The 72,089-nt window shown below is 47.4% G+C and overlaps 2 protein-coding genes across 3 annotated transcripts; both read left to right on the top strand.

Moving 5' to 3' along the window:
• The first annotated feature begins 40,477 nt into the window (after window positions 1-40,477).
• LOC123103046 (heavy metal-associated isoprenylated plant protein 32) lies at window positions 40,478-43,313 on the top strand. Of its 2 annotated transcripts, none has more exons than XM_044524535.1 (4): window positions 40,478-40,572; window positions 40,987-41,052; window positions 41,268-41,343; window positions 41,457-43,313. In XM_044524535.1, the coding sequence occupies exons 2-4, from the start codon at window positions 41,023-41,025 to the stop codon at window positions 42,914-42,916; spliced, it is 1,566 nt and encodes a 521-aa protein (XP_044380470.1). In that variant the 5' UTR covers window positions 40,478-40,572; window positions 40,987-41,022; the 3' UTR covers window positions 42,917-43,313. The 2 variants fall into 2 exon arrangements, with proteins under 2 accessions (XP_044380470.1, XP_044380469.1); XM_044524534.1 differs by lacking the exon at window positions 40,478-40,572 and adding an exon at window positions 40,587-40,862.
• A 223-nt stretch (window positions 43,314-43,536) lies between these two features.
• LOC123103045 (serine/threonine-protein phosphatase 7 long form homolog) lies at window positions 43,537-48,060 on the top strand. The gene is made up of 7 exons (XM_044524533.1): window positions 43,537-45,391; window positions 45,474-46,076; window positions 46,151-46,432; window positions 46,516-46,721; window positions 46,805-47,117; window positions 47,202-47,300; window positions 47,384-48,060. Exons 1-7 carry the CDS (start codon window positions 45,281-45,283, stop codon window positions 47,909-47,911), a joined length of 2,142 nt encoding a protein of 713 aa, XP_044380468.1. The 5' UTR covers window positions 43,537-45,280; the 3' UTR covers window positions 47,912-48,060.
• Window positions 48,061-72,089: the final 24,029 nt, after the last annotated feature.

The following is a 72,089-nucleotide window of genomic DNA, read 5'->3' as shown; positions in this document are numbered from 1 at the left end:
GGGTCTTGATGATCTTCTCCGAAAGGAGGTCTTGAATCCGCTTGGGGGATCTTCTCCGGTGGAGGCTCGAATCTCCGAGGAGAAGGTAACCAAGTGGATGAGCAAAGCTCTCTCACAAATCTGAGCTAACCATTTGCTAACCCTAGCTAGGAGGAATGGGGGGGGGGTCTATTTATAGTCTAAGTGCAAATGGGGGCGAAGTAAAGGGGTACATGGGCCTCGGGCCCGAACACTGTGCGCAGACAGGTACCGGACGTCCGCTGGGGACCGGTCGTCCGGTGTCTCAGGAGCTGCCAGACGTCCGGTGTCCTTCGGTCTTCCGCCGGTTCCGTTCTGTGATGGGGGTGCCGGACGTCCGGTAGCTCCGGACTTCCGCTGATGTTGGCTCGGGTGCTGGTGCGTCGGTCGTCCGATCCGGACCGGACGTCCGCTTGTTTGCTTCGGGTGCAGGGGCACCAGTCGTCCGGTCTGGACCGGACGTCCGCTCGCTGGGATTCGGTTGAGGCTTCAAGCGTCGGACGTCCGGTCCCGGCCGGTCGTCCGGTGGCTGGGACTTTTCCTTCATCCCTCCTTCTTCTCCATCTTCTCGTCCATCTTCCTCTTCTTCTTGTCCTTGCTCCTTAGCTTCTCCATGGTACCTGAGTATGCACAAAGTATCTATATGAGGTAGTAGCCATGCTTCATGTGCATCGAAGTGGAATTGTGAGAGGAGAGATGTCACCTCAGTTTCAAGAGCTCTTGCATGTGATCGAGTCATGGGTCCACTAGGCACTTGATGAGACGATGGTAGGTCCATGGGGATGACCTTGGGGTGCTCCGCATCATCTCCCCTCCCTTGGGGAAGATCCGACCTCGGATCGAAATGCTCATCACCATGGTACGGGGAGAGATCTTTGACGTTGAAGATGTCGCTCACGGAGTACTTGTCACATGGGATGTCGATCTTGTATGCGTTGTTGTTGTAGCGGGCAAGCACCTTGAATGGTCCATCGGCTCGTGGTAGTAGCTTGGACTTGCGTTCGTTGGGGAAGCATTCCTTGCGAAGGTGTAGCCACACAAGATCTCCAATGTTGAATATCATGTGATTCTTGTTGACGTTGAGCTTGGTCGTGAGTCGTTGTACTTGGAGCTCAATGGTGTGCCTTGTATCTTCATGCATCTTCTTGAGGTGGTTGGCTCGGTCACTCGCGTCCATGTTTGTGCGCTCGTGGAGTGGTATAGGTAGGATGTCCAATGGGGACAACAGGTTGAAGCCGTAGACAACCTCGAAGGGGGACTTGCCGGTAGTCGAATGTCTTGCGCGGTTGTAGGCATACTCGGCGATGGGTAAGCACTCCTCCCACTCCTTGATGTTCTTCTTGATTAAGACTCGTAGTAGAGTGGAGAGTGTACGGTTCGTCACCTCCGTTTGGCCGTCGGTTTGAGGGTGGTACACCGTGGAGAAGAGTAACTTGATTCTGAGCTTGGCGCATAAGGTCTTCCAAAAGTAACTCAAGAACTTGAGGCGGTAGGGAGCGTTGTTCGGAAGTGGTGCTCCGGGGATGATGTCGATGCGGTGCTCAATGCCTCGTAGTGGAGGTAGTCCAGGAGGTAGCTCATTGGGGAAAACATCTTGGAATTCCTGCAAAAGAGAAAACAACAGTAGAGGAAGAGTGTAAGAAGTGTGAGTTTGTGATGCATTGTCCTTGCACACGAGGACGTAGTGTAGGACGCTAGATGGGTTCTCACACACTTCTCTCATCTCACGTTTGGTGGCAAATAGAACTAGGTTCTTGTTTTCGCTCATCGTGGAGGCACTCGATTTTGGCTTGTGGAGCTCACTCTCTTTTTGGTGGCTCGCTCTCTCACTATGATCTCCACGATGGGTGGCGTGCTTGTCGGCGATCACTTGACTTGGCGACATTAGACGAAGGACGTACTCCTTGCCCTTCATCTTGAAGATGTAGTGGTTCGTTAGGCCATTGTGTATGACTCCTCTATCAAATTTCCATGGCCGTCCAGGGAGAAGGTGACAAACGGTCATTGGAACAATGTCGCACTCCAAGGTGTCTTCGTAGGCGCCGATCTTGAAGGAGACTTGTACTCGGTGCTCGACTTGGATAGTGCCGGAGTTGCTAAGCCATTGCACTTTGTATGGATGTGGATGCTTCGTCTTTGGCAATTGGAGCTTGGAGCAAAGTTCTTCACTTGCGAGATTATGACAACTTCCTCCATCGGTGATGACCTCGACGGATCGTCCATTGATGCTGGCCTAGGTGTGGAATATGTTGCATCTTTAGTCTTTGTCGGTGTCAAAACCGGCGGATCTCGGGTAGGGGGTCCCGAACTGTGCGTCTAAGGCGGATGGTAACAGGAGGTAGGGAACACGATGTTTTACCCAGGTTCGGGCCCTCTTGATGGAGGTAAAACCCTACGTCCTGCTTGATTAATATTGATGATATGGGTAGTACAAGAGTAGATCTACCACGAGATCAGAGAGGCTAGACCCTAGAAGCTAGCCTATGGTATGATTGTATGTTGTAGTTGTTGTCCTACGGACCAAAACCCTCCGGTTTATATAGACACCGGAGAGGGTTAGGGTTACACAAGGTCGGTTACAAAGGAGGAGATATCCATATCCGTATTGCCTAGCTTCCCTTCCACGCCAAGTAGAGTCCCATCCGGACACGAGACGAAGTCTTCAATCTTGTATCTTCAAAGTCCAACAGTCCGGCCAAAGGATATAGTCCGGCTGTCCGGAGACCCCATAATCCAGGACTCCCTCAGTAGCCCCTGAACCAGGCTTCAATGACGATGAGTCCGGCGCGCAGTATTGTCTTCGGCATTGCAAGGCGGGTTCCTCCTCCGAATACATCACGGAAGAATTTGAATACAAGGATAGTGTCCGACCCTGCAAAATAAGTTCCACATACCACCGTAGAGAGAATAATATTTTCACAAATCTAATTTGCTGACTTGTTTTGGCAACACGACATTATGTCATGGCCCGGTGATTATTCGAACCGTTTCCTTTAACTAGCCCCGCACATAACGCGAGGCAGTTTTTTGACACGTCTTGTCAAAGCAGAGATCGTGTCCCCTTATTACGGGATTCTCATCAATACGGGCGTGGGTAACCCAACCGCGCCATCGATTACGGCGCTTGGGGGATAAGCGAGTTTTACCAGGCTAGTGGGGACGCTTAGTTTCGTCCGCCCATATAAAGGGATAAGGATTCACCTTTTCATCCACGCCTTCTTCCTCCTTTGCTCATCCGTTTTCGCACACTCGAGCTCTAGCGCCCAAGTCCGCACTTCCCACCTCCACCTTCTCCAACCATGTCCGGAGCGGGAGGCAGGTGGATGGTCTCCTCCGTCACGGAGGGAGACATCAAGAAGCTGAGGAGAGCCGGATACCTGCCCGACGACATCGCGCACCGGCTCCCAGATGAGGGGCAGCTCATCCCCACCCCCAGGCCCCATGAGAGGGTAGTGTTCCTTACCCATTTCCTCCGCGGACTGGGATTCCCTCTCCACCCATTCGTCCGGGGGCTCATGTTCTACTACGGCCTGGATTTCCACGATCTGGCCCCGAACTTCATCCTCAACATCTCGGCGTTTATCGTCGTGTGCGAGGCCTTCCTCCGCATCAAGCCCCACTTCGGCTTATGGCTGAAGACCTTTAATGTCAAGCCGAAGGTTGTGGGTGGCCGCCAGGCGGAGTGCGGAGGCGCCATGGTGGGCAAGATGCCCAACGTTACATGGCTCGAGGGCTCCTTTGTGGAAACCATAAAGGGGTGGCAATCGGGGTGGTTCTACATCACCGAGCCGCGTGACCCTGCATGGGCAGCGGCCCCCGAGTTCCAATCTGGCATCCCCACGCGGCTCACCTCCTGGAAAGAGAAGGGCCTGTCCTGGGGTAGTTCGGGAGAGCTGACCGGACTCCAAACATGTATTCAAAACATGGTGAACAAGAAGCTCAAACTCGTCAACGTAGTCCAGGTCATGCTCCACCGCCGGATCCTCCCGTGCCAACAACGGGACTTCAACTTGTGGGAGTTCGACCCGGCGCAGCACCGAACTCTGAACAGGCTCTTCGACACAACTCACGAAGATGCCTGGAGGGTGCTGTTCAAAAGCGCCGAGGTCCCCCCTCCCATTACTGAGGATCGCGGATTCAGCGCGAAGCGCCAAGCCAGTGCGGTAAGCTGCTTTACCTTTCACAGGATACTTATTTTTTATAGATTGACTCCATGCGGGATCTAAACTCCCGTACCTTTGACAGGACTGGCAGGAGACGGCCGGACAGATCGACTATCCGGCTCCTTTGCCCGAAGGCCCAGCGGACGCTCTTCTGGCGAAGATGCTGACTCCGGCTCCTTATACGGTGCCGGAGAAGACCAAGAAGGCCAAGGGAACCCGAAAGAGTTCCCGACGCCAGGCGTCGTCGGACTCACCGTCCGATGACTCTGCGGCGCACTCCTCCCCCGAAGACGAGGAAGAAGAAGAAGATGCTCCCCCTCCAGTTGGGGGAGATAAGAAAAGGAAGGCCGCCCCAACTGGGGGGGCGAAGGGTCCAAGAAGGGAAGGACTCTCCTTCCGGACACTTCCACCGCCACCGACGAAGGCGAAGACGAGTGGTTGCCCAGGGCCAAGCCCCTGGGGAGATCGTAAGTATTCGGATACCAGAGTAACTCATAGCATTCCTTTGTCGCACTGCTTTCCCTAACGCCGAACATGATTATGCAGGCCGCCACGAGCCAGTATCAATGTATCATCGGACGGCTCCCTGGGCTCGTCGGACATGGATAGCGATCCAGTCCGACCGCCACCTCCCCTATCCTGCGGACGACGCCGAGGTGCTGTCTCACGAGGCACCGGGTCGAGGGGAGACAGTCCCGGAGGCGCCTCAAGGCGGCCTCCCGGACTCCGGGAGCCGAGGGGACAAGGCCCCTGAGAGCTCCGAGTTCGGCCCTCAGCCGAACACCGCGCCGGAACCTCCAGTGGTTCCGGGCTCGGGCAGGCGGCCTCCTTCTAAGAGGGGCAAGACGCCTGTGCCGGTGACCTCTGTCCATCCAGAGGCGCCGGACAATCTGCTGGAAGCGCTTCGCAGCGCTTCCATCGACGAGGAGCACCGTACTATTATGAGTGCGGTGGTCCAGAAGGTTCAGTCCGCCAAGAGCGGATTGACTGAAGCCTGTGCCAGCCTTCTAACAGGCTTTGAGGTAAGTGTTTTAAAATATAGGAAAAATATTACCGCATAGACAGTAGCCCCTGATGCTTTGTTCGGTGTTCACAAAGAAAAGCCGAACAGAGGATCAAATAATATCGCAGGAGTCTAATATAAGTATGTCAATATGCGTATGCAGGCCTCGCTGCTGGCGTCCGCCGCACTGACTGCGGAGGTCGCCGTACTGAAGCAGGACCTCGAGGGGTCCAAGAAAGAGCTCGGCCTTGCCAAGAGGCAGCTCGAGGAGAACAAGGGTAAGTAATACCCTGTCTATAGATATGTATATATAAAAGAAGACGCGATTGCAAAATGACAGGATCATCGTATATTTGCCAGGGGCCACGACCGAGGTGGCGACCCTGAAGCAAGCGCTAACCAAGGCCGAAGATAAAGCAGCCAAGGAGCGCACCGAGCGAGAAAAGCAAGAGGCTCGGGTGGGCGAGGTGCAGCAAGAGCTCCAGGCTCTCGTGACGAAGCACGAGGCGTTGGAGCTTGACTCGAAGACGCGAGAGTCTGAGCTTGCCGCGGCCCTCGAGAGCGCGAAAAGTGCCAAGGCCGAAGCCCAAAAGGCCCTCCAGGAGATCGACGCAATGAAGAAGATAGCGGCGGGTAAGGCATTCTATATGCAGAGCAAGCATGTAAAAGTAAATTACCGATTACTTACCCGAATTCGGAGCTCTCCAGGAGCATTCGCAGATTTGCCCCGCAGCGTGTCGGATGCCGCACAGTTTTACCAGGCCGAGGAGGGAAGCTCAACGGAGAAGCTGTTCTGGTCTCAGTATACTGGGACCGAACACCCGATGCCTCTGAGCGACCAGCTAAAGCAGCTGGTCGAGCTGCACAAGGCGGCCGAACAGGCCATGAAGGGCCTTATAGTCCGGCTGTGGCCTGGCGACGCCCTTCCGAACAGCTACTTCGGCCTGGTGAGGCGGCTTGTGGATGCCTGCCCACGGCTGGAGGTCGTCAAGCGGTCCGTCTGCATCGAAGGTGCACGCCGGGCTTTCGCCCATGTGAAGGTGCAGTGGGCCAAGCTAGACGCCGTGAAGCTGATCAAGGAAGGGCCGCCGCAGGGCAAAGAGCATCGCACCCCCGAAATTTATTATGAGGGTGTCCTGAAGGGTGCCCGTCTTGTAGCGGACGAATGTTCAAAGGATGTAATATTTGAGTAAACTTGCTCGTGTGATCCTGTATGATGAAAACTTGTTTCATATGCGCTATGCAACGCTTGTGTGAATTTAAAATATTACCTTCTGTTTGGCCGTTTATCCAATCTGAGAGATGGCTAGTCCTCGGCTTCTGCCCCCATGCCACGAGTGCTGGGGTGTTCGGGATAAACCTGAGCACTCTTGTTCCCATGTTTGGGTCCTTCGAGGGAGGTGCTCAGCACAACGAACAAGGCAACCGGACTAATAATGCTTTATCACTCTCACTTAGCCATAGAATTCTATAATTTTAAATTTCGGCGAAGCCCCTGGTATTCGGAAGGCCGAATTCGGGGCGCGATACACGCCTTTAAGCCGGACAGGGCCGGCCCCTCGCCCTAAGCGGCATAAGTCTTTAGGGACTCGAAAACCTCGCCGAACAGCGACCAGTCTCTCGCCTTATCATGACAGTCGGTTTTAGCTTTCTCTACTGAGGTGCTAAGCCCGACAGAACCGGGGCACAATCGCAGTAGTTCTCCTAGCGCTACCTTAGCCGATAGAGCAGAACGTAAGGTACCAAAACATAGGAGCCGGGCAAACCCAACATTTGACCAAAGACATGATTCGGAGCTGATGCATATAATGCTATAAGTTCGGGGTGCCGCACTTGTGAAAGTGTTCGGACTTTTCACACCATATTGTGGGGTACGTAAGCCCCTGGTGTATTGGCCGTACCAACGTGTACGGTTGCAAGGCTTGTTAATGAACACACATATATATAACAAGAATGCAATAATAGTCGTAATGTTATGCATTGTTTATTCAAAAAGGTGCGTTAAAGCAGAATGATACAGATAGTGTGATAAGCAAAGAGTAGGACTATTTCCCTTCCAAGGGCAAGCTGAGGAATAGTATTAAATCAAATATTTCGCTCGTTATTGTAATCCACCTGGGAATTCCGTGGTGTGACGTAGCTGTCTGCCTCGGTTGCTGCATCATGTGTTCGGCAATAGTGCTGCCGGACAGGGTTTCCAGAGATTAAGGTCCTGAAAAAGAGAAAAATAACCAAACGGGAAGCCCCTAGTGCGGTTTAAGTCGCGTCTTGGGGCGTGCCGCAGTTGTGCCCCCCCTCCCCGCCTGTGCCCATGGTATTTTTAATGCGTAATTATGTACGCGTGGCACGAGTTTCGCCGTTTGGCTGGGACTGGGGTGGGGGCCGCATTGCTACGCGAGCTCAGATCGCGCCAGGCGGTCTAGTTGCCGATTGCTCCGAGCGCGCTTGAAGGTGTCCGGGTCTTGAAACGCCGAACTGGTGGATTGCCTTGAGAGGCTGTTTTGCGCTTCTGCTGCGAGGGCCGCAGTGTGCTCCTCTGTTCGGAGAGAGCGCTCTGTGTTTCCATTGACTGTAATAACCCCGCGAGGTCCTGGCATCTTGAGCTTGAGGTATGCATAATGCGGTACCGCATTGAATCTCGCAAATGCGGTTCGCCCGAGCAGTGCATGATAACCACTGCGGAACGAGACTATATCGAAGATTAACTCTTCGCTTCGGAAGTTATCCGGGGATCCGAAGACCACTTCCAGTGTAATTGAGCCTGTGCAATGGGCCTCTACGCCTGGAATGACGCCCTTAAAGGTCGTTTTTGTGGGTTTGATCCTTGAGGGGTCTATACCCATTTTGCGCACTGTGTCCTGATAAAGCAGGTTCAGGCTGCTGCCGCCATCCATAAGGACTCGAGTGAGGTGAAATCCGTCAATGATTGGGTCCAGAACCAGTGCGGCGAATCCGCCATGACGGATACTAGTGGGATGGTCCCTGCGATCGAAAGTGATCGGATAGGAGGACCATGGGTTGAACTTTGGGGCGACTGGCTCCAACGCATATACGTCCCTGAGCGCACGCTTCCGCTCCCTCTTGGGGATGTGGGTTGCGTATATCATGTTCACCGTCCGCACTTGTGGGGGAAACCTCTTCTGTCCTCCGGTGTGTGGCTGCCGGGGCTCCTCCTCGTCATCGCTATGTGGCCCCTTGTCCTTGTTTTCGGCAATTAACTTGCCGGCCTGCTTGAACACCCAACAATCCCTGTTGGTGTGATTGGCTGGCTTTTCTGGGGTGCCGTGTATTTGACACGAGCGATCGAGTATACGGTCCAAGCTGGACGGACCCGGCGTACTTTGTTTGAATGGCTTTTTCCGCTGACCGGGTTTAGAGCCTTTGAATCCGGCATTGACTGCCGTATCCTCGGTATTATCGCTGTTAATGCGGCGCTTATGTTTGTTGCGACGTGACCTGCTATTGCCGTCCTTGGTATCCGAAGTACCATGGTTCTTTGATATGTTATTACTGCGAGCCAGCCAGCTGTCTTCTCCCGCACAAAAGCGGGTCATGAGTGTCGTGAGGGCTGCCATAGATTTCGGCTTTTCCTGACCAAGGTGCCGGGCTAGCCATTCGTCGCGGATGTTGTGTTTGAAAGCCGCTAGGGCCTCTGCATCCGGACAGTCGACAATTTGATTTTTCTTTGTTAGGAACCGAGTCCAGAATTGCCTGGCCGATTCTTCTGGCTGCTGAATTATGTGGCTCAAGTCATCGGCATCTGGTGGCCGCACATAAGTGCCCTGAAAGTTGTCGAGGAATGCGGCTTCCAGATCTTCCCAACAGCTGATGGACTCGGCTGGCAAGCTGTTAAGACAATGCCGCGCTGGTCCCTTGAGCTTTAGTGGGAGGTATTTGATGGCGTGTAAGTCATCACCGCGGGCCATGTGGATGTGGAGGAGGAAATCCTCGATCCATACTGCGGGATCTGTTGTGCCGTCGTATGATTCAATATTTACAGGTTTGAAACCTTCTGGGATTTGATGATCCATTACTTCGTCTGTGAAGCATAGGGGGTGTGCGGCGCCTCTGTATTGGGCTATATCACGACGCAGCTCGAATGGGTCTTGCCCGCTGTGTTCGGCCCGGCCGGATTTACTTTTACTGTATCCGGTGTGACGTTTATCGTCTCGCATAGTGGCGCGCCCTCGTGATCCGTAGATCGATCTTGCATGCTTTGCTTTGTCCTCCAATATGTCTCGCAGGTCTGGCGTATCTCCCCATGCCTTTTTATTTGAATGGCGTCGGGGTGCAGGCTGAGTTTTTGGCTGGAATGCCTCTCTATCGCGGCCACGAGGTGGCCGATCAGCCGCGTCATACGCTTCTTCCTCCAGTCGGGGTAGCAACCTGCATTTTGGGTAACTCTTGGAGGGGCGCTCGAGTTTATATTCCTCGGCCGCGAGGACTTCAGTCCATCTGTCAGCTAGCAGATCTTGATCAGCTTGAAGCTGCTGCTGCTTTTTCTTAAGGCTATTTGCCGTGGCTATAAGCCGGCGTTTGAAGCGCTCTTGTTCGACGGGATCCTCTGGCACGGCGAATTTGTCGTCGCCGAGGCTTGCCTCGTCTTCGGAGGGGGGCATGTAATTATCATCCTCCTCTCTCCATCTGCCGCTCTCTCAGGAGGGCTGGCTCCTCCATCCTCCTGCTCTAAATCTTGCTGGAGGGGATTGTTGTTGTCTTCGGCACTATCCGGAGTGTTATTATCTCCTGTGCCGGTATCACCACTTTTGCTTTGGCGGGACTTAGAGCGGCGCCGCTGACGTCGGCGCTTGGGTTGCTTCTTGGAGGGGTCATCCTCCGCTATCTCGTCGCCATTGCCTTCTTTGGGTGTATCCACCATGTATATATCGTATGATGAGGTGGCTGTCCAGTGCCCTATGGGCGGTGGTTCCTCTTCGCCTCCCGCATCGTCCTCCAGACTGTCGATGTCTTCGGAGTCGAAGTCGAGCATGTCGATTAAGTCATCGACACTGGCTACTAAGTGGGTGGTGGGTAGGCCTTGAATTTCTTCGTCGTCCGCATCCCAGTCCTGCCGGACATAGTTCGGCCAGGATCCTCCTGACAAGGAGAGAGACCTTAACGAGTTCAGTATGTCGCCAAAGCGCGAGTGCTGAAAAATATCCGCGGAGGTAAACTCCATGATCGGCGCCCAATCAGATTGGATAGGAACGGGCGCAGGCGGTTCGGAGTCCGTGGCCGAAGAAGGATCCGACAGTTTATCAACACGGCTCTCGTGCAAGGTAAGGTCGATGTTCGGCTTGATTGCCGCTGAGGGTAAGGCCTCCGTGGCGGGGTCCATCCACCCGTCCGCGGAAGGCGCAACTGGCTCCGAATTGAGGGTCAGAGCGGCTACCGGTGCGATCTCCTGAACACTGTCTGATGGTAGAGCTAAATCATACTCATCGTGACCACGTGACGCACAAGGCAGAGGCTCGAATCCGTCGAAGATCAAGTCTCCACGGATATCGGCCGTGTAGTTTAAGCTTCCAAACCTGACCTGGTGGCCAGGGGTGTAACTTTCAATCTGCTCAGATGGCCAAGCGAATTGGCCCGCAGTGCAAAGCCGCCGAAGACGAAGATCTGCCCAAGGAGGAAAGTCTCACCCTGGACTGCATCGCTATCGATGATAGTAGGAGCCATCAAGCCTAACGGCAACGACACAGAGGAACTCTCAATGAAAGCACCAATGTCGGTGTCAAAACCGGCGGATCTCGGGTAGGGGGTCTCGAACTGTGCGTCTAAGGCGGATGGTAATAGGAGGCAGGGAACACGATGTTTTACCCAGGTTCGGGCCCTCTTGATGGAGGTAAAACCCTACATCCTGCTTGATTAATATTGATGATATGGGTAGTACAAGAGTAGATCTACCATGAGATCAGAGAGGCTAAACCCTAGAAGCTAGCCTATGGTATGATTGTATGTTGTAGTTGTTGTCCTACGGACTAAAACCCTCCGGTTTATATAGACACCGGAGAGGGTTAGGGTTACACAAGGTCGGTTACAAAGGAGGAGATATCCATATCCGTATTGCCTAGCTTGCCTTCCACGCCAAGTAGAGTCCCATCCGGACACGAGACAAAGTCTTCAATCTTGTATCTTCATAGTCCAACAGTCCGACCAAAGGATATAGTCCGGCTGTCCGGAGATCCCCTAATCCAGGACTCCCTCAGTCTTCTTCTTGGTGATGTTGGAGGGTCAAGACTTTGGAGACAACAATAGCGGGACTTGAGTCTTCATCACAAAAGACTTGTTCTTCTTTATTGTTCACTTGGCGGTGCATGGCGACTTGCTCGAGGGCTTCCATTTCGCCTTTGCTCATGGAGTCATAAGTGCCATCGTTGTTGAAGACCATGGTTCGCTTGTTGGTGCACTCGTAGGACTTGTGGCCTCGGCCTCCGCAAGTGAAACACTCGAAGGAACTCGTCTTGACGGTCTCATCGGTCGGGGTAGATGATGAAGAAGCTCTCGGCTTGAAGTTGCTCCTAGGAGGATGGCTTGTAGTTGACGAAGCTTTCTTGGAACTTGACTTGTTGCCGGTACTTGGTGATTCTCTAGTTGAGGTAGGAGTTGCCGAAGTCGCGGGAGCTTGATAAGAGGAGCCATAGGTCTTGGACGAGAACTTGGTATACTTGAAATCATCTTGCACTTGGCGTTTCGCTTTGGTAGCTTGGTGCACTAGCTCGATGAGATTTGAGTATGGTTGGAAGTCGGCGATCTTCTTGATAGGATGATTGAGTCCATTCAAGAATCGTGCCATTGTTTGCTCATCATCTTCCATCACATTGGCTCTTATCATTGCAATCTCCATCTCCTTGTAGTATTCTTCAACGCTCTTGGTTCCTTGCTTGAGTTGTTGGATTTTCTTGAAGAGGTCGCGGCTGTAGTAGTTAGGCACGAACCGTGCTCTCATGACATCCTTCATTTGTGCCCAAGTAGTGATGGGTGGTTCACCTCTTGCCTCGCGGCGCTCTATGATTTGTTCCCACCAAATGAGAACATAGTCTTGGAACTCAAGGGATGCCATCGCGACCTTCTTATCTTCTTCATAATTGTGCAAACGGAAGATCTTGTCAACTTTCAATGCCCATGAAAGGTATTCCTCGCGATCGTTGCTTCCATTGAACTTGGGCATGGTGAACTTGAGCTTGCCGTAGCGTTGCTCTTCATTGTGTTGGGGTCAGGGATGATGACGCCCATTTTGTAGATGATTGTTCAACTCGTGGTGCTCTTGACGCGGAGGGTTGTCAACCTCGTGTTGCTCTTGTCGTGGAGGATTCCCATTATCATCATGCTCTTGATGAACTTGATGGTCTTGGCGAGCTTGTGGAGGGGCGCGTCGAGCTCGACGAGCAACTAGATGATGCATGCGAGCTTGAAATCGTCGTTCATGAAGTTCTTCGTGAAGTGCTTCCTCTTGTTCACGGGCTTGTCGGCCTCGGTCAGCAACGGCTTGACTCAAATTGCGTAGAGCTTGTTGCGCCTCAAGTGCTTGAGCGTCACGGAGTTGTTGTTCTTGACGTTGAGCCTCGGCATCTTGTGCATTTTGGGGTAGACGCGCGCGTTCTTCCTCTTCATGTTGGCGTTGTTGTTGCCGTTCTTGAGCTAGCGCAAAGGCTTCTTCGGCTTAACGTCGTCTATGTTCTTGCGATTCGGTGTCTCGAAGTGGATTGAGGTTTGCTTGATGCTTGTTGCATGCGGCTCGACGAAGAGTGTTTGATGTCGGTGTACTTGAGCCGGAGAGGGTGAAGTCGGAGTGGCGACTTGAACGGCTCCTTCTTGAAGTGGAAGAAGAGCGGTTGAGCAACAAAGCGCGAATCTCGTCCATCCTTGCATCATTCTCTTGCTTGTGATCGTCGAGCTTGTGGTCGAAGTAGTCCCTTGTACGTTGCTCGGAAAGTCGCAAGTCGGCGGCAAGGTTGTTGATGCGTTCACTCATAGCTTGTTGCTCTTGATGCAAAGCACGTTGTGCACCAAAGAGATGACTCTTGGTGACGAAGGAGTTCATGTCGTCGTCTTGCTCCATGAAGAGTGGGTTGGTAGAAGTACTTGGCCTATCCATCATTCCAAGACAAATGTGAGTGGTAGAAAGAGAAGAACGAATACCAAATGTACCTTGACCGAAGTTGAAAGTGAATCGATGATCACTCCAATGTAGGACAAGGAAATATCCCAATTGGTACGAATTCTCGTCGGTTTCTCACACCTACACAAGTAAAAGCTTATGGTGGAGCTTGGTTAGGATGGTGGCACAATTTTTAATGTGAATGTAAGCAAGATTCAATAATGTTGGAAAAGATTTGCGAGATGCAATGTAACAAGTAGACCAAGCATAGACGGTACACAGAAACACACGCGCAAAAAGATAATTGGGGTTGTGCAACCAAGGGTGAGCCAAAATGTGGAATACACAAAAATGCTCTTGTTGCACAACACTAGAGAGACGCTAGCACGATTGCATGATAGGCGGATACAAGAACTTGTGCACAACCTACTTACCAAAAATGCAACGACTTCTATCCCAAATATGTTTTATGCAAGGTGTTGCTATGATATGATCCAAGATGATCGAGTATGACAATCTTAATGTTGTATGATGCTATGGTTCTTGCTTAAAATCTCTTTGCTTATCTTTCCTCTTTGCTTAAAAGATTGGTTGGCTCTTTGACGTTTGAGCTCTTTTCTCATGCAATGCTTGACGAACCAAGATAGCAAGTGAGTATGCGATGACAACTTTGTGACACAAGAGATGATACCAATATAGGCAACAATGATGTATGTATGTATGCTATGGGAAGTATGGTCACTAATGTGCACAAGTCTCGTTGCCGGCAATACTCAATGGCTAGTCTCGATGGGTAAGCAATGCAAAGGAGTAAGGCTATGATGGCTATCAATGTAATGGCAAGAGTGATATGTCCGATACCAAGATGAGGTTACCGGTCTTGCTTCCGGTATGGTGTCAAAATGGTGGCACGAATACCAAGTCACAGTCGAGGTGATCGTTGTTGATGACGCGTCCGGGGCGAAGATGAGCGGCGGTGATGTCGATGTCGAACCGTACCTAGATAGCCGAAACACAAAAGGATACGCTGCCGCAACTCAAATTCTCAAAACCAAATGCGACCAGAAGCGTCGGAGTAGGTAGCGGGTAAGTGGTGGTGTGGAAAGGGATATTGGAAATGTTTGCGGAAGTCGGTGGTGGTGTAGCGGATGGTGTGGTGGAAGCAGAAACAAAATTTGAGCGAAATCAGTTGCAGAGTAGCGGTCGTCCGGAAATGGACGGATGTCCGGTCACCGGACGTCCGGTAGGGTCAGAAATCCGCTAATTTCCGCTCAGTTTAGAGGTTCCGGTCGTCCGGTAATGGTCGGACGTCCGGTGGTTCCAGCGGCGCCGGACGTCCGGTAACTTGCGGTCGTCCGGTGGGTCGGGGTCAAAATTGATATGATTTCGTGGATTTTGGATGGATTTCGAGGTGGAGATGGTGGGGTGAAGGCTAGATCCACTTGCAACACAACAAATTCACGGATCAAAACCAACAAAACATCATCAAAACTCACAAAACACAAGAAAATTTTTTGGGGCTATTTTTGTGGGGATTTTCGGATTAGGACGAAAAAACAACAAAATCAAGCTAGAAAATGAAGAGGGGGGCTCCGAAATCGTGATCAACCTTGCTCTAGATACCAAGATGATGTAGGGTAGAGACCCTAATCGCCCGATCTTTCACGAAAGGAGCGGATCCCGAGGAAATCACGAAGAACACGAGGAAGAACAAAAAGGAAAACACAAGAGGAAATCACTAAACCGACATGAATAAGTCACACATGGGCTAGATCCTCGAGTACATAGGACGATACACGAATCCACGGACAACTAGGGATGATACATGGTAACCGGTTCTTCTCCGTGAGGAGGTCTTGATGATCTTCTCCGAAAGGAGGTCTTGAATCCGCTTGGGGGATCTTCTTCGGTGGAGGCTCGAATCTCCGAGGAGAAGGTAACCAAGTGGATGAGCAAAGCTCTCTCACAAATCTGAGCTTAACATTTGCTAACCCTAGATAGGAGGAATGGGGGTCTATTTATAGTCTAAGTGCAAATGGGGGTGAAGTAAAGGGGTACATGGGCCTCGGGCCCGAACACTGTGCGCAGACAGGTACCGAACATCCGCTGGGGACCGCTCGTCTGGTATCTCAGGAGCTACCGGACGTCCGGTGTCCTCCGGTCGTCCGCTGGTTCCGTCCTGTGATGGGGGTGCCGGACGTCCGATAGCTCCGGACTTCCGTTGATGTTGGCTCGGGTGCTGGTGCGCCGGTCGTCCGGTCCGGACCGGATGTCCGCTCGTTTGCTTCGGGTGCAGGGGCACCGGTCATCCGGTCCAGGGCTGGGGTTCGGCTGAGGCTTCAGGCGCCGGACGTCCGGTCCCGGCCGGTCGTCTGGTGGCTGGGACTTTTCCTTCAGCCCTCCTTCTTCTCCGTCTTATCGTCCATCTTCCTCTTATTCTTGTCCTTGCTCCTTAGCTTCTCCATGGTACCTGGGTATGCAAAAAGTATCTATATGAGGTAGTAGCCATGCTTCATGTGCATCACAGTGGAATTGTGAGAGGAGAGATGTCACCTCGGTTTCAAGAGCTCTTGCACGTGATTGGGTCATGGGTCCACTAGGCACTTGATGAGACGATGGTAGGTCCATGGGGATGATCTTGGGGTGCTCCGCATCAACTAAGCTGGAATCTGCAAGCATTTAATAAACAGGAGAAGACAAGGCAATATGGGCTCTTTTGTCAGATCAACAATAATGCATATAAGAGCCACTTCATCAATTTAATTATGGTCTTCTCATGTCGACCCCCAAAGAAAAGAAAAGAAATAAAACTATTTACACCGGAAAGCTCCCAACAAGCAAAAGAAGAACATGAAATCTTTTTGGGTTTTCTTTTTAATTACTACTACAAGCATGGAAAGTAAACTAATTAAAAGCTACAAGTAATTTTTTTGGTTTTTCTTAAGGTTATTAAACACACAAGAAGAAAGCATAAAAAGGAAAATAAACCAGCATGGATGATACAATGAAAAAGTATGAGCACCGACATCTAGCAATGAGTGTGTAAACATGAATGTAATGTCGATGGGAAATACGTACTCCCCCAAGCTTAGGCATTTGGCCTAAGTTGGTCTATGGCCATGGCTGGCCTGGCGGATATCCATAGTAATAGTTGGGGTCGTACTGCGATGCAAAACACTTTGATTGCCACTAGCTGGCAATCATCTCCGGATCCCAATGGTAATTAGACTGTCGTGGAGGATGAACTTGTGATTCCAACTCTGGCTATGTGGTTGATGTAGGGTTCCGGTAGGCGTGAATAGCCTCTAACGGAACAAGGTACTGGCCTGAAGATAAATCAAACAAGGAAGGAGCAGGTAGGGTAATAGTCTCAGGATGATGTTCATGAAAGAACAATTTGTATTTAAGCTCCCCTTCCCTATTCTTAACAATAAAATCGTGTGCCACCATACTCTTATAATCTAAATAAACATGAGGCAACAATTTTTCTTCCTTCTCATAATGCCTAATAGGTATGTTAAAATGTGTAGCTAGGCGTGAAGCATAGATGCCTCCAAAGATGGGGCCCTTTGTATGGTTCAGACTTAACCGTTTAGCAATAATACCGCCCATACTATCAGAGTTATCACTGAATAAATTGTGGAACAAAATAACAATATCAAGAACACTAAGGTTTCCATAGTTTCCATGACCAATTAAGCCACGACTAGCAAATATTGCAAAGTAGCGTAAAACAAGAAATTGTATGCTAGTGATTCGTGCATCGGAAACCTTCATCGTTTCCCCTACAGTGATGGTATCAATAAACCCATCCACATCGCCGCGATGTGGTTCCTCTGTCGTGCCCTCGAAAGGGACCAGACAAACCCGACAAAAATCATAAAGTGACATCTCCTTATGCTCATCATATAAATAAAACTCCACCGTAGGTGGTGAGCTCCTAGAATGGAAATGAAAGTTTTGCACAAAGATATTGGTGAGTAAGAGATACTAGTCGCGTTGGTCGTGAAGGAAGGCGGCGAGGCCTGCATTCTCAGCCAATTCATAAAAAGCATCATAAATCTCGGCTGCTCTCAAGAAATCATCGGAGGGCCATTCACACGGCCTAACCTCCGCGGTGCGAGGCAGATTATATTTGGGCTTCTTTGCTTCTTCATTTTGCGTTTCCTTCGAGATTCGGCTCGACGAGCCCCTCAAAAATCTCTTAATTATTCTCTGAAAAATTCTGAAATTTTTTAGTAACTTCAAATAAAAGTGAGCCAAGCTCAACAAAATTGATAGCAACAACTCCTACAAGTGCCTAGAGCCTATATCATGCATCAAAACTACTTGGAACCACATAAATTTGACGTGCAAGCTCAAGAACGGGTCACCTAGGAAGCACAAATTTGCAATGAATAAAGCACTAGAACAAAAACTAATTGGACCAATGGAGGAGTCACATACCAAGGAACAACCTCCCCAAGCAGTTTTGTGAGAGGTGCTTTGAGCAAGGAGATCGAAAATCGCAGCAAAATGAGCTAGAACTCATGCTTGAGCTGGATATTCATGTTTGTGGGAGGAAGAAGAAGTGTGTGGGTACAGGAATAAGTGGAGGAGGGCCACCATGGGCCCACGAGGCAGGGGGCGTGCCCAGGGGGTAGGGCGCACCCTCCACCCTCGTGGCCAGGTGGATGCCCCCCGTGCTGTGTTCTCAGTGCCAAATATTCTCAAATATTTCAGAAAAAATCATATTTAAATTTCAGGGCATTTGGAGAACTTTTATTTTTGGGGTATTTTTATATTGCACGGATAATTCAGATAACAGACGGAAAATACTTATTTTTATTTTATTTAATATAAATAACAGAAAGTAGAAAGATGGTACAGAAAGTCGTGCCTTCTAGTTTCATCCATCTCATGCTCATCAAAAGGAATCCACTAACAAGGTTGATCAAGTCTTGTTAACAAACTCATTCCGAATAACATGGAACCGGAGAAATTTCGAATAACACTATGTTACCTCAACGGGGATATGCACATCCCCAATAATAAGAATATCATATTTCTTCTTGACAGTAGGAAGAGGAAATTCAAAACCTCCAAATATAATCGATGGAATTTTTCCAATAGAGTTGATACTATGAACTTGATGTTGTTTCCTCGGAAAGTGTACCGTATGCTCATTACAATTAACATGAAAAGTGATATTACCTTTAGTGCAATCAATAACAGCCCCTGCAGTATTCAAAAAGGGTATTCCAAGAATAATAAACATACTATCGTCCTCGAGAATATCAAGAATAACAAAGTCCGTTAAAATAGTAACGTTTGCAACTACAATAGGCATATCCTCACAAATACCGACAGGTATAGCAGTTGATTTATCAGCCATTTGCAAAGATATTTCAGTAGGTGTCAACTTATTCAAATCAAGTCTACGATATAAAGAGAGAGGCATAACACTAACACCGGCTCCAAGATCACATAAAGCAGTTTTAACATAGTTTCTTTTAATGGAGCATGGTATAGTGGGTACTCCTGGATCTCCAAGTTTCTTTGGTATTCCACCCTTAAAAGTATAATGAGCAAGCATGGTGGAAATTTCAGCTTCCGGTATCTTTCTCTTATTTGTAACAGTTTCTTTCATATACTTAGCATAAGGATTCATTTTAAGCATATCAGTTAATTGCATGCGCAAAAAGGCAGGTCTAATCATTTCAGCAAAGCGCTCAAAATCCTCATCATCCTTTTTCTTGGATGGTTTGGGAGGAAAAGGCATGGGTTTCTGAACCCATGGTTCTCTTTCTTTACCATGTTTCCTAGCAACAAAGTCTTTCTTATCATAATGTTGATTCTTTGATTGTGGGTTATCAAGATCAACAGCTGGTTCAATTTCTATATCATTATCATTACTAGGTTGAGCATCATCATGAACATTATCATTAACATTATCACTAGTTTCAGGTTCATTACCAGATTGTGTTTCAGCATCAGAAATAGAAATATCATTTGGATTCTCAGATGTTTCAGCAATAGGTTCACTAGAAGTATGCAAAGTCCTATCATTTTTCTTTTTCTTCCTTTTAGAAGGACTAGGTGCATCTATATTATTTCTCTGAGAATCTTGCTCAATTCTCTTAGGATGGCCTTCAGGATACAAAGGTTCCTGGGTCATTTTACCATCTCTAGTCATAACTCTAACAACATTATCATTATTCTTACTATTCAATTCATTGAGCAAATCATTTTGAGCCTTAAGTACTTGTTCTACTTGAGTGGTAACGATAGAAGCATGTTTACTAATAAGTTTAAGTTAACCTTTAATATTAGCCATATAATCACCCAAGTGTTCAAGCATATTTGAATTGTATTTCAATTGTCTACCAGAATAAGCATTAAAATCTTCTTGCTTAGCCATAAACTTATCAAACTCATCTAAGCATGGGCTAGCAAACTTAGTAAATGGGATTTCAGCTTTATCATATCTATAGAGAGAATTTACCTTTACTACCTGTGTCGGGTTATCAAGACCATGTACTTCTTCAATAGGTAATGGATTAAGATCATATGTTTCTTCAACAGGCGGTAAATTAAGACCGTGTATTTATTCAATAGGAGGTAAATTCTTAACATCTTCGGCTTTAATACCTTTTTCTTTCATAGATTTCTTTGCCTCTTGCATATCTTCAGGACTGAGAAATATGACACCTCTTTTTCTTCAGAGTTGGTTTAGGAATAGGCTCAGGAAGTGTCCAATTATTTTCATTAGTCAACATATTATTCCATAGAATTTCAGCTTCATCCGGTGTTCTTTCCCTGAAAACAGTACCAGCACAACTATCCAGGTAATCTCTGGAAGCATCGGTTAGTCCATTATAAAAGATATCAAGTATTTCATTTTTCTTAAGAGGATGATTAGGCAAAGCATTAAGTAACTTGAGAAGCCTCCCCCAAGCTTGTGGGAGACTCTCTTCCTCAATTTGCACAAAATTATATATATATATATATATATCCCTCAAAGCGGCTTGTTTCTTATGAGCAGGGAAATATTTAGCAGATAAGTAATAAAATCATATCCTGGGGACTACGCACACAACCAGGATCCAGAGAATTAAACCATATCTTAGCATCACCCTTTAATGAGAATGGAAATATTTTAAGGATATAAAGGTAGCGAGATTTCTCATCATTAGTGAACAGGGTGGCTATATCATTTAATTTAGTAAGATGTGCCACAACAGTTTCAGATTCATAGCCATGAAAAGGATCAGATTCAACCAAAGTAATAATATCAGGATCAAAAGAGAATTCATAATCCTAATCAGTAACACAGATAGGTGAAGTAGCAAAAGCAGGGTCAGGTTTCATTCTAGCATTAAGAGATTGTTGCTTCCATTTAACTAATAACCTCTTGAGTTCGTTTCTATCTTTGCAAGCTAAAATAGCTAGAGCAGCTTCTTTTTCAAAAACATAATCCTCAGGAATAATAGGTGATTCATATTTATTAGGGGAAGAGTATTCATCATCACTTTCATCAATATTATTAGATTCAATATTTTCACTCTCTCTAACCCTAGCAAGTTGTTCATCAAGAAATTCACCAAGTGGCACAATAGTATCAAGCATAGAAGTAGTTTCATCATAAGTATCATGCATAGCAGAAGTGGCATCATCAATAACATGCGACATATCAGAACGAATAACAGAAGCAGGTTTAGGTGTTGCAAGCTTACTCAAAACAGAAGGTGAATCAAGTGCAGAGCTAGATGGAAGTTCCTTACCTCCCCTCGTAGTTGAGGGATAAATCTTGGTTTTTGGATCTCTCAAGTTCTTCATAATGATAAGCAGATATAAATCCCAAGTGACTCAAATAATAGAGCTATGCTCCCCGGCAACGGCGCCAGAAAATAGTCTTGATAACCCACAAGTATAGGGGATCACAACAGTTTTCGAGGGTAGAGTATTCAACCCAAATTTATTGATTCGACACAAGGGGAGCGAAAGAATATTCTCAACTATTAGCAGCTAAGTTGTCAATTCAACCACACCTGGAAACTTAATATATGCAGCAAAGTATTTAGTAGCAAAGTAATATGATAGTAGTGGTAACGGTAGCAAAAGGTAAGGGTAGCAAAAGTAGTGTTTTTCGTATTTTGTAGTGATGATAGCAATAGCAACGGAAAAGTAAATAAGCGAAGAACAATATATGGAAAGCTCGTAGGCAATGGATCAGTGATGGAGAATTATGCCGGATGCGGTTCTTCATGTAACATTCATAACCTAGGGTGACACAGAACTAGCTCCAATTCATCAATTTAATGTAGGCATGTATTCCGAATATAGTCATACGTGCTTATGGAAAAGAACTTGCATGACATCTTTTGTCCTACCCTCCCATGGCAGCGGGGTCCTAAAGGAAACTAAGGGATATTAAGGCCTCCTTTTAATAGAGTACCGGACCAAAGCATTAACACATAGTGAATACATGAACTCCTCAAACTATGGTCATCACCGGTAAGTATCCCGATTATTGTCACTTCGGGGTTAACGGATCATAACACATAATAGGTGACTATAGACTTGCAAGATAGGATCAAGAAATCTCATATATTGATGAAAACATAATAGGTTCAGATCTGAAATCATGACATTCAGGCCCTAGTGACAAGCATTAAGCATAGCAAATTCATAGCAACATCAATCTCAGAACATAGTGGATACAAGGGATCAAACCCTAACAAAACTAACTTGATTCCATGATAAATCTCATCCAACCCATCACCGTCCAGCAAGCCTACAATGGAATTACTCACGCACGGCGGTGAGCATCATGAAATTGGTGATGGAGGAAGGTTGATGATGACGATGGCGACGGATTCCCCTCCCCGGAGCCCTGAACGGACTTCAGATCAGCCCTCCCGAGAGGTTTTAGGGCTTGGCGGCAGCTCCGTATCGTAAAACGCGATGAATCCTTCTTCTTTATTTTTTTCTCCCCGAAAGCAAATATATAGAGTTGTAGTCGAGGTCAGAGGAGCTCCAGGGGGCCCACGAGGTAGGGGGCGCGCCCCCACCCTCGTGGCTAGGGTGTGGGCCCCCTGGTCTTCCTCTTTTGCAAGTTTTTTTTATTATTTCCGAAAATATGTTCCGTGAAGTTTCAGGTCATTTCGAGAACTTTTGTTTCTGCACATAAATAACACCATGGTAATTCTGCTGAAAACATCATCAGTCCGGGTTAGTTCCATTCAAATCATGCAAGTTAGAGTCCAAAACAAGGGCAAAAGTGTTTGGAAAAGTAGATACGAGAGAGACGTATCAGTGGGTAATGTCGTGCCCACGGTCCGAATCTATGGCGGTGGCGTCTCATTGCCTTTGAAGAGAAACTTCCAGGCGTCTTCGTGAGTGGTTCCGAAGAGCCTTTCCAGAGCTTGGTGCTTCTTCGGATTGAATTCCCATAAAGGGCGGCTTCGGCTTTGGCACGGAAGAATCCGGCGAACTAGCATCACCTGGATTACATCGACGAGCTTGATATCTTTATCTACCATGCTTTGAACACGTGTTTGCAGCGCTATCAGCTCGTCTGATGAAGACCAATTTGGGCCATTCTCAATCTAGGAAGTGAGCCGCATCGGAGCTCCGGAGTTGAATTCGGCAGCCACGGACCATGTGGCGCCACGAGGCTCTGTGATATAGAACCACAGTTTCTTCCACTCCTTGACAGTCTCCACGAAAGTACCTTTTGGCCAGATGGCATTGGGCATCTTGCTCACCATGGCGCCTCCGCACTCCGTGTGCTGGCCATCCACAACCTTCGGCTTCACGTTGAAGACCTTGAGCCACAGGCCGAAGTGGGGTTGGATGCGGAGGAAGGCCTCGCACACGACAATGAATGCCGATATGTTGAGGAAGGAGTTCGGGGCTAGATCATGGAAGTCTAGCCCGTAATAGAACATCAGTCCGCGGACGAAAGAGTGGAGTGGGAACCCTAACCCGCAGACGAAATGAGGGAGGAAAACCACCCTCTCGTTGGGCTTCGGTGTAGGGACGACTTGCCCCTTGGTCGGAAGACGGTGGGCGATTTCCTTCGTCAGATACCCGGCCGCCCGGAGCTCAGTGATGTCCTTCTCCTTGACGGAGGAGGCCATCCATTTGCCTTGACCTCCGGATCCAGACATGGTTGAGTGCTTGCTCGATTTGGGAAAGAATAGAACTTGGGCGCTGGAGCTCAAGGATGGAAGGGCAGAGGAAGAAGGTGCAGGAGAAGAAAGGGAGTCCTTATCCCCTTATAAAGACAGTAAAATATTGAACGCCTCCCCACTCACCTTAAAACTCGACTATTCCCAAGGGCTGTATAAATGGCACGGTTGGATTGCCCACGCCCGTATTGATGAGAATCCCCCAATAAGGGCGACACGATCTCTACTTTGACAAGACGTGCCAATGGAACCGCATCTCGAAACGCGAAACGGCAAACAAAAACGGTTCGATATAATGACCGGGCGGACGTGATGTCATGTTGCAAAAAGTTGTCAGCGGGTTGGACTCATGGATTATTATATTCTCTGCGGTTGTGTGTGGTACTTATGTTGCAGATCCGGACACATTTGTTTCATCTGAAGACTATTTTGGAGTATTTGGGAAGACGAACCCGCCTTGCAATGCCGAAGACAATCTGCGCACCGGACACCTCATCATTGAAGCCTGGTTCAGGGGCTACTGAGGGAGTCCTGGACTAAGGGTCCTCGGGCATCCGACCTATTGGATATGGTCCGGACTGATGGGTCGTGAAGATACAAAGACCAAAGACTCTAGCCGTGTCCGGATGGGACTCTCCTTGGCGTGGGAGGCAAGCTTGGCGATCAAATAAGTAGATTCCTTCCTTTGTAACCGACCTTGTGTAACCCTAGATCCCCCCGGTATCTATATAAACCGGAGGGCTTAGTCCGGATAGGCCGAATCCTCATAATCATAGCCAGACTAGACTCTTAGGGTTTAGTCATTAGAATCTCGTGGTAGATCAACTCTTGTAATACTCATATTCATCAAGATAAATCAAGCAGGAAGTAGGGTATTACCTCCATAGAGAGGGCCCGAACCTGGGTAAACATCGTGCCCCCTGCCTCCTGTTACCCTCGACCTTAGATGCACAGTTCGGGACCCCCTACCCGAGATTCGCCGGTTTTGACACTGACACTCTTCCTTATCCTTGAGTGACATCTCATGAGCAACAATTCTTCCAATTACTTCCATTGATTTGAGATCTTTTTAGTTGGGCATCATTTGGATCAATGTGCACACGGTATCATATTTTCCATCCAAGGCTCTTAGGATCTTCTTGATGATGAATCTATCGGTCATCTCTTCACTTCCTAAGCCAGCAATATCATTTGTGATGAGAGCAAGCCTAGAGTACATTTCAGCGACACCTTCACCATCCTTCATTTTGAACTTGTCAAGTTGACTTTGAAGCACATCCAATTTGGATTCGTTGACGGAGTCGGTACCCTCGTGCATATCAATTAAAGTATCCCAAATTTCCTTTGCTTTCTCAAGACGGCTAATTTTGTTGAATTCTTCGGGGCACAATCCGTTGAAGAGGATATCGCAAGCTTGAGAATTGTATTGCAGCATCTTCAACTCTTCCGCGGTAGCTTCACGGTTCGGTTCTCTCCCATCAAAGAATTCACCTTGCGAGCCAATACACACAAGAGTCCAAACGGCGGGGTTATGTCCAAGAATATGCATTTTTATCTTATGCTTCCAACTAGCAAAATTAGTACCAACAAATTAAGGACATCTACAGTGGTAATTTCCTTCAGTAGATGCCATACTCTTCTAGGTTGTGAAACCAAGGTTATGATCACCAAAGCTATGGAAATCAAGGCAAATGGAGACCAAAGCTCTGATACCACTTGTAGGATCAAAAGTATGTCTAGAGGGGGGTGATTAGACTACTTGACCAAATAAAAATCTAGCCTTTCCCAATTAAGTCTTGGCAGATTTTAGCAACTTAGCACAAGTCAAGCAATTAACCTACACATGCAAGTCTAAGAGTATAGCAGCGGAATGTAAAACATTGCACATGAAGGTAAAGGGAGGAGTTTGGAGGGAGCAGACGCAATTTAGACACGGAGATATTTGGCGTGGTTCTGATATGTGGTGCTATCGTACATCCACGTTAATGGAGACTTCAACCCACGAAGGGTAACGGCTGCACAAGTCCACGGAGGGCTCCACCCACGAAGGGTCCACGAAGAAGCAACCTTGTATATCCCAGCATGGCCATCGCCCATGAAGGACTTGCCTCACTAGGGTAGATCTTCATGAAGTAGGCGATCTCCTTGCCCGTACAAACTCCTTCGTTCAACTCCACAATCTTGTCGGAGGCTCCCAAGTGACACCTAACCAATCTAGGAGGCACCACTCTCCAAAAGGTAATAGATGGTGTGTTGATGATGAACTTCTTACTCTTGTGCTTCAAACGATAGTCTCCCCAACACTCAACTCTCTCCCAAGGATTTCGATTTGGTGGAAAGATGATTTGAGTGGAAAGCAACTTGGGGAAGGCTAGAGATCAAGATTCTTATGGTTGGATTGGAATATCTTGGCCTCAACACATGAGTAGGTGGTTCTCTCTCAGAAAATGAATGTTGGAAGTGTAGGGACATTCTGATGGCTCTCTCCATAAATGAATAGTGGATGGAGGGGCATAAATAGCCTCCACACAAAATCTAACCGTTACACACAATTTACCAAACTCGGTGGGACCGAATCATGAAACTCTGTCAGACCGATTTAGTTCAAAATGAACGTTAGGATTTTCAGTGGGACCGACATGTCAACTCGGTAGGACTGATTTCATTAGGGTTAGGGCATAATGTAATCTCGGTGAGACCGATCACATAAACTCGGTATGACCAATTTCTCTAATAGGCAAACAGAGAGTTGGTCAGGCAAACTTGGTGGGACCGAATCGCTCATTTCGGTGAGACCAAAACATTAGGAAAGGAAAACAGAGAGTTTGCATTGCGAACTTGGTGGGACCGATCGCTCATCTCGGTTGGACTGAAATGTTACAAAGGGAAACCGAGAGTTTGCTATCCCATCTCGGTGAGACCGAGATCCCTATTGGTGATACCGAAGTTACTAGGGTTTCTGGCAGTGGCTATGTCAAGTGAACTCGGTGGCGCCAGATAGATAATTTTGGTGGGGCCGAGTTTGAGTTTTGGTTTGGGACATATGTGGATGTGAGAAAGTGGTTGAGGGCTTTTTGAGAATATCACTAAGCATTTTGAGCAAGCAAGCCATTAAGCAACACATCATCCCTTTTAATAGTATTGGCTTTTCCTATGGACTCAATGTGATCTTGGATCACTAAAATGAAAATGTAGAGTCTTGAGCTTGAGCTAGTGTGTGTCCTTAGCATTTTGAGGGGTCCACATTCCTAATCCATGCCATGCAAATCATTGAACTTTCTGAAATGATCATCTTGAAATAGAATTAGTTCAATGAGCTATATGTTGTTAGGAATTACCAAAACCACCCAGGGATAGTTGCACTTTCACAGGGGCCTCGGCTTTTCAATCCATCCTTTCTTGAGGGGCCTGTTGCACTTCTATGGCATTCAGCTCCACCACCTGTCACCCAACTCAATTCTCCACATAGCTTGTTACGTCACTCTATGTGAGGCCTTCCTTGGGTGCTAGCCACATTTTGATTTGTGGTCCAAATATTTTTGTGTGGTTCCACGCATCCAAGGAGATTTCTGCTATTCGAGTCTGGTGGGGCCAAGGTCTGCAGGCTAGCGGGGTCCAACTAGCTTTTTGGTACCCTGAAAGAGTTAAATGAAAACTGGCAAGAGGAGTGGTTCTACCTCCCCGACGTGCCTCTTGAAGATCCTCCTCGGATGGGCCTCACCCCCTTCTTGCATGAACCTCCACATAATGGTACAAGTGGTGTCTGAGGACCCGAGCTCAGGAAGGGACGTCATCCGTGATCAAGCTCGCGGTGGCACTTATCCAGGAATTCAGTGATTACAGAAGCACGTCCACCCCATGTGGGAATACAATGGGGTCCATGACTCAACTCACGCCCACCGAGGAGAACTCAACGAGCGTCAAATACTCACGAAGATGTTAACATGATGGATTTTCCATTGTCAAGCCTGTCCGTGCAGTAAGTTTTTACAACTAACCCATTTCTCTATAGAACAGGGTATATAACTGCCTAATTAGCTTTTCAATTTTTCTAAACAGGATTGGAAGCAATGGACCACCACGCTGGACTCCCTGGCTCCTCAATCAGAGATCCGAGATTGTGACTGCAAGCTCGGACTGGCGGAGGATATTCACATCGATGTCATCTATTGTGATGGCGTCTTCTACTACGAGGGAATCAATGGTGAGGAAGTTTCCATCATAATTGATCACCTAGGAATGATCTTGTCCCCAGGTAACATGATGGGTGGTGGGCGTCTGACCTTGAAAAAGTGAGCTGCCAATACGGGTGATGCTCGGCCCGCGGGTGCCTTGGTTCCCTCCTCTTTAAACGACCATCGAACCAAGCATCTGAGGTAGGCCTCCAAGGCGGCATCGACTCAAACTGGAGCCCTTTCAGGAAGGAATCCCAAGTTGGTTATCGGTCGAGCCAACGTCGAGGTGCACGCGCCTCGAGCCCCCCCTCCAGCTTTCTAATCGGTAAGTATGGCCCTCTAGTTCTTCCAAAAGATCCTTGTAGCTTATTTGGAGAGCCCACATGGCTTCAATCTTGCAGATCCAGCTATGTCACTAAGGACAAAGTGCCCATGGCTCACGTGCCAGGTTCAATGGTAGAACCAGCAGTTCCTCCTCGCTCGGTGGCTCCTGAGGGTGGTCAAGCACGGCCTAGGAGGAGTCCATGATGATGTCCGCCACTCAGTACAAGTTCGAGAGCATGTTGCGCCATTGAGAACAACAAGATTTCCCTGAGCAATCAAGCTTTCTCAGCTCAGCAGCAAGAGGTCTTCGGTCGGTGGACGATCATATCGGTGTCGCACACATGGGGCTTAAAGATGCTGCCACAATTATTGCCAATGAAATGGAGGTAAAAAATATCTTTTGAAGAATGAGTCCTGGAAGATCCGGTAGCCCTCAAGGTGTGCGGCGGCTTCACGTCGGGGCAGACCTGGCAAGATTTACACTTGCTATCCAAGGTGTCGTTCCGCCAGGGAAGACATTAGAAAGCTCCTCGGGTTTATATAAATAAAAAACCGCAAAGTGTAGTAGCCCCAGGGACTCTGGCCGAGTGCTTGTATTTGACCCGAGGATTGATAAAATTCCTCTCTAGGTCATACACCTGCTAAAACACACAATCAAGTAGCCCCGAGCCTTAGGTTGAGCACTAGCAGCCGACCTAAGGATTGACATCCTTGGTTGACTATGCTAGCTATGTCTTTCACATGAGTCGCATAAAAAAGCCCAACAATCATCTCAAGAATTGGCTTGGTCAAGGCCCAACTTGGGGTTTTAGAAAAGGAAGTCAAGCTTATAAAGGAAGTTGCTTGTGTGGCTACGGGTATAATAATATCCCAAACACTCATTGTGTGGTTTTTTCAGGTTGGTTGTGATTTGCTCACATAACTTCCCTGCATAGTGGAGCATGTCGCCACTTTGGAAAAGGCTCTAGAAAGTGCTCACAAAGACACACACTATTTCCCGTCACAGGAATCTACCAGACATAATGTTCTCAGCAGGTGCCTCAATGAGTGCAACAAACTTAAAGGTACAAACATAGCTCTGGCCGAGGAGGAAAATCGACAAGGGCTGGAGCTGGAAAAGCTCAAGTCTCGAGTGGCTACTACCGGACAGGACACAAATCAAGCATGCGAGTTTATTTTGGGTAATTGACTTTACATCTCGCCTTTATCCTCGGTCTTTTATTGCCATGTGTTCTAAACCCATATCTTTTCTTTTTAGCTATTCTTCCTGCTCTGCCAATTGGAGATGATGGTGTGTCCTTAAAGGACGGTCTAAGTGGTTGGGCGAGTTGCACCAACTCACGGGATCAACCATGGGGGTTGTTTTTCGACATTTATGGCTGAAGGAATAGTTACCCGAGGACCAGTCTACCCTTGCCTGACGTCTCCAAGGAGCTCGTGAGCGGTTTCAAGGCGTGAAAGATCTCAGGATGTTGAGAAGGTGCTCGGCAAGCATGGGCCATGCTCCAAACACACTTTCTGCAACTAGAAATTCAATATATTGCCGAGGTCGATCCTGAAGGACCTAACGGGGAGGAAATGAAGTCAGAACTCAATTTCGAAAAGGTCATGCCTTTTGCTCAGATAATGGAAAGGGACTTCCATTTAGATAAACTTATTGATGGTCAGTAAAGACTTCTTTTATAGTCCAACCCTTCCTCTAATCATGTGTTTTGCATACATGCCACTATCCGGCGTTGCTCGGACCTGTTTATTCAAATACTTTCCTTAACCAGCCTTCGGCTTCCACCTCCCCAGCCAGGGGAAAATGAGGAGTGCTCTAGTTGTCAACCCCTCTATTGGGGGGGAGGCTCCTTGGTCCAAGGCAATCTGGCCTATCGGTGTAAACGCAAGCCGAACAGGGAACACATATTTTAGGTGCTTAATGCAGCGAGTGTTATCGGCTCGGGTGATCCTGCGATGGTTCCCATGCCCAAGGTGATGTCTTTATGACTTTTTCATGCCCTCAACTCGTTTGTTTTTTGGGGAGGGTAGGCAAGCCTTTCGTAGCTCGCGAAGTAGGATCGAGTCCAATGTATTCCCCTCTAAGGGGCTGTAATTTCCATTCCCTTTGTGCCGACCGACTTCGTGTTTTGGATTTCGGCTTCTCCCACCCTAGGTACTTAACTTGGGTGACCCTAGAAGCAACAATCCTAGAGGTGCTCCTGTTACACCCTTAGGTGAACGTGCTGAAACATAAGGGGTAGACATAGGAGCCACGGATCCCAGCTTGGCAAAAAGTCACAAGGTGAAATCGATGCATATAATGGCTTAAAGAGAATTGGAAGGGTCGACGACAGCCAAGTAGACGGTGTCGCACAAGAGACTCCCAGTACTTTGATAGACCCAGGAAATCATGGCTGAGATGTTGTAATAGCCCCGACGAAATTTGTCGTGCATAATGTGTGGCTATGAGTTGTATCATTACTGCCAAGAATGTGAGGAGAAAACAAAACATAATAAAGGATGCAATACCTGAGTCTAACTTTGCTTATAACAACCCCTAACTAGTTCTAATGACTGATCAAAAATAAAAATAGAAGATGTGAATTGGCTAGTCGTAGAAGCATCATAGCAAGGCAGCATTCCAGGGGTTCGGCTCCAGGCAGTTGTCTTTGGCATCTCGGATTTGGTATGATCCTCCAGTGAGCACCTTGTCGATGCTGAACAACCTGTCCCACGGTGCAGATAGTTTATGTTGGCCAGGTGTATTTGGGTGGCACCGCAGGACCAGGCCCCGACGTTGAACGCCTTCCCTAGAACTCACACCATTGGTATCACCGTTCCTATTGTTGGTAAAAAGAAGAACGTGCCTTGGCTATATCTCGCTCCTCATCCAGGGCATCCAGATCATCCCGACGGCTTTGCTCGGCCTCCCATTCCTAGTACAGGCGTACTCGAGGTCCGTTGTGTATAAGGTCACTAGGGATAATGAACTCAACACCATATACCATAAAAATGGGGATTTCGATTTTCAAGCCCCTCCTTCATTAGTTCTGCTCACTTTCGTCCATGTTGTTTGTCATTCCTCAGTTTTCCCCTCCATCGCGTGGCCCACCCTTACAAGAGCCCAAACAGGGGCTTGTTGTCGGGTCAACCATTACTTGGCGTAGTTATTGACACGTGGGACACCCCCTGCAGGCCCATCTGTATGTGAATGCACGGTCGTAGGTGGCTCCATCATGCACCTACTAACGCATGGGACACCCCTGCTAGGCCATGTGGCAGTGCCTCGCCAAATGGCCCAAAAAGGTGGCTTAAAATGTCGCGAAGGGTACTCAAACTCAAGACTGGCCGTTGTATGAACAATGCAAGCGCCAACTGAGCTAGTATGTGTACGTGTGCTCTGAAATAGAGTTGGTCTCTTATGTACTCACGGACGTGAAGGATGGACCCAAGATTCAATGACCCTAGACTTAGTGTACTGCCAGGGGTGTGAAGTTTTTTTATAGTATTTTGTATTGCTTGTTTATCATTTCCCCCTAAACAAGTCCACAAAAAGTGGTAGATGAAAAAGGATTTCCATTTTTTAGACTTTAATCATTTTTTACAGTTTTTGTCAAAATGGGGACATTCTCTCAAGGATGGCTACTCATAGCATATGGGTCAGGGTTTCGCCTTTGTTTGTGTCAAGTTCCTCCACTGATAATATGGAAGCTTAAAAATATTTTTTTGCAACTATTTGGACCAAACTAGGGCATACTTGGAGTTTCAATTTGAATTACATCAAGTAAATGCCTAGAACTCAGAAAATGGAGGAAATATAGCAAACACACTCCGAAATCCATGAAAAATTGGCAGCAGGCCTCCAATGTAGTCTAATTTGGGTGAAAATTGCAAGGGTCCAAATTCCTTTCTCTTTGGGAGTACTTTGTTCACAAAAATGCCACTTTTGGCACTGTTTGATTGAAAACAAATTTTTTTCATAACAAAAATATTTGAACCTCCTTTGGCAACGTTGTTTTCAATGTTAATACCCATGTGTGTGACAAATATGGTCATGCTATCATGTATTGTTCTATGGATGTGGCCATGGGCAGGGCCATATGAGTGCAAAACCATGCATCCTCGTAGAAGATGGGCCATTTTGCGAACGTTTTACTTCTTCTTTTATTTGGTATTTCTTGCTTATCATTTCCCCTAAATTAGTCCACAAAAGGGATAAATCCAAAATGATTTCCATTTTTGAGACTTTAATCATTTTCTACATATTGTTTTTCAAAATGTGGACATCCTCTCAAGGATGGCTACTCACAACCTATGGGTTAGGGTTTCACCTTTGTTTGTGTCAAGAGCCTCCACTCATAATATGGAAGCTTGAAAATATATTTTACAACTATTTGGACCAAACTAGGGCACACTTGCACTTCGAATTTGAATTACATCAAGTAAATGCCTAGAAACTCGGAAAATGAAGGAAATATAACAATCACACTCTGGAATCCATGAAAATTTGGCAGTAGTCCTCCAATGTGGTCTAATTTGGGTGAAAATTGCAAGGATCCAAATTCCCTTCTTTTGGGCGGAACTTCCCTCACAAAAGCCACTTTTGGCGTTGTTTTATTGAAAACATTTTTTTATAACAACAGAAAGGGCAAAAAATCACATTGTGAAATAAGTAGAAAAAGGATAAAATTTGGACATTCAAACAACAGAAAATTCGTTTAAAATTTATAGTTTTTACAAACATTCAAACTCGAAATATAACTACTAACAAAATAACCCTAGTTCACAGTCCTAATCTACTAATCATCATCGTCGATGTCGGAACCGCTGCCGATGCCGAGGGAGTCGTCCTCCTCCTCCTTACCGACATTGAGGGATTTGTCATCATCCTCGCTCACAGGTCAATGATGACGCCAGCCACTGAAGTGACGACCGCCTCATGCAACCTTGACTTGTCAACCCGATCATCCGGGTGGCGCTGTGGCCACTTCATTAATTCGCGCAGCACCAGGAGAAGTCCCGGTAAGTCTTCAGGGTCACCAGCCTTGCTAGCCACCGACCCTCTGTATACCGCCAGCAGAGGCGGCTCCGGTTTGGGAATGAGAAAGCCGCCATGCGAGCTCGTCCTAGGCTCCGGCTTTGACATGAGTAGGGGGTGCATGAGCTCGTCCCCGGCTCGGGCTTAGGCACAAGCAGGCCACAGCGCGAGCTCGTCCCTGGCTCCGGCTTAGGCACACGCAGACCACCGCCGTGCGTTGCAGAACTCGTCCCCTGCTCTGGGTTAGGGACGCGGAGGCGCATCGCAGAGCACGTGTAAGGATTGGCCCGGATGGCCCCGTCGCTACCTCCTCCTCCTCCAGGCGTGGAGCACGACACAAAAACTTGGTGGGCCTCGTCCAGGTCGAGCTGTGCGCGACATGCGGCGATGACATCTTTGAAGGTACACCCTTCCCAGAAGGCGTACCAGTCGTCAATGTTTTGCGCGATACCGGGTAGGGGCCGTCGTGGCGCTGGATGCGGGCGGGGTTGTCGTCGGCGAGCATCTGTGGACATTGCCGGCTACATGGCGCAGTCCAGATTCGCCCGCTCCTCCGGTGTCAGCCCTTCCAGAAAGCGTGGATTGCACATGACATGGTCGGCTTGCCGGTGGTGGGGACAGGCTCCACTGGGAGCCCCCCACACTCAAGTGCCAGCCCGCCAGCAAGTGCATGTCCGGCGGCACCATGACGCTGCAACGGGCGAGGAGCTCAACTTCCTCGACCCTGAGGGTGCACGACATGCCGGATATTCACGGTGAGAGAGGAGGAAACCGATCTCATCGCGAAGGAGAAGGATGAGGACCACCTTTACATTTTAGATGGCAAATGAGGATCTCACCCTCCTTCGGTGCCCAGATTAGAATCCGAAAATACACAACGAGTCGCCCGCATAGCTCATATCACCCACCACGTCCTCCTTTCTCGCATTATTGATAAGGAAGCATGTGATGAGCGCTACAAGGCCTACGCCACGGTCGTCCAGCCCAGTGAAATCTTCAAGTATACGGCCATCGGGAAGGCGTTGAGGGGGAGAGTGACCATGGCTTCTGGCTCCACTAGGAGGAGAAACAAGTGGACGTGGTGGCGGAGAGGGAACGCTTGAGATGGCACTCATTCGACCTCAACGACATCGACGACAATGGGCAAGAAAAGGGACGAAGGCAAGGTCGCCGGACCGTCACACTATCGTGCATAGGCAAAGGGCCACTCTTCACATATGCATGTGTCGTGTGCACTGCATTCACAATCGGCGTGGTAGGGAGCAACTAGTGTTTCTCCCAATGCAATGTTTATCTCAAATCAGCGTTCCAATCATGAAAATTGAGTGTGCGGATTTTTGAGTTGATGTTACAAAAACAGAAAACAAAAGAAAAGATATGAAGCCATATTGTGTCGACTCTGCATTTGCCGCGGCGCCTCGACACTATCGCGGATAAAGTGACTTTGCTAAAGTGGCTATTAGGACAGTAAAACATAAAACGGGCTAATTTGTTGCAAGTAATTTGTTTTTATACGGAAAAAGAGGCCAGGTCCACAAGACTCGGTGCAGGCGACGCCTCAGTGCAGTTCATACACGCCAACAAATTTCCATCTGCATGCCTAGCACTACTTTTGTACTCTTGTATGCCTCAAGCAGACGTGGTAGCGTCACCCCACGACCTTTTGTTTCTGAACGACATCAGGTCACCTTACCCAACACCTCGCCGAACCAGATACATCAGTCTGACTTTTTTTTGCAGTACAGTATCCTTCAAGAGGCATAAGGCATTTCCCCAGTTCTTAGTTGTATCAGTGTGCCAATCTACGGCAAGAATATGACTGTAACCCTTGTTGCCAGATTTTGAAATCTACTAGTATCAGTAGCGAGAGATGATGGGGTAATTATTTGCATGGTCAGAGGTATGGTAGCGTCACCGATTGAATGCAGTCCGAATTTGGCGTGTACTCGTTCACAAACAAAGATACAAAAGTGTAGTGCGTGATGCCAGCCCATTTTGTAAGTAACTGAAGTTTGACGAAACTGAAGGGATGCACAAGCCGTCCACGACATGTAGATTGTCCTATTTCTGACCGGGAGAAGCGATGACACCAGCCGTCCATCTCTTGCTCTTACTGAAATTAATTCTCATAAATGTACTCCTTAATTTACTGCCAAAAATCAGCAAAAAGATCACGCGTATGTATCCTGTGCGTAAATGACTTTTGCATGATCGGAGATATTGCTTACTTTCGAAGCACTAAATTTTCCACACCCTCGAATATTTAGATTCTTCGAAACAATGTTACGACCAATTATTTGAAATGTCATATCTGCGTGTTCTGATTTATTTCGTAAAACTAAGAGTACGTATCAAGATCATCATCGGTTGCTGAAGCTTATTGTGATAATTGTTTTTACAATTTGCTGGAAAATATAACCCCAAACGTGACCCATTCATAAATGTCTTACTATAACATTGTTTTACTTCATCATGAAGCATACATTTTGTAAACCAGCTCACAATTTACTCTTTTCCAAAGAAAATGCTATGACCAACGGCTAGAAGGTATACTAGGAAGATTTTAATTTACTTCCTAAATCTAATGTTTAGTACTCGATATACTGCATGGTGATTATTGGCTGCTAAAAATTATTGCGATACATTTGTTTTATAACTTGCTAAATATAATATCTATAGCATAAACCTTTAATTTTGATTAATTCTTTTCCAAAAAAAATGCAGTGACCAACGGCTAGAAGCTATACTAGGAACATTCTAATTTACTTCCTAAATCTAATATTAGTACTCGATATATTGCATGGTGATTTGTTGGCTGAAATTTATTGCGCTACATTTGTTTTAAGATTTGCTAAGCATAGCCACATATATCTATCTATAGCATAAATCATTAATTTCTATTAACTCTTTTCCCAAAAGAAAAAAATGTTGTGGCCAACAGATAGAAGCTATACTAGGAAGATATCTAATTTACTTCCTATATCTAATGTTCTGTTTTTGATATAGATTATTGGCTGCCCATATTTGTTGTGTTACATTTATTTTATAATTTGGTAAAGATAACCACACATAACTATCTCTAGTGTAAAAAAATATTTTTTATTTACTCTTTTCCATAGAAAATGCTATGACCAACTATGAGAAGCTCTACTATGAAAATTCTAATTTACTTCCTCGCCTAAAGATTAGACCCTTGTTTTTTTGTCGAGAAGGACCTCAGATTAAACTGAAAATAAGTAGTGGTACAAGTACAACTCAACCCCATAAAAATAAGAAATTACAAATAGCATCCTGGGAAACCTATAGCCACACCACCAATGCGGGATGCGGGCAAGTCACCGCAGGAGCCGATGAAACCCTTGGTTATACCTGGGCATATCTTGGGTCGGGACGGGCCAAAAAAAGCCTGGTGCTAAACACCCAGGCCCGAGCCCGGCCCAGCCATCGGGCCTACAAAATCGGGTTCGAGCCCGACCCGATCCCGAGAAAGCCCAACACGGCCCAGTCGACCCGACCCGACTACGACTAAAAATGTGTTTTGTGTAGGTCCGAGCCCGGCCCGACCTGCCCGTCGGGATCAGTTTCCAGGCCCGAGCCCGGCCCAATGGCACACTCGGGCTCAACCCTGCCCGGGATTTTTGGGCCGGGTCGGGTCGTCTGGGCCGGGCTACCCATGGCGAGGTCTACCCTTGGTTGGGCGCACGGATTAAAGAGGTCAGGAACTCACCATCCTCGGTCTAGGAGGACCAGCCCGCCGGAGATAAGCTAGATTGGAACAGCGTCTCCACTTTGCGACAACTTGTTGAGCGATGACGATGAAGCACCGCCACCGACGAGAACCTGCAAACCAGAGTCACCACACTCCTAGAAAAGCTACATGCCCCCATGTTGATGCCGGAGCGCGCGTCATCACGACAGAGGGGCCTGGGCATAAAATCCACCTCGAGGCCGGCACCGCCGCACCAGCCTTGATTGGTTAGCCTGCTACCAGATCCTCCGACGGCCGCCTCACAGCGACCCACCAGAATTGAATGTAAAGCAAATATATTCCATGTCACCACCACCATTATTGTCAGGACCGCAACGGTGGAAGGACGACAAGCACACATTGCCATCAACTCTGAGGCGCCGCCGTGAAGGTTGTCGCCGATGTTGGAATAGAATTGAGGCAGACTTATTCGCCCAGACGCCGCTTCCACCATCCCAACGACGCACCACAGCAGACAAACCCTAACCCTACCTACTAGGCCAGAACGAAGGAAGGAGACCCCCCCTCTTGCCGACGAAGCAGCAAGCGAGGGGAGAGGGGACCGACGCCCTTGCCGGCGGAGATTGAGGATGGGAGTTGGTCGCCAATTGTCGCCCGAGAAAGGAGGCAGAGCTTGGTTTGTTGCAAGGATTATTGTACCCTCGTTTGGCACATGATCTATCCATTTGTCATTTCGGGTTCGGAGTGGGTGACGGCAGAAAAAGAGCATCAGGTTTTGAGTGCCGGGGGGAGGGGTAACCAAAAGCCATAACTATGCAACTTAACTCCCGCTTTCACACACACTCACAGAGAGAGTGTGCTCACTTGGCTTGGATGCATGGGATGGTGCCATTAATCAGTGTAGTCATGACTAGGAGGCCGCTTGATGAGCAATGCCCTTGCATGGTCCTTGGTAGCCACTCCATGGGAAGTATCAAGTGCTCGTGGAAAGACAACATGTGGTCAATGATGTCAAATACACGTGTATGCACCATGCTAACACTGACTAAGTTGCAATTGCCCCAGGACACATGCCTTAGAGGACTAACTGTCTAGTTCATAGTCTTCTATTATGAAGGGTTAATAGGTTCGTTAACATCCCCTCAACATGTTAATCAAATGACTTTATTTTCTAAATGTGATATTAGTTCACACATTAACCTCTGAGATGTTGACTACATACCCATAAAAAACAACAAGACCCCTAGCAAGGAGGTGGAGAATACTTAATAATACGGTGAAGTGACTCCATGAAATACTTTGATCTGTGGACGACACTGTTTTGGTAAAGGTCGTAATGATTTCATACCTATTAAATATGGAAACGCTAAAGGGCAACCATTACATGTTAGGCTTATAGGGCGATGCCGCTTTTTCCTCCTCATATACTACAATTTTTGTCAATCCCTCTGTTTCTTCAACCCGAGGCTTATAGTATAATGTGAATACTGTAAAGAGGGATGTGAAGGCGATACTCTAAAGTTAAGAAGTGGTGGTGGCAGTGACGTGGCAATACAACCATTGCTTGTTGGTCAGGTGGTGTGGGCTAGCCACCACACATATTTGCAAGTAAATGATTGCGTCAGTGGTTTCCTGGCGAAAAACTAACCACACAGGCGTCACAAAGGGTCAAGCGAGCTCGGACAAAGTCGATGCAGAGATCCAGAAGGGAAATGTGTGGAAGAAAACAACTCTATGCTTCAGAAAAACCCGGTAAAATGAATGAATATGATGATCAACGAGGTATGAGGTGTAGGTGCAAAAGTGGTGTTGGTTGTAATGGGGTTTGATAGCAATGTGTTGCTCATGTGCATTTGCCGTGAAATGGTCGAGTCCTGTAGACAATGCATGCCATAACAGATGTATATTATATTGTTCTAAGCAGGAAGTACATCAACAACACATAGGGACGGTCACTATTGAACAATGACATCTTTAACTAAAATTTTCGGTTGCGATATAGAATAGGGGTAATTCTGTAGTGATTTGTCAGACATAGAACACATGTCTAACTTTTTCTACGCACGCTATACACTCACTCGTAGCATTTACTAATAACGACTATGCATGGAATAATCTATAATGAAAAATCTCATGTGTGATTCTACTCATGTTGTCCTCACTCGGTAGCTATACATTATAGCCGGATAAGAATAAGCTAGCACATCTTTTGGTTAGCGGGATACAATCAAGACATAACGGTATGCATGCATACCATTAGGGCATGCTCTTCTAACTCTAGAGCCTAGAAATATGCACGTAAAACATACAATCGGACATGTGGTACTCCTTACATATGATTCTAACATACTGATGTTAAATCAAGCTAAAAACAGACCATCTCATTTTTAGGTGCGTGTATATTGAAATTTTTGACACAATATATTTTATTCGAAAAGATGGCATCAATCCAGTCTCTTGACTTGACCTATGGGAAAGCATTACTCGTGAACTCATCTTCTCACACCAAGGATCCTAGGATAATGCATGAAATGTGTGTTGAACCGGATAAACTTGATCGAACTATCTTCTGGTTGGTCGAATGTTGCATAGACTTGCATGAATTTTCCCAAACGCGTCTCATTACGGAAAGCCGACATAACACATTCAACTAAATAATCACTAAACATATATATGAAATATGTTTGCATCAAGAGAATCACTACGTAGTGAACAATGGTGTCTTTAACTAACTTTATCGATTGACATATACAATATGGATGGTTCCGTGAAGATTTGTCGGATGTGCGATAGAGCACACACGTCCAACATTCCATACGAACGCAACACACTCATTCTTCGCATGTATTAATAAGTATGCGGGAAGTAAACTATAACGGAAAATCTAGTGACTCTTGTCGTACTCATGCTATCGTCACACAGTCTCTATACGTTAAAAATATGATAATAATGAGCTAACTCATCTTTTGGTTGGCGGGAAACACTCAAAACCTAACGGTATGCATGGAGAGCGTTAGGGCATGCTCCTGTGACTCAGAATCTAACGAAATGCATTTGCAACAATACAAAATCATACGTGTAGTTCTTCTTACGCAGAATCCTAGCATACGAAACATGTTAAGCCAAGCTAACAAATAAACTAACTCATGTTTTGATTGCGTGTATATCCTAACATAAGGTTTTGACGCAATGTATCTTCTTCGCAAAGGAGGTGCCACCCCAGACTCTTGACTCAACTTATGGAAAGCATTGCTCATGAATAAAAATGAGCTTACTCGTCCTCTCAAACCGAGGATCCTAACATTCTGGTTGATCGAACTTTACATAGTCTTACCTGGATTTCGCCCTAACCAGTCTTAAAAGCATTTTGCATAAACAAGCTGTCATAACGCATTCAACTAAAATGTCACTAAACATGGGTATGAAACGTGTTTGTATATGTAGTCGAGGTTCAAACCCAGTTTGTCACCCCACATTGGCATTCCTAGACCAAGCAAGCAGAGACAAATACAAGCGGTACATAAACTTAACGGAATATTCCTCTGATGGTCAGTTATCCTCACGTCCCGAGAGAAATACTCCTAGTAGGCTCTACAAACAGTCTAACTGAAGTCAGAGAGAGGGAGGGACTGATATGAAATTGGCAGTTGAGTTGAACAAGACTTGCATGTACGCTTTTGCAAAAAAGAAGCGGGGAGGGGCATCGGTAAGCGCAGCAGTACACTACTCCCTGTACTTACTGACAAGTGACAAAGGGTATTTAATTCTCTCCCTGGCTAGTCTTTTGTAGGAGTAGGATTTCACACACAGAATCGGCCGAGGGGAGGGCAAAGGGAAAGGCTTCCGCTCCAGTGCCAAAGGCCAAAGGTCGAAATAAAAGGGTAAGCAGATGGAGGGTGGTGCCCGTGCTCATTAGCTTGCGAGAGAGGAAGCCTCTCCTCTCCTCTCCTCTCGCCATCTCCAACCCCTCTTCCTCCTCTGGACCACAGAGGCCTAATAGACCAAGCCCCCCTCCCTCTTGGTTTTCTGCAAACACACAAACTCTAATAAGCCACAGCCCTGTTCCTTTTCTCTCTCTCTCTCTCTCTCTCCGCTGCGCTTACTCTTTTGCGTGTGAGTGTGTGTGGGGAGATATTATATTGCCGGACACCAAGTTATCTCCAGCGAGAAGGCATTTTTTCCTCCCTCTCCCTTCTGATCATACCGCACCTTCTCTCTCAGGAGAGCAATGTTTTCCTCCTGGTTGTCGTTGTTGTTGTTTGTTCTTCGTCTGATTTGAGGCCTCCGTATGACAGATCTGGGCAGTTGCGGGGCACTTGAGGCGGTCCGGGATGAGTAAGGAGGAGGTCCTCAAGATACAGGTGCGTTCTTGCTTCGTCTCAACTCAAGACATTCCGTGCTCCTTCTTGTTTTTGCTGCCATTCTTTGATTGATTAGGCACGCACGCAGCTCTGCCTTACTTTACTTTTCTTTTCACCTGTGTTTCCTCCCGTGTCCCCCGCTATCTTGTGTTTCCAAACCTCCTTGTTTTGCTATTTTGGTGACCCTGCGTTCTCTGTTCCTCCGGAATTCCCAGACCTGCGTGCTCAAAGTGAACATCCACTGTGATGGCTGCCAGAAGAAGGTCAAGAAGATCCTGCACAAGATCGAAGGTGAGAAGATAAGCCTTTATAGTAATCTAATTGCTTCAGTTTCGCTCTTGCTTGTTATGTCTGCATTTTTTGGTTAATTTTCGGTAACGGAGATGTGTTGAATTCATCGTCAGGGGTGTACCAATCCAGCATAGACCCGGAGCAGGGGAAGGTGACGGTGTCTGGCATGGTGGATCCGGACACCATCATCAAGAAGCTGACCAAGGCTGGCAAGCCAGCCGAACTCTGGGGGTCCAAGGCTGGCATGGCTAACCAGTTCCAGAAGCTCCAACTTGACGGTGGTGGCAAGGGCCAGGCCAAGGACGCCGGTGGCAAGGGCCAGTCCAAGGACGCCGGCGGTGCCAAGGGCCAGAAAGGTGGTGGCGGCGGCGGTGGCGCCGGAGGTGCTAGCAAGGACGCAAAGATGATGATGCCGCCGCCGACGGCGCAGCAGCTTCAGCAGCTGCAACAGCAGATGCAGATGAAGGGAATGAAGCTGCCGCAGTTCATGGACGGGAAGATGCCGTTCGCAGCGGCCGCGCCGATGAAGGACCCCAAGTCCGTCAAGTTCAACCTCCCACCAGAGGATGAGTTCGGGGACGACGGCAGCGAGTTCGACGACGAGTTCGACGACTTCGACGACGAGGATGATTTCGACGATGACGGCCTCGACGACGACTACTTCGACGACCCCAAGATGATGATGAAGCCGATGGCCATGCCACCGAACGCCGGTGGGGGGGACAAGAAGGGCGGCAACAATGGTGGCAAGAAGGGTGGCAACGAGATCCCCGTGCAGATCAAGGGGAACCCCAACAACGGCGGTGGCGGTGGCGGTGGCGGTAGCAAGAAAGACGCAGGTGGCAAGCAGAACCAAGGTGGCGGGGGCGGTAACGGCAACGGCGGGGGCAAGAATGGAGGCGGTGGCCAGGCGAACAACGCCAAAGGAGGAGGAGGAGGCGCCCCGGGCGGCGGGGGCCAGCCGGGCCAACCTGGGAAGAAGGGCGGCGGCGGTGGCCCCGGCCTCGGTGTCGTTGGACCGATGGGCGGCATCGGCATGCCGCCGCAGCAGCAGGCCATGATGAGGCCTAACATGATGGGCGCTGCTGGCTTTCCTGGTGGTATGGGCCCGATGGGAGGGCCCATGGGCCACCACCCCCACATGGGAGGCGCGCAGGGCGGTGGCGGAGTCGCTCATGGCATGCCGGCCGGCGGCATGCCTCCACCTGGGTTCTTCCAGGGAGGCGCGGGCGGCGGCATGCCGTCCGGCCCCGCCGAGATGATGCAGGCTGCCGGGAACCCCATGGCGCAGCAGCAGTACATGGCCATGATGCAGCACCAGCAACAAATGATGATGCAGCAGCAGCAGCAGCAGCAGCAGGCGGCGATGTTGAACGCGCACGCCCACCCCCACCCTCACCACGGCGGTGGTGGCGCTCCGGCGGGGTACCCGGCGATGCCGATGGGGTACGGGTACGGGCGGCCGCCCATGCCGTACCCCATGGCGTACCCGATGCCGATGCAGCCGCACCCGCACGCGGACCCTTACAACTACTTCAGCGACGAGAACCCCAACAGCTGCTCGGTGATGTGAGAGGAGACGGATCGTGGCCGCCGCCGCTGTGCTGTACCCAGTGCAGTGCAGTGGCCGGCGGGTGCTTTCCTTTCTCTTCTCTTCTCACCGCCGCCGCTCTGTTCAAAGCCAACCAACCAACCAGCCAACCGGAAGGAAGGAACTCTGAGATCGTCGTCGTCATCGTCGTCCATCACCGGCTCAGTCAGTCAGTCAGTATACATGGGAAACGAGTCCCATCCCATCTAGCTCGCTCCTTTTTCTCTCTTACTTAGCTTATTTTCTCAGCAAAAAAAAGTGAACTTCCTTGAAGGCGAAGGTAGGTATAGTAATTATCTATAGTTGTCATAAGAGATGATGGTGCTTTTTATAATTCGAGACTAAGAAGGTGCTGCTGGTGGTTTCCTTCTTGCATGCATATCGCCATTGTGTTCGCTTTGGTTTGCTTTGCGTGTTCCGTGCTGTGGATGCATGACTACAACTCCACGCACATATACTACTGGAGGGAGTAGCAGTAGTGGAATGTTGTCAACTCAACTCAGTAGTGCCTTTAGCTTTCTGGCCTGCTTCGTCGGTGTGGTGTGAGGGAAGAAAGATATACTAGTCTACTACTCCTCCCGACCATGGTGACAGACAGAGGTGAATGGAGAAGGTGATGATGATGGTTGCGGTGGTCCATGTGAGCGAGCGAGGAAGGAGAGGAGAGGAGAGGAGAGGATGCTAGGTGCAGTTTTTGGCTATGCTTTCTTTTTCCTGCGCCCTGCACTCACATTATTGATGGGGTAAGATTGGGCTGTCCCCTAGCTAGCTGCATTCAGGTTGGCTTACACCAGAATTGCACACTCCCATCCTATGACCACAGTAATAAACACCACCACTGCCCCCTGCCTGCCTCTGCCTCCGCCTGCATGTTATTTCTACCTCACTGCCTGGTCCCTCACATCAATCAATTGATTCCTCTCCCTCCAACTACTACTCCATGGATCTTGCTTGGTACCGCTCTCTCTACGTAGTGGTACTACGATGCTTGCTCAGAGCTCAGTTCGGCTTAGTTGTACGCGTGGTACTGTTGGTATATATTGAATATTCGTTTGCTTTGAGAGGCCCGGTGTTGCTTTGTCGCGGATGGCGGATCCATTCCCGCTGGGCGCCGCGCCGGAGAGCCAGCCCACGCGCCGTGTCAGGGGCTGGGACCGGCCGGCGCGCGGCCAGCGGCAATGGTCGCTGCTGATCCTCTCCTCGCCATGCGCCATGGGACGTGCCATGCCGTGGATCGCCATCATTAGCCATCATGCTTCGATATTGAGCTTTTAAACCACGGTTCGACCGCCATCATTGGGCTCCAAATGGGCAGCTGCTGTGCCTCAGTTTTCATTTTATATTATCATAATGCATTCGGTGGACAAAATTACTGTTCTGACCCTTAAGGCAAACTAAATCCCGATTTGACCTCGTTTCAAAAAAAAATTCGTTTCTGATCTTTTTCGGTGACGCCAAGGTCCCTGGCGTCTGGGTTACGAAGCAGACGCCACGGTCCCTGGCGTCTGGCCCCTGGCCCGCACTGCCCGCCTGCCCGTTGACCTGCTGACGTGGCAAAGGGGCCAGACGCCAGGGTCCCTGGCGTCTGGCCCCGGTAAGTGGATAACCGCGCGGGCCAGCCCACCCATCCCCATCTTTCTTCTGGCGGCGCACGACGAACAGAGGGCTCTGTTCTTCGCCCCTTCTCTCCCTCCCACCACCACCACCCTTGATCTACTCCATCAACCCCTCAAACTCACAGATCGGACCCCCCCAAGCTTCTTTGAGGTATTCTCCCCCATTCCCTCCAATTTTTTTTGTTTTCCCCTCTTTGGTTGGATGCATTATTCAACACTAGGTGATGTTAGATGAGTAGATGGTTTCTTATTTTTAGAAAATTTTGTGTAGTTGATAGATGATTAGGTATGCAGTAGATGATGTGTAGTTGAACATGTAGGTAAAATCAATTCGGTTTTGTGTATATGTTGTCCATAGGATTTTTTTTTGAATTAAGAGGGGTGATGAATATATGATTTGTGTATGTAAAATAGACTTTGGCATACTATATTTGGTTTGATAGATGATGTGTGTATGTGTAGATAATCCTATTGTTGGCATACTATTGTTGGCAAAAAAATTTATGCAAAAGAGATGATGAAATTTTCTTATTGTGTGTGACATGATTTGTTCAATAGAATGGCGGATGATGATAATGAAATATATTTGATGGTGAAATTTGGTACTCTAGATGATATGTGTGCATATGTAGAAGAAAGAAATGATGTGGTTATGTTTGAGAAGAATGGTGTTTTCATATGGAATAAACTTGGAGAAGGAAATTGTTTGATATTGTTCATGTATTCATAGATGTTTGTGAATTTTTTTTGTAGGATGGCAGATAGTGATGGAACTTGGTATGACGGATTAATCGATGAGTGGGATAAGGAGCATCGTGCTCGTGCCATTGAAAATGGACAGGTAAGAAGCAAGACTGGGTCAATTTTCGTTGTTTCTCATTTGTGTTCTTGTATTGATTATTAAAACATCACTTTATTTGCAGGTTGTAGTTGCTATGCGCATGAGGGGTCATTCCGCTGATGACTTTGATTACGACCCGCGGTATGAGCCTTACATTCGGAGATTGGGTCTTCTCCCATTCGTGTTGCAGTTTAAGCGACACGCTTCGCCGGTGAACCACGCGGCGCTGACCGCACTTGTGGATCGTTGGAGGCCGGAGACTCACTCCTTCCACCTTCCATGTGGGGAGATGACGATGACCCTACAGGACATGGCTATGATAAGCGGCCTTCCTATCAATGGACAAGCTGTTACCGGTCGTGTCAGCGTGGGTAATTGGCGAGAACGGACTGCCGATTTAATTGGCGTTCAGCCCGAGGGCCCTCAGGAAGGCAAGACCGATACAGCGAAAGTGAGGCATTCTTGGCTAAAACTGGTCAGAGGAAACACCAACCCGTGCCCTCAGGATGCCAATGACGTGGTTGTGCAGCAGTACGCGCGGGCCTATCTTTGGTATGTACTAACCAAGGTAGTCTTCTCAGATGCAACCGGGAACTCAGCCCTCTGGATGTTCTTGGAGCCACTTAATAACTGGGATACCCAGTATAGCTGGGGTTCGGCCGCACTAGCATACTTGTATCGTCAGGTAAGAGATATTTGCAACCAATTTTTTTGCATTTGTCATGCGCCTCCATATCTAACATGTTTGTTTGATTGCAGCTTGACTTGGCGTGTCGGAGGAATGGAGGTACATCCTCATTGTCTGGATTTGTTTGGAGCCTATCCGTGTGGATGTGGGAGCGGATCCCGGTTGGACGGCCCGATTTGAAGAACCCCCTCATGGCAAACCCACGAGGTAATCATGACGGGTTGCATGATGATGATCCATATCGGCGCCCTACGCTTGCTTACTATTGGGAACAAGTGACAGTGTACACAGGAAGCTCGCATGTGCGATACAAGTGCTATATGAACGAGCTAGACACCTTGACTGCTGAGCAGGTTATGAGAAGTTCGATGAGATAAAATTTAGTCAAGAATGAAACTTATGTATGTAGCTAACAATGTATCTCTTTGTTTTGCAGGTACATTGGTTGCCTTATGTGGAAGATCGTGACTTTGATCTTAATGAGATGTGCACGCGTGATAGCCATCTTTGGCGGGCGAGGTGCCCAATGATATGCTTCTTCGCAGTCGAGTGGCACTTTGTAGACCGTGTGGCAAGACAATTTGGAAAAAGACAAGGTATTCCAATTGAGGAGAGCAAGGAGGAAATGCTATCTCTGCATCGGTAAGCAAGCATGCCTTGAGTATGTAGTAGAGCATTGAATAAGTCAGTGTTTGCTAATGCTTTGTCCCGTGCATCATTTGTAGGTTCGATCGAAGGAACAATCAGGATATATCGGATTGGGCAAACAAACACCGTGCGTGGATAGAAATTTGGAATCAAAGAGACACGTTAGTTCAATCAGAGAATAGACCTCACAATCAGTCAGCATATCAGAAGTATCAAGTGTGGTATGCGGATCGTTACTGGTTAAAGCTGAAGCCAGGTTGGACTCACGAGGAATGGTCGGAGTTGGTGTCTGAAGACCCGGAGACTGCAGAAGGTTATCATACCTTCAACACGGCTGTGAGAGACACCAGAGGGGCTCATGTTGACTACGCACCGATGCATGACGAAATGGTAGTCTGTTTGACCTATTCTAACATACTTGCATCATGTTGTCTTCTTTCAAATACATAAGTTTGGTGTGTTCATGAATTGCAGGGCAGAGAGTTGCTTCTGTGCGTCAACGATGCCAATGTTGCACTGAGTCATCCACCTGGTGGTGCATTATCTGAGAGGACTCTTAGGAGCACGATGGAGGTTAGTCGCAATATATTATAAAAGTTTTTTTCGCGGATTAGTTATTTGGATCTCATATCATAGCATCTTTTGTGTTGTCGCAGAAGTTCAAGAAGCGGTTCCATAAGATGGCAACTATGCTTTCTTGCCATGGTGCTCAGTCCAGTGACGTGTATGCACCAGGTAGCCGCGCCGCCAGAGCTAATAAACGGCGTTATGTCCAGAACGAAGAGGACATAGAGGAGGAGGTCAATGAAGAGGAGCCAGCACATCAAGAGGAGCCAACACATCATGATGAGCATGAGTATGATGCAACACATCAAGAGGATCATGAGTATGATGTTGATGCTCCACAACCATCACAGGTTACACAACCGACACAAGGCAATGCCCGCTCTAAAAAAGGCAAAGCAATAGCTAAGACACCGGACCAGAAAGGTAGAAAGAAGATATGGAACACTCAATTCCATAGTCCGGAGTATCCTCATCAATTTATGCCTGCGGGAATGCAAAGATATAAGTCCAACATTGATGCAGAGGCGGAGGAGGCTAGCGAAGAGGAGGAGCATGAGGCTAGCGAAGAGGAGGAGCATACACTTGCAGATATCGTGAAGAGAGGAAGGAAGAAGTGAGCTTGTTGTAGTTTGTTTCAATGAGCTTGTTCTAGTTTGTTTCGACGAACCTGGTGTAGTCTCTTTCCATGAACTTGTTGTCGTTTCTTTCCATGAACTTGTTGCCGTTCGAATTAAGTTGTACCGGATTCGTGAAGTTGCTATGAATGTTTGACATGAATGAATGATGTGATTTATGGTAATTGTTGTTTCCTGTGATTTAGTCATTTAAATGAATGTTTATATGAATGTTTGACATGAATGATGAAATCTGTATTTAGTCATTTATATGCACAGGGAGCCAGACGCCAGGATCCTTGGCGTCTGGCTGTATGTCAGGGGACCAGACGCCAGGGTCCTTGGCGTCTGGATGTATGTTAGGGGACCAAACGCCAGGGTCCTTGGCGTCTGGCAGTCTACTGACACCAGAAACAGGGTAAAGCAGGGGAGCCAGACGCCAGGGTCCTTGGCGTCTGGTCCTGGTGCAGACAATACTTGCTTTTTCACTTGTAGTTTTGTCTTTTCACTTGTAGTTTCGAATAACATACATACATAAGCATTGCATAGTCTTTTCATAACACTATAGTTGACAAATGACAAACATAGTTCAAATTACAAACTTAGTTCATGACCACGATGGTCTACGATACAATGTCTCGAATGACATAGCAAATTACAAACATAGTTCAAATTACACAAATAGTCTCGAATGACATAAGTAGTTCATGACCACGATGGTTGAAACGACATGAACATCACATATAACTCGGTTTCCTGTAGCAATGCAAGTCAACAACCCTTTTCCATTTCCATTCTTCCAGCATTTCTTGAATCTTGTCATCATCAGTTATGTCAACCAATTTTCTTTCCCCGGGGCCATCTGACTTCCTCCTGCTGACGTAGTACACAAAATCCTCTTCCTTCAACCCTTGCTTCAACATGAATTTAGTCTTCAACCAATCGAAAGTGAGGTCCACTTGACTAACTTGCACAATACATGGAGACAAGCCATGCACATGAACAACAGGGCTAAGCACCCACTGAGTTTCGTTAGCCATCTACAGCACACAAATCTCTTAGTAGCTAACCTATGATACATTAAACCACGAGGAAAACAAACTAGGGTTTTCACAAAAGTATGATAAATTAAACCAACCAAAAAATGGGGGTGGAGTTGATTTACCTTCTAGTCTCGAAATCCTGAAGATCCAACGGTGAAACCGGACCGATTTGTGAGAGATCTGAGGGGGAGGGGGTTAGGGTGCTGGACGAGGGAGTGACGTTGGCAGGGCTAGAGGTGAGAGTGGGTGGATATGAGTGAAATGAGAGGGGTAGAGGTGGAGATGAATGGATGAGAGGGGTAGAGGTGGGCCCAAAATCTTATCCACTCGAATCTTATCCATTAGACAAGAATGCTTTCTGGACACCAGACGCCAGGGACCTTGGCGTCTGGGTGTCCATCAGACACACCAGACGGCCTGTCTGGTCACCTGCGCGAGCAAAGCAAGCCAGACGCCAGGGACCCTGGCGTCTGGATCTGGGAGGCAGACGCCAGGGACCTTGGAGTCTGGGTGTCCATCAGACACACCAGACGGCATGTCTGGTCACCTGCATAAGCAAAGCAAGCCAGACGCCAGGGACCCTGACGTCTGGATCTGGGAGGCAGACGCCAGTGACCTTGGCGTCTGGGTGTCCATCAGACACACCAGACGGCCTGTCTGGTCACCTGCGCGAGCAAAGCAAGCCAGACGCCAGGGACCCTGGCGTCTGGATCTGGGAGGCAGACGCCAGGGACCTTGGCGTCTGGGTGTCCATCAGACACACCAGACGGCCTGTCTGGTCACCTGCGTGAGCAAAGCAAGCCAGACGCCAGGGACCCTGGCGTCTGGATCTGGGAGGCAGACGCAGACGCCATGCACCCTGGCGTCTGGGTGTGGGCCTGGTGTTTTTGCACACAGCTTGTTAAAGTTTTTGCTTAGCAACAACTAGCAAACACTGTTAAATATGAACAAAGCATGCTACTCTCAACCAAAAATATGAACAATGCATATCAACTAGTCTCGAATGACGAACATAGTTTGCACATAATCTCAAATAGTCTCGAATGACAGAAATAGTTCATGACCACACAAGGTCTCGAATAATAAGTTCATACATTAAACAAAGTCTCGACAGTTCATCATCGACGCCGGTGCCTTTCCATTTGTCTACTGAGTAGTCCGGGGCCACTTTCCCTTCTTGTCACGTGCCTCGTCCTCCTCTCGTGCATCGCGAGCCCTTGCAAGTTTGCTTGCCCTCTCTTCTTGACGAGCCGCCTTCTCTTTGCGTGCCCTCTCTTGCTCACGCTTCTTGCGCTCACGAGCCTCCTTCTCACGACGCTCCCGCTCCAATCCCCGTGCATAGGACTCCTCGAATAGGCGCTGCCTCCGTAACCAATCTGCACGTTGGTCCTCTTGGATATCTTTTGGTACCTCGTGATCTATCCAAGTGAAGTACTTGCAAAGTGGAGGAGGGGACTACATATAAACCATGATTTTGTTAGACATATGAGTGACAACTTGTTGATGTTTTTTATATGTACACCTAACATACCGGTGGTATGTCATATGCGTTAGTTGGCCTTCGACGATCATGTGCATAGTTGGGACACATGAAAAACCTTCTACCTTCTGTCCATGACTTGTTGCGGTCAGTGGACACCTTCAGCTTGCAAACATCACTACACCAACATGGTGGTGTGGGCACATCCTTCTCCTTCTTCTTGTCCAAACTGGCCTCCAACCACGTCTTCGGCATGTCCTCTTGGTCCGCGCACGGTGGCCTCGTCCTGGAACCGGATGAAGCCATGCCTACAAAAAGAACAATTGTTAGCACAAGACATTAAGAGAGCAAATGCATAAATGCTAGGAATTGTATGAACAAATAATATACCATTATTATTAGATCAACCATCTGGATTAAACAAATAACCGAAGGCCGATCCATTATCAACCATTCCTCTACGACCACCTCTAGCACTTGTGCTTCCTCTTCGACCACGACCACCTCTAGCACTTGTGCCTGCTCGACCACCACCTCTAGCACTTGTGCTAGCTCGACCACCACCTCTAGCACTTGTGCTCCCTCTACGAACACTAGCACCTCTAGCACTTGTGCTCCCTCTACGACCACCACTACCACCTCTGACACTCGTTCTTCCTCGACCACCACCACCGTCACCTCTTCCACCTCTTTCACCATCGGTGCCGCCTCCACGACTTGTTTTTCTTTTTTTGGTTTTCTTTTTTTTGCATGTCCGCTCATTGTGTCCCCCTTCACCGCACACCCCACAGTTGATAATGTCAGGAGCCTCCATGAAATGACCGCTACCAAATATACACAAAACCGAATTAATTTTACCTACATGTTCAACTACACATCATCTACTGCATACCTAATCATCTATCAAATACACAAAATTTTCTAAAAATAAGAAACCATCTACTCATCTAACATCACCTAGTGTTGAATAATGCATCCAACCAAAGAGGGGAAAACAAAAAAAATTGGAGGGAATGGGGGAGAATACCTCAAAGAAGCTTGGGGGGGTCCGATCTGTGAGTTTGAGGGGTTGATGGAGTAGATCAAGGGGGGGGGGGGGGGGGAGGGAGAGAAGGGGCGAAGAACAGAGCCCTCTGTTCGTCGTGCGCCGCCAGGAGAAAGATGGGGATGGGTGGGCTGGCCCGCGCGGTTATCCACTTACCGGGGCCAGACGCCAGGGACCCTGGCGTCTGGCCCCTTTGCCACGTCAGCAGGTCAACGGGCAGGCGGGCAGTGCGGGCCAGGGGCCAGACGCCAGGGACCGTGGCGTCTGCTTCGTAACCCAGACGCCAGGGACCTTGGCGTCACCGAAAAAGGTCAGAAACGAAATTTTTTTTGGAACGAGGTCAAATCGGGATTTAGTTTGCCTTAAGGGTCAGAACAGTAATTTTGTCCCATTTGGTCGTTCACAAACGACTTTCTCCGAGGAGGTTCGGTACGATCTTTGAGTAGTAATTCTACTAGTTCTGAAGTGGGGCAGCAGGTGATGGACCGAACGGAATGGAATGGAATGGGAATGCAACAATTATGCTGCTACCACCATGCAGGCAGAGGCAGGGCGATCCCTCCTAGAGTCCTACGCTAGTCCCATGTCACGGCTGAGGGAGAAAAAGTTAAGCGCTCCTAGTCGTAGGTCAAAGAAAAAAAAAGAGGAGGAAATTATAATACGTACTGTTAGCATAGTAGGCTGCGAGAGCCGGGCCATGTTTTCGGGGGATGCATCGCGGCACTGAATCATTGCAGAGGGGGAGTCCATGTCGTCGTCCTCGTCGTTCGTTGCTTGCTTCAAAGTGATCTAAATCTATCATCTATCGACGCTCTACAGTCCTGCTAGCTGCTAGTGTGTTAGGATAGCTGTCTCTATACAAGCCGGGTGCCTTTATGGCGGCAGCAGGAGGAGATGCATGATGGTGTGATGGTGTGCCGCAATTATGGCGTTTTAAGGGTAGGGCCCTGCTCGCACCACCACGCGCCCTGTAATAATCCTGACATGCCTTTTTTTAAGGGTAAATGTTGTTGCTTTATTTATTATATAAATGTAAACACCCCATCAAAAAAAATGTAAACACGAATTTCGTCCGAAACTATCACTGCTGAAAGCTACTCCGTATTTAGCATTCCTTTAATCTCCTCCACGAGCGGCCCTACAGCTGAGAGGTTCTTCATCGGGCTGTTAAGCATGTCCATCACACTCGAACTATCACTCTCCGGAAGTAGCTTCTGTGTATTTATCTCCATAGCGAGCTGGATGGCCCTCTTGCAGGCCTGGATCTCCAACTTCTCCGGGTCTATAGACGTACTGAAGAAGTGGCATGCTGCAGCCCTGAAGGCGGCTCCATGATCATGAAGCACATCGCCCCCTCCTTTTTCTCTATGCCTCGACACTACCCGTCGGAGTTACTTTGATCAGTGGCGGCTCCAGGAAATGAAGGCCGGGTATTCACTCTCTTTTTTTTTTGCTCTAAACATAGTATATAAACCAAACAACAGACCACAAGCAATATATGAACAAAACAACACTAGGATAATGGCAGTGGCAATATTTCAATGTATCAGACCATAACAACATAATACATAAGTACCTTTTGATTGATAAAGTGATGATATCCTTTTTACAATATAACTTTGCGGTCGCCTTTCTAGAAGAGATTGATAACATCTTCATCCTTCACTTGATTGAAAAATTCTCTCTCAACAAATGTAACCAAACAATTGTTCAAATATTCATCACCCATTTTGTTCCTTAACTTATTCTTCACATAGCTCATTGAAGAGAATACCCTTTCAACACTAGCAGTAGCTACTGGGAGAATCAATACCAACTTAAGAAGCTTGTAAACAATATGATATAGTTCATGCTTGTTTGTCTCAACAAGCATAACTGAAAGCTGACACGGATTTTTTAGGTTTTGAAACCTTTCATCTCTACGCACATTAGTAACATACATGTTTAGTTGCCATGGAAGTCTTGCCAGTTCATCACTTGTAAAATCTGAAGCATAAAACTTTGTAGCAAGCCTAACCAACTTCTCTTGGTCATAAGCAGCAAATAGATGAAGTGGACAAAATGCTGTCATGCAAGAAAGTAGCTCCGTGTTTATCTCATCAAACCTGCTATTCAGCTCATTGATTTGCCTATCAATGACACCCACAAACATATCAACCTTGAAGCAGTGGTAATTGGTCACACCATTACATAAACCCCTTCTAGGACGGCCAACGGGAAAGTAAGGACCCTCCATATCAACAACTTTGATCTTATGCTTTGTACAAAAAGATGTGACCTTTGTGAGAAAATCATCCCATCCAACATCGGTCCTCAAAGCCTCCAAGTAATACTTTGTGTCGCTAACAAGCTCAATAGCATGAACAATATCTTCGTCTTGCTTTTGCAAAGCTCTACACAACTCATCTGTGTATCCAAATATTTCTTGCATCAAGTGTGCCATGAAAACAAACTCAAATGATCGAAATATTGTCTCTATGGATAGAGCTGCTTGTGCCTCCGCACCATGGTATTTGTCTCCAATCTTGCGAAGGACTCGCCGTAGTGCACCATACATAGAGATGACATGGTTCACAGTTTTGAAGTGAGAGCCCCAATGTGTATCACATGGCCTTCCCAAACCCATTTCCTGATTCAGCCCAGTCCCTGTTTCTACTTCTTCCAATTCCAATGCATCAATGAGCTCTTCAGCCTGAGCTATCCGAAGCATTCTCATCTTTTTACAAGTCATGCCAAGAGAATTTAACAAGTGTGCAAGTTGCTGAAATAACCAAGTACAATCACCACTCTCCTTAACAACAGCAACAAGAGTTAACTGTAATTGATGGGCAAAACAATGAACATAGTAGGCAGAAGGGGACTCATCCATAATCAGTTTTTTAAGGCCATTAACAGTACCTCTCATATTACTAGCTCCATCATATCCTTGCCCACGAACCATTGCAAAGGTCAAATTGTAGTCCATAAGCATTTTCTGAATTGCAGCTTTTAGTGTCAAAGAGGTGGTATCTTCAACATGAGCAAGACCAAGAAATCTTACAACTGCCCTTCCTTTCTCATCAACATAATGCAAGCAAACAACCAACTGTTCATTCTGATACACATCACTAGACTCATCTGCAAGTATTGCAAAATGACCACCATCAAGTTCTTCAATGACTAGTTTAGGCCCTATTTGGTTCGGCTGTGGATTTCTAAAAGCAGCTGTGAAAAATATGCCGTGGAACAACAGCTGTGGAAAATCTGATGTGAAAAAGATGTAGGTCATTTGGCAAACCAGCTGATACAACTTTTTCAGATTTTGGCCCGCAGCGGAATCAGATTTTGGAAAGCATGTCCTGGGCTGCTTCCGCTTTTGGTTTAGATTTTGCCAGCGGATTTCTGGAATCAGATTCTGCTGGGTTCGCCCTTTGGTTCAGATTCTGCTGCGCGACAGCGAAATCCGTCGATAAAAGCTAAACCAAACAGGGCCTTAGTAGTTTCTTGTGCACAACATTTGATCACCTCTTGTTGTATATCATGGTGAGTCATCTTGCAGTTCTGTGGAGCATTCTTGAGAACAACCATGTCAACCTCTTCAAATTTTCCTGCTAGCCAATTTAGAAGCTCAAGGAAATTTCCTTTATTTAGCGAGTCTTCACTTTCATCATGCCCCTAAATGCCAAGCCTTGGCTCAATAGAAATCTCACACAGACGGCGGCGCAGGAGAGGGCCGGCCGGACCTGGGCGCTGGAGCAGTGCCGCCGCCGCCTTCAGGCTTCAGTGCTCGAAGAGGGGAAAGGGGATCGATTTGGGATTAGGGAGGAAGACGAGCAGTGGCTGCAGACGAGTCGCGCGCCTAACCAGACGCCCGCTCGGCCGTGTCTCGCTTCGTGCGTGGCTGCCGCTATTGCAGTTTGGGCTCCAATTGAGTCATGGGCCAAATCATAACTGTATAATACATGTAGTATATTTTTACACGAGAGTCTTGGGTATTCCAGGGAAGTCCCAGGAATACCCCCAGCGCCGCCGATGGTTTGATCCATCCCTCTTCGGGTGCCTCCCACGCCATCAGAATCTTCGGTTTACTAGGTTTGACCTCCTTCGCATGTATATCATCCCACTCCTTCGCATATGCATGAATAGACTGTGATATGTCATGCAGTTCAGCTATCTTACGTTCGTCACACGTATCATTACGCACAAGCCAGAGACATACACTCCTTGTACCATCACTGACCTCTCATTTTATGGATCATGTGCGAACCAGCCAAGAAGCCAGCTCATAAGCTTACCATGGAGATGTAGCGATCCGACCTCAGACGGTCAAGTCTCTGTGCTTAAGTGTCATCTCTGGATCGGTATTGCTGACACACACAGTACTTGAGGTTTAATAACAGAGTTCAATCACATGCTTATTATATCGAATGTCTCAAGAGAGAACTTATTACAATAATATGGCTGAAGGCCATCTAAATAAGATAACAGCGGAAGCTTCGAAGGTAGTAGAGTCCATCCAAATCCACGGCAAAACTGAGTGCATGACAACGACCTAGCGCACCTTACTCTTCGTCTGAAAATTCTACAACATAATACGTTGCAGCGTGTGTAGGTCATCACATGGAATATGCTGGCAAGATAACACTATAGAGCAATGAGTAGAATAACAGCTATCACTACATGCATATATGACTGGTGGAGGCTCTATGGTTATCATTTGCATAAAGCTAGTTTTTTCCTACAACAAAGGAATAAATTTTATTTAACTACAAAGTTGGTTGAAAACATTGAGATGGTAACCCCAACTCAATCCCAAATTAAAAGTTAATAACCCGACAAAATTAATTAAGTAGAGTGATGAGATCAGCATAATAATTCAAGTACCAGATACTTAAGATGTCCATAACCGGGGACATGGCTAACCATGATTAGTTTATACACTCTGCAGAGGTTTGCGCACTTTTCCCCACAAGACTCGATCTCCTCCATTGGATTTCTCGCACTACATGATGTTTGAGAAACGGATGATCGAGACACAGCCTTTCCGAAGAGGCCCCCTTAACCGATAGATAGGTCGATACACCTACAGTCCCCTACATCTGCTAGCCCATCATGGAAAGGATTCCCACAACTTACTCAACTATGTCAGAGCCCACAATGGCATGTGGCTGCACACGGAAGTTTCTTGCATGAACAATATTATGATCCCTTTGAGCCTGGTTGGCGAACCATAGCATGATCACACTGGTTCCTCGGGATCTCCTTGGACAACACTGGATTCCCCAGGTGCCCACAAACCAATCCACCCAGATGTGTATTAAAGTAGCCACCTTAAGTTAAACCTTAGTTAACAATAACTCTCACAACTTTCATGAATTCTCTCAAAACCAAACCATGTCTACAAGCATAGCAAGCATAACGTAGTAACACCCATGGTTTGAAATAAAAGGGCAATAGGTTCCTACCTCATCAACTACTTCCCAAAAACCCACATGTTATCAATCCTACTCATGCAATGTTTGAGGGTTGAGACTAATGCATAAAAACTGGGTAGTAAAGGAATATGATCAAAGTGCTACTTGCCTTGCTCACGATCTAAAAACCCTGGTGATTCGTAGTAGCAAGCCTCACACTCTGAAAACTCTATCGTGAACAAACAATAGCATACATAAGCACTGAAGCATAAGATGCAAAGATAAAACTCAAATGAAACGATCTGAACAAGAGGTTCAAGAGAAAAGCTTCGATTTGCAAAAAGAAACAATCGAATCAGAGCTACGAAACTCAAACTACGATCAAAAGAAGTTCGAAAACAAATCTACTTGAGACCAAAATTTAAAATTTTAAAATCATGTTCAAGTTGATTATCTAGAAAGAGGGAATTGAGACGAAAATTTTAGCATTGGTTTCACTGGATTTGGACAAACAAGCAAAAAGTTGTGAAGATTTGAAGATCAGGGACTAATCTGTGATAAAAGTTATTATGGATAGGTCCCTGGCCAAAAATAAAACTAAAAAGAAAAATCTTATCGGACGAACGTCCGCTAACAGAGGCTAACGAACGAATTCGTTCGCTAACAGAGAAAACCGGGTGAACGTTCGCTAATTAGCAAACCCTAAAAATAAAACCGATCTAGACGAATAAACCAAAAGAAAGACCGGACGGTGGTTCGATTTTATACCGGTTTGGGACGGAAAAACTGGGACGGCGGCGTCTAGCTTCGGCGATGGCGGCAGCGGCGAGAGGCGGTGGCAGGCGGCGACGACAGAGGAGTGGCGTAGTGGAGCGGGCGGCAGCGCAAACCAGCGGCGGCGGCATGGCAGCGCGTCGACATCGGCTTTGGCGGCACGGGCGGCGGCGTAAAGCAGCGGCGGCGGCTTGGCAGCGCGGCAACGGCGGCTTTGGCAGCGCGGGCGGCGGTGGGTGGCGGGGTGAGGAGAGGGGGGGCTGGGTCCGGCTCCTTATAAGGGGGGGGGCTCGGCTTGGAGGAGGGGCCGGCCGGGGCCGTGTCGGTGTCGAACTCCGGTGGAGTCCCGGTCGGCCATGACGGGGAAGGCTGCGCGGGAGCGAGCCGGCAAGCCCAGCTAGCCCGATTTTTAAAAAAAATAATTTTCACCAAACGGAAAAAATGAAAAATAAAATAAAGTAAAATCCTAAAAATCCCAATAATATTTTTCACGCTCCTCTACTAATATTTAGGACAACATGAACATTTTTCTGGGCTAAAAATGCAATTTTTCCCAAATAAAATAAATCTCAATAAAATATTCAAACAAAATGAATATTTTTATTTAAAATTAAATTTCCACTATTTCATTTATTTTGAAGAAGTTGTATTATCTTCTCTCAATAATTTATTTATTTCGAAATAATTGGAAAAATAATTTCAAATAAAATCACTTTGATCCAATTTGCCAATTTTGAAAATTCAAAATGGAATTTTTATAAAACCTCCAACTCTCTCAAAGGGTCCTTGAGTTGTTTAAGGTCTTTTAGGATCAAAATGTTCAAATAAAATCAAACAATGCAAAGAGCATGGATGCACATGATGACCTAATGATTAACATCCAAATTGAAAATTGAGATGTTACAAACCTACCCCCTTAAGATGAATCCCGCCCTCGAGATTCGGGTTGGCTAGAAAATAGGTGTGGGTGGTCTTTCCGTAGGTCTTCTTCTCACTCCCAGGTGGCTTCTTCCTCGGTATTGTGGCTCCACTGAACTTTGCAAAACTTGATGACCTTGCTGCGTGTAACTCGGCTGGCAAACTCGAGAATGTTGACGGGTTTCTCCTTGTAGGTTAGGTCACTCTCCAACTGAATTGCCTCTAGGGGCACTATATCTCTCAGAGGAATATCGGCCATCTCTGCATGGCACTTCTTCAACTGGGAAACGTGAAACACATCATGAACTCCTCACAAACCTTCGGGTAATTCCAACTTGTAGGCCACTTCTCCGATACGTTCCAAGACTCGGTATGGTCCTACAAATTTTGGGGCTAACTTTCCCTTGACTCCAAATCGTTTAACTCCTTGCAGTGTTACAGACGAATATATGCTCTGTCTCCTATTTCGTAGGCTACCTCCTTGCGTTTAGTATCGACATAACTCTTCTGCCTGGATTGAGCTACCTTTAGTCTATCACGAATCAACTTAAACTTTTCTTCAGAGTCCCTGGTTAAATCTGGTCCAAACAACTGACAGTCTCCAACTTCATCCCATATCAATGGAGTCCTGCACCTTCTTCCATACAAAGCTTCAAAAGGGGCCATCTTCAAACTAGCCTGGTAACTGTTGTTATATGAGAACTCTGCGTAAGGCAAATTATCATCCCAACTAGACCCATAGTCTAGCGCACAAGCTCTCAACATGTCCTCCGGAATCTGATTAACTCTCTCGGTCTGTCCATGTGTCTGTGGATGAAAGGTTGTACTGAACTCTAGGCTCGTACCCAAAGTCTGGTGCAACTGATTCCAAAACTTCGAGGTAAAATGTGTTCCTCTATCTGATACGATGGTCCTCGGAACTCCATGCAGACATACGATCCTGGTCATACATATCTTGGCCAACTTTGCGCTTGTATATGTGGTTTTCACAGGGATAATGTCAGGACCCCGACTCAATGCCACATCGATCTAGCATGTAACACCTCATATCACTTTGCGGACTCACGCACGGTATTCCCACGGGTGTCGCCTTACCTTTGCCCAGGACCGTTTGCGCCTTTTGGCACACGTATATGATAGTGTCGCTAGCATCCATATGATAAGGAGCCCGGGCTGACATGGCTAGTCGTAAACCCAAAGTGGCACAAACTTACAGGGACAGGCATCCATGACCCAGCATCGAACGTGTCGGTCATCAGCGAGTGAATCCAGGCTGTAGCACTGGGCTAGCAGGACTCCGGTGAACCGGGCTGTAGCGGGCTAACAGGACTCCGGTATTCATCGCGTGACATTTCCCCGAAGGGACAGACACAGGAACGAAGAAGGACACATGCCGGCCAGCCTAAGTGTTCCGGAGCAGTAGCAAGCTACCATGGCTCGGTGGAAACACTAGGAGACATTTCCCGGTAAGAGAGGCTACTAAAGATAAACAACTAGATAGTCAGATCCCACACATACCAAGCATTTCAATAACATACACACAATATGCTCGATATGTGCAAATACAACATGGCATCACAACATGACTCTACAACTCAAGTATTTATTCAATAGGCTCCGAGGAGCGAGATATTACAAACATGGGTCTCATGACCCAACATTCAGAGCATACAAATCAAAGCACAAGCGGAAGCTATCATGTCTGAGTACAGACATCTATAAATGAAAAAGGCTGAGAAGCCTGACTATCTACAGATCCTGCCGAGGGCACAAGATCGTAGCTGAGGTAACAAGCTAAACGTCGAAGTCCACGTGGAACTACTAGCGAGACTGAAGTCTCTCTGCAAAAACATAAAATAGGCAAACGTGAGTACAAATGTACCCAGCAAGACTTACATCAGAACTAACTACATATGCATCATTATCAACAAAGGGGATGGTGGGGTTTAACTGCAGCAAGCCAGCTTTGACTCGGTGGCTAACCTAAACTACGACTGCCAGTAACTCTTTGAGGTGGCGCACACGAGTCCACATATTCACCATATCAATACACCACTATGGATCCGCTCCCGTCTCCCTACGAGAACGCCATCCATAGCACTCACGCTTATCTTGCGTATTTTAGAGTATCCACTTTCACTTGTCTATGAACTGATATAAGCAACCCAGAAGTCCTTTTCCGCGGACACGGCTATTCGAATAGATGATGTTAACCCTGCAGGGGTGTACTTCTTCATACATGTTTCCACCACTTACGCGTCTGCACACGACATGTGCTCGGCAGACTTCAAGCGAAAGCCGACGTGGGTGTAGACCACGACCTACCTAAACACTCAAGTCTCTAGTCCAGGTTTATCGCCTATTCGGGTTCCATCCATGAGGAGATCCGGCCGGAGTTTCGCTCACAGCCCCAAACGATGTGAACAGGGTTCCCGAGACACCAAACGGGCGCCCGGTACACCCGGCCACGTGCCTACCGCATCACAGCCCACCCCTCCGGTCAGCGCTGCCCACGGCCTCCAGCATACTACAAACACCAGAAACTACTTGCAACTCCTGGACAGAGGACAAGGGTGAATAAGAAGTCGAGCGGGGTCATATTTCAGGGCCCAATGCATGGTAGTAGCTGAATCATGGATCACAAACACAGAACTCAGTTCCTGAGGACGGCTTCAATGAGACAACCCACCATGTACTCCTACATGGCCTCTCACCGCTACCTTTACCAAATCGTGTTCACACACTTAGCTCACACACAGTAGGACATGTTCACACACCTCTGATTCATCCCGATGAATCAGACCTGACACAACTCTAAGCAGTAGCAGGCATGACAAACAAGCATGAATGAGTAGGCACAACAGGGCTCAAACAACTCCTACTCATGCTAGTGGGTTTCATCTATTTACTGTGGCAATGACAGGTCATGCAAAGGATAAAGGGGTTCAGCTACCGTAGCAAGTAACAGATGAATCGGTGTTGTTCTAATGCATTAAAGAGAGCAGGAGCGAGAGAGTAGGATTGTATCGGAATGAACAAGGGGGTTTTGCTTGCCTGGCACTTCTGAAGATAACATTGAGTCTTCATCAGTGTCAACGATCACAACGTCGGAACATCGTCTACCGGGAGGGAACAGATACCGGCAACAAAGAAGAAATACAATCAATGCAATGCAAAATATGATGCATGCTCATGACATGGCAATATGAATGTGTTTTGAGCTAATGCAACTAGCAACAGATTAAATGAAGTTGGTTTGAATACAAGATTCAAATTCAAACTCCATATGTGATTATTCAAATGCCATTTAATTGATTTGTGCTATACAGCAGCTATAAGTTGTTCTAACATGCATGAAAATGGTACAGATGGATTCCTTGAATTTTTCTGATAATTTTTCATATATAAATTATTTAATTTGGAGTTACGGTTGAATTTCTATGATTTTTAGAAGTTTATACCATTTTCTGGAATTTCCTGAATTTATTTTAAATCCAGAAAATTGTTAATTGCGTCAGCATGACGTCGGGGTGACGTCAGCAGAGTCAACACGCCAGGTCCCAGGTCAAACCTGACCAGCGGGGTCCACTGGTCAGTGACACAACTAATTAACCAAGTTAAATAGCCTTAAGTTAATTCTAACTAAACTGTTTGTGGGGCCGGGGCCCACTGTTCAGCGACTAATCAGCTAACTAACCTAGGTTAATTAGTGTTAAACTAATACTAACTAAAATGTCAGGGGGTGGCCCACACGTCAGTGACACACGGGGAAGGTCAAACCTGGGTCAACTCGCCGGAGTTGACCCGCGGCTCGTCGCCGGCGGAGCCAGAGACGGCGGAGGGGTGCGGTTTCCCTCCTCCGGCGACCAAATGGCCGGCGGAGGGCGTCTACGTGAGGCAGGCACTCGTCCGCGTCGAGTAGTGGCAGCGGCTGGGCCTAAGATGGCCGGAGTCGTCACCGGCATCGACCGTGGCGGTCGCCGGAGCTCGGGCGAGCTCGGGGTCGACGCTACGGTGGCCGGGGAGGCTCGTGCGAGGCACCTACGTGCTCTAGGCAGCGCGGGGAGGAAGCTGAGCATGACAGCCGGGCCACTAGGTGGCCGGAGGCACGTCGGCGGCGGTCACAGGCGGCGGCGGGTTTCGGTCATCAAGGGGGCGACGGCTACGGCAATCAAACGAAGAGGGGAGGAGGGGGAAACGGTGGCGGAGCTCACAGCGGTGCCGTAGGGATGGTTAGCCGGCTCGGGGACGTCCTGCGTGCGGCGGATCGACGACGATGGTGGCCGGAGCCCGAGGTGGAAGACGACGGCGATGGCGACGTTGCTGGCCTCCCGGGGTCGCGTGCGTCGTGTGTGTAGCTCCACGGGGTCGGGATGGAGCTCAGGGATGCGGAGAGGGACCGAGGGGGTGGCTGTGGCCGTGGGGGAGCTCGTCGGCGGTGACGGCTGCGTTCGGGCGAGTGAGAGAGAGGAAGCAGAGGAGAGAAACGAGGGAGAGGGAGAGAGCGAGGGGGTCTAGGGGGTCGGGGCGGCGCCGGGGAGATGACGCGCGGCGTCGCGGTGGCCAGGCGACGCAGGCAGGCAGCCTGGTGGCGTGGCGAGCTCGGGCGTGTGCGCCGTGTCCTTCTGGCGAGGGAGGAAGACGACAGGGGGGGAAGCGGCGGTGGGCTGGGCCGTGCTGGGCCAGGTGGGCTGAGAGGTGAGCGCCAGGTAGTTCTTCTGCTCTTCCTTTACTTATTGTTTTCTATTTTTTTCTTCCTCTGTTTTGATTTAGTTTAGCAACTAAATCATTTTAATAAATTCTGTAGGTTTTTATGTGGCTTGCTAAAATATATACAAAGCCACTCACAAACTTCCAGAATTATTGGAGTCATATTTAATATATATTAAATATAAATCCAAAGCAAATAGTTATTGGATTAATTCAAATGGCCAAAATAAATATCTCTGTGACTCCAAAAATATTGGTTTAAATTTTACCTCTTACCAATATTTCCATGGAATAACAGGAACATTTTCTTGGACTCATTTGAGAAGATTTAAATGTTGGTTATTTTTAGAGGTTTCCTGAGGCTTTTGAAAATTCCTCAATTCAAATTTCATTTGAATTTAAACATGATGCACACATGAGGGTCTAGCCTAGTGCATAAGAGGACCAGGGATGTGACAACTCACCCCCACTAAACAAAAATCTCGTCCCGAGATTCAAGCGTAGGTAAGGTGAAGGGAAAACGCCAACTAACATAATCTTCACGATCCAGGGTGCACTTCATAAAAGCGTTGATTCAATCACCATCTTTGTCCCGTTGTCTTGCTCTGAGAACTCCAACTAGCATGACAGCAAGAGGAAAAGGACAACTCCGGAAGAATCGATCTTCTCGAAGATCAATCAACTTAGGATCAGCTCACAAAGTGAGTCATAGCAACATCTCTTGAGCTGAGACACAAAGCATACATCTGAAGAAATGGAGTGAGACAGATGACGAGGGCTCGCTAAGTAGACAACAATTCCAGACTTAAGAATGTGGTGATCGATTGTCAACGTAGCGAGGAGTTGAGTTGCCATGATACCACTACGAGGCACCTTAGGGATGGTGACTCGTAGATATATCCCCTTAAGTGGCAAAAAGAATTACCTTTGATTCAGAGATCATTGAAACTCTTTAAACCAGCCTAAGGCAAATCTCGAGCGATCGTTTGGAGGGGGTCGGTAGAATGGCATACTCGGACTTGGATGATGTGGATTACCTTGTTGAGGACAACGTAATGGATGAATTTGCTTACCACCGGAAATGGAAGAGAACCATGGTAGAATGGCACATTGGCGGTGCAAGCTGGGAACAAAATGCAAATGCTGGGAATGATTCTGGTAACTGGGGAAGAACCCAACAATAGAGGGTGAATTCACTGTTTGAAAAGGTCATAGCGTTGCCGAGGAAACTGAGAGCACTATACAGTTAATGCCGACGATCAAACCTAGCACTTGCGCGTGCTCTCAAGAACTTGAGCATTTCCACAATCATCAAGGTTTTATCAACAACCGCGTCAAGGGTGCTGACAACACAACATACTACCATGATGAATAGCGATGGACGATGCAGATGCAAAGGAAGATAACACTTCCTCAGATTTCACCTTAGTGAGGCCAAGGGGACGAAATCTGGATGATCGACCGAGAGACATTTAGCACTCCGCTTCTAATGTTCTCCTTGATGTGCTAGCGTAATCCACCCATAGATATGGTTTGATATCTAGAACATCAAGTAAAAAGGTCGGACTTCGGGAGCACAAAAATCCATAAGGAACAACTACTAGAATAAGTTCTACGAGATCCTTATGGGGAGGTGGCCAACTTCTCCAATCAAGGTTCTACAAATATTAGGTCTCCCAGCGGGGTGTGTTGGCCACGACATCCACTTTACCAGTTATAGAGGGACCAATATTATAGTTCTTGGGGAAATGTTCCAACCATCATATCTGCCTGAGATTCAGATCTGGTTGGTGTCAGGATATTCCAGACTCATCGAGTCTAGGAAGAAAAATGAAAGTTTGCAACACAAATCGACGAGATGACATTGCAAGATTCTCGGGAAATGAATTACGATAGCAAGCTCCAAAACATGAGCTGGTTCTGCTACAACATGTGAACACGCTATCCTAGACAAACATTATCACATGGTAGTCTTACAATAAAACACTACCGAGTTCAGGTGGGGAACCATAATCGAGGATATTGAAGTCTTGTGCATGACCTAGGATTAGCACATCAACTCCTTTTCCTGAACAAATCAGTCAGTGGCTTGGTGTGCTAGGGACACATATAGAATGGAGGTTGCAAGTCTCCGAACCACAGAATACTTCGCACGCATGCATGACTGATTTGGGATGATTCCAAAGGAAACAACATTGACTTTCTCGAATCCACGGCGGCAACTTGCATCTAATGCACATGAACTGGAGGAAGTCACTTCTTACATCCGAACATATGCTTCATGAGCTAGCATGAAGAAATGCTTTCAAAAGTTTCCAACACTAGCTTAATGTTCAACAAAATCATGGAGGAGACAAGGATGTTGTCGATGGGCTCAACAACAATTCATCCGGGTTTCCATATAAAAGGAATTCCATAGTTAAGTGAACACGGTGATAGCATTGGTCAGACCAAAGAATATAATGGTGTATGCTCGAGGGAAAACCACGAGTAAGACAACATTGTGAATATCGTTGGTTCTGATTTGATTTGACGATAGCCCATACTCAAATCAAAGGTTTGGGTAAGATAATATATCCAACAATTGATCACGAGGATCAACCAATAAAGATATCATCTATCTTCAACACACACACACACACAAGATATCCCTTAAGATGAACTAAATCGGACAAGCTTCCATCTTCCAACTCTCCAAGTTGTTGTTCAGCTTAGCCAACTAGCTCAGGGTATCCAACACCGATTCTTGGAGAGAGGGTGGTTCTCAAGAAACCAACTTGATCACGAGCTCAACATAACAGTTAGGGGACAACCTGGTAATACTTCCGAGAAGATATTCAGAAAATCACGAACCACCGATATGTTACTAAGCTTGAGAACAACCTTGCTTTTTAGGGCAAGACGATATGATCCCAAGAGCGAGGGACTGACTCAATCCTAACTCATTGATCGGAGAGTGCATCGGAAATAAGGACTAGGTAGCACGATTAATCTTAGAATCGTGATTCAAGAACCAACACACTAAGAATAAAATTATTGTCCTTTAACTACCAAGGAACAAGGTTGCTATGAGTATTGATTTCACACATCACGATTCACTTGTCGATATTCCGGTTGCAACAACACGGGAACCGAGAAATGAATAATGATGGAGAGAAGTATCACTGTGTCAAGAGTTCATAAGAGGTGGTGCAATTCTCATGACAATCCTGACATAAAGAGGGTAACACTTCAAGGTAGAACAGAACAAAAGCTGGATTGGCATTTTGATCTGCGGAATACAACTACTTTGACCCAATCCTGGAAATGGATAAGGTACTGGAGTTTGTTTCTCCTAGTCATTCTGGAATAGAATGGCTTGATGGACCACAAGAATAATAAGCATTGATAACACGAATGCACAATTACTCCTGACTATCAATTGATAGACGAGGGCCAGAAAACAACTAAAGAGGGACAACTCAAAGGAACATATGATTTTCTGAGTTGTGGATGCATGGACTAGCATGTCAAACGAATTCAACATATTTCTTCCGGATAACCCATGCAAAAAGGTAGAACTGGCAGAGTCACAATATAGAATCGAGAACCCATCGAGAGCACTCTGATTGTGATCTTTCGATCAGCGAGGAACATCTGCCATAAGCGGTTCATAGTATTTGGAAGAAGGAAATACCACGAACATCGATGACTAATGCAAAGGTTACTAATAACCTAAAGGAACGAGCAAACTATAAACATGAAGCAAGTAGGGTGAATCTCGGGTTCAAAACCCAGGAGTAGAATACCTACTACTAAGTGGCATCACGGGATGCTTTCGAGAATGATGGCCAGAATCATCACACTAGGAACACAAAGCATGGCTGGATTACTAGGTGATCCCCCTAAGACACCTAGGGTCAATATAATAGCTCCAACATATACGTCGAGGCAATAGAGTACCTCAACTCACTGATTAGTGTGGTTAACCTGGCCAGAAAGGTCATCGAAATCAGAGGGAAAGGATTTTGCAATTGCAACAGATTATTTAGAAACCTGGGATGACTTGGACAGCATAACGGCTGTAAATGCTCAGAAAGATTTGAGACATTCACAAAAATGGTGGCATAACCACTCAGAAGCACAATATCAAGGTCTCGAGATCAATAATTAACATACGGAAGTAGTAGGAACTGAACTCAAGCTTAAATCCAACAATCTTATAAGTCTACGGATTAGTAACACGTGATCCTGATAGAAAGAAGAGATAGCCTAGTTCTTAATCCCCGTAGGAAAGATAAGATGACTTAGATCAGAGGGCCATGAGGTATAAGGAGTAAAAAGAGCCTTACGTTCCATCCCACAATCAATTCCCTTATATAACTAAAGCATTTCTAGACTCAACTTCGACCAGTTTGGCTTGGTAATCCTACAGGCAGTCAAGCTCTGATACCAACGCTGTCAGGACCCCGACTCAATGCCACATCGATCTAGCATGTAACACCTCATATCACTTTGCGGCCTCACGCACGGTATTCCCACGGGTGTCGCCTTACCTTTGCCCGGGACCGTTTGCGCCTTTTGGCACACGTATATGATAGTGTCGCTAGCATCCATATGATAAGGAGCCCGGGCTGACATGGCTAGTCGTAAACCCAAAGTGGCACAAACTTACAGGGACAGGCATCCATGACCCAGCATCGAACGTGTCGGTCATCAGCGAGTGAATCCAGGCTGTAGCACTGGGCTAGCAGGACTCCAGTGAACCGGGCTGTAGCGGGCTAACAAGACTCCGGTATTCATCGCGTGACATTTCCCCGAAGGGACAGACACAGGAACGAAGAAGGACACATGCCGGCCAGCCTAAGTGTTCCGGAGCAGTAGCAAGCTACCATGGCTCGGTGGAAACACTAGGAGACATTTCCCGGTAAGAGAGGCTACTAAAGATAAACAACTAGATAGTCAGATCCCACACATACCAAGCATTTCAATAACATACACACAATATGCTCGATATGTGCAAATACAACATGGCATCACAACATGACTCTACAACTCAAGTATTTTATTCAATAGGCTCTGGGGAGCGAGATATTATAAACATGGGCCTCATGACCCAACATTCAGAGCATACAAATCAAAACACAAGCGGAAGCTATCATGTCTGAGTACAGACATCTATAAATGAAAAAAGCTGAGAAGCCTGACTATTTACCAAATCCTGCCGAGGCACAAAATCGTAGCTGAGGTAACAAGCTAAACGTCGAAGCCCACGTGGAACTACTAGCGAGACTGACGTCTCTCTGCAAAAACATAAAATAGGCAAACGTGAGTACAAATGTACCCAGCAAGACTTACATCAGAACTAACTACATATGCACCATTATCAACAAAGGGGATGGTGGAGTTTAACTGCAGCAAGCCAGCTTTGACTCGGTGGCTAACCTAAACTACGACTGCCAGTAACTCTTTGAGGTGGTGCACACGAGTCCACATATTCACCATATCAATACACCACTATGGATCCGCTCCCGTCTCCGTACGAGAACGCCATCCATAGCACTCACGCTTATCTTGCGTATTTTAGAGTATCCACTTTCACTTGTCTATGAACTGATATAAGCAACCCAGAAGTCCTTTTCCGCGGACACGGCTATTCGAATAGATGATGTTAACCCTGCAGGGGTGTACTTCTTCATACATGTTTCCACCACTTAGCGTCTGCACACGACATGTGCTCGGCAGACTTCAAGCGAAAGCCGACGTGGGTGTAGACCACGACCTACCTAAACACTCAAGTCTCTAGTCCAGGTTTATCGCCTATTCGGGTTCCATCCATGAGGAGATCCGGCCGGAGTTTCGCTCACAGCCCCAAACGATGTGAACAGGGTTCCCGAGACACCAAACGGGCGCCCGGTACACCCGGCCACGTGCCTACCGCATCACAGCCCACCCCTCCAGTCAGCGCTGCCCACGGCCTCCAGCATACTACAAACACCAGAAACTACTTGCAACTCCTGGACAGAGGACAAGGGTGAATAAGAAGTCGAGCGGGGTCATATTTCAGGGCCCAATGCATGGTAGTAGCTGAAATCATGGATCACAAACACAGAACTCAGTTCCTGAGGACGGCTTCAATGAGACAACCCACCATGTACTCCTACATGGCCTCTCACCGCTACCTTTACCAAATCGTGTTCACACACTTAGCTCACACACAGTAGGACATGTTCACACGCCTCTGATTCATCCCCGATGAATCAGACCTGACACAACTCTAAGCAGTAGCAGGCATGACAAACAAGCATGAATGAGTAGGCACAACAGGGCTCAAACAACTCCTACTCATGCTAGTGGGTTTCATCTATTTACTGTGGCAATGACAGGTCATGCAAAGGATAAAGGGGTTCAGCTACCGTAGCAAGTAACAGATGAATCGGTGTTGTTCTAATGCATTAAAGAGAGCAGGAGCGAGAGAGTAGGATTGTATCGGAATGAACAAGGGGGTTTTGCTTGCCTGGCACTTCTGAAGATAACATTGAGTCTTCATCAGTGTCAACGATCACAACGTCGGAACATCGTCTACCGGGAGGGAACAGATACCGGCAACAAAGAAGAAATACAATCAATGCAATGCACAATATGATGCATGCTCATGACATGGCAATATGAATGTGTTTTGAGCTAATGCAACTAGCAACAGATTAAATGAAGTTGGTTTGAATACAAGATTCAAATTCAAACTCCATATGTGATTATTCAAATGCCATTTAATTGATTTGTGCTATACAGCAGCTATAAGTTGTTCTAACATGCATGAAAATGGTACAGATGGATTCCTTGAATTTTTCTGATAATTTTTCATATATAAATTATTTAATTTGGAGTTACGGTTGAATTTCTATGATTTTTAGAAGTTTATACCATTTTCTGGAATTTCCTGAATTTATTTTAAATCCAGAAAATTGTTAATTGCGTCAGCATGACGTCGGGGTGACGTCAGCAGAGTCAACACGCCAGGTCCAGGTCGAACCTGACCAGCGGGGTCCACTGGTCAGTGACACAACTAATTAACCAAGTTAAATAGCCTTAAGTTAATTCTAACTAAACTGTTTGTGGGGCCGGGGCCCACTGGTCAGCGACTAATCAGCTAACTAACCTAGGTTAATTAGTGTTAAACTAATACTAACTAAAATGTCAGGGGGTGGCCCACACGTCAGTGACACACGGGGAAGGTCAAACCTGGGTCAACTCGCCGGAGTTGACCCGTGGCTCGTCGCCGGCGGAGCCAGAGACGGCGGAGGGGTGCGGTTTCCCTCCTCTGGCGACCAAATGGCCGGCGGAGGGCGTCTACGTGACGCAGGCACTCGTCCGCGTCGAGTAGTGGCAGCGGTTGGGCTTAAGATGGCCGGAGTCGTCACCGGCATCGACCGTGGCGGTCGCCGGAGCTCGGGCGAGCTCGGGGTCGACGCTACGGTGGCCGGGGAGGCTCATGCGAGGCACCTACGTGCTCTAGGCAGCGCGGGGAGGAAGCTGAGCACGACAGCCGGGCCACTAGGTGGCCGGAGGCACGTCGGCGGCGGTCACAGGCGGCGGCGGGTTTCGGTCATCAAGGGGGCGACGGCTACGGCAATCAAACAAAGAGGGGAGGAGGGGGAAACGGTGGCGGAGCTCACAGCGGTGCCGTAGGGATGGTTAGCCGGCTCGGGGACGTCCTGCGTGCGGCGGATCGACGACGATGGTGGCCGGAGCCCGAGGTGGAAGACGACGGCGATGGCAACGTTGCTGGCCTCCCGGGGTCGCGTGCGTCGTGTGTGTAGCTCCACGGGGTCGGGATGGAGCTCAGGGATGCGGAGAGGGACCGAGGGGGTGGCTGTGGCCGTGGGGGAGCTCGTTGGCGGCGACGGCTGCGTTCGGGCGAGTGAGAGAGAGGAAGTAGAGGAGAGAAACGAGGGAGAGGGAGAGAGCGAGGGGGTCCAGGGGGTCGGGGCGGCGCCGAGGAGATGACGCGCGGCGTCGCGGTGGCCAGGCGACGCAGGCAGGCAGCCTGGTGGCGTGGCGAGCTCGGGCGCGTGCGCCGTGTCCTTCTGGCGAGGGAGGAAGACGACAGGGGGGGAAGCGGCGGTGGGCTGGGCCGTGCTGGGCCAGGTGGGCTGAGAGGTGAGCGCCAGGTAGTTCTTCTGCTCTTCCTTTACTTATTGTTTTCTATTTTTTTCTTCCTCTGTTTTAATTTAGTTTAGCAACTAAATCATTTTAATAAATTCTGTAGGTTTTTATGTGGCTTGCTAAAATATATACAAAGCCACTCACAAACTTCCAGAATTATTGGAGTCATATTTAATATATATTAAATATAAATCCAAAGCAAATAGTTATTGGATTAATTCAAATGGCCAAAATAAATATCTCTGTGACTCCAAAAATATTGGTTTAAATTTTACCTCTTACCAATATTTCCATGGAATAACAGGAACATTTTCTTGGACTCATTTGAGAATATTTAAATGTTGGTTATTTTTAGAGGTTTCCTGAGGCTTTTGAAAATTCCTCAATTCAAATTTCATTTGAATTTAAACATGATGCACACATGAGGGTCTAGCCTAGTGCATAAGAGGACCAGGGATGTGACAGATAAAGTGAGCCACTTTGGTCAAGCGATCTACTACTACCCAGATGGAGTCATATCCTGATCTGGTCCTGGTAATCCGGTGATAAAGTCCATGCCAATTTTGTCCCACTTCCATTCGGGTATCGGCATAGGCTGTAGTAACCCTGCTGGCTTCTGGTGTTCTGCCTTAACTCTCTGACATACATCACATACTGCTACATACTTGGCAAT

The sequence above is a fragment of the Triticum aestivum genome, chromosome 5A (genome assembly GCF_018294505.1).
Source record: "Triticum aestivum cultivar Chinese Spring chromosome 5A, IWGSC CS RefSeq v2.1, whole genome shotgun sequence".
NCBI lineage: Eukaryota > Viridiplantae > Streptophyta > Magnoliopsida > Poales > Poaceae > Triticum > Triticum aestivum.
The sequence above is the reverse complement of the archived record's forward strand: the minus strand, read 5'-3'. Positions and strand labels throughout refer to the sequence as shown.

Excerpts from the sequence above, each read along its gene's own strand:
- LOC123103045 (XM_044524533.1), top strand. The coding sequence starts at position 45,281 with ATGTTTGTGAATTTTTTTTGTAGGATGGCAGATAGTGATGGAACTTGG. Across the intron at positions 47,118-47,201 it reads CACCGATGCATGACGAAATG|GGCAGAGAGTTGCTTCTGTG; the intron begins GTAGTCTGTTTG and ends CATGAATTGCAG. Across the intron at positions 47,301-47,383 it reads CTCTTAGGAGCACGATGGAG|AAGTTCAAGAAGCGGTTCCA; the intron begins GTTAGTCGCAAT and ends GTGTTGTCGCAG.
- LOC123103046 (XM_044524535.1), top strand. The coding sequence starts at position 41,023 with ATGAGTAAGGAGGAGGTCCTCAAGATACAG. Across the intron at positions 41,053-41,267 it reads AGGAGGTCCTCAAGATACAG|ACCTGCGTGCTCAAAGTGAA; the intron begins GTGCGTTCTTGC and ends CGGAATTCCCAG. Across the intron at positions 41,344-41,456 it reads GATCCTGCACAAGATCGAAG|GGGTGTACCAATCCAGCATA; the intron begins GTGAGAAGATAA and ends ATTCATCGTCAG.